We start from the raw sequence: 71,251 nt of genomic DNA, 5'->3' as shown, positions 1-71,251 counted from the left end.
CATCTATTGCCTTAGCTAGAGTTAAATCTGAAATGGAGAGTAGTTTCTCTCTTAGCCCACTATCTGTGACACTAAATACGATATTGTCCCTTCGCATTAGATTCTCAGTGTCTTTGAACTTAGTTACATGTTCCCAGTCTCAGTTCGGCTATAAACCTGTTAATACCTGCCTGTTCATTGAACTTGTGTGCCCAAAATGGCTGTCTCTCCAAAACAGTATTCCTGTGTGGTGAACAGTAGTTTTCAAACGCTTTCATTATCTCTGCAAGTTTCTTGTTTTCGTTGTCTGCATAAGTTATGTGATCTCCATCGTGTTGTATATCGACAGCGCCTCCTCACCGATGCAATGTAACAACTGCTATTTTCTAGCCTCTGAATTTTCATTTAGCCCACTGGCTAAGTAGTACGTTCAGTACACTCATGTTAGTGTACGCCTGCTAACTAGCCACTCATTTTAGTGTACGCCTGCTAACTAGCCACTCATTTTAGTGTACGCCTGCTAACTAGCCACTCATTTTAGTGTACGCCTGCTAACTAGCCACTCATGTTAGTGTACGCCTGCTAACTAGCCACTCATTTTAGTAGTCTGCTGGTGAAGTACAGTCGTGGCCAAAAGTTTTGAGAATGACACATTCATTTTCACAAATTCTGCTACCTCAGTTTGTATGATGGCAATTTGCATATACTCCAGAATGTTATGAAGAGTGATGAAGAGTGATCAATTAATTGCAAAGTCCCTCATGTATTTTTAGAGTGAGTGGGTGTGGGTGTAAAATAAGGTTATTTTTGGTTACGGTTGGCTAAAAGTATACCTGTCTCAGTCTGTTAGACACTGATCTAATATGACTTACTTCAATAATATTTATAAAAAAATTACAAAATCCACTCTGTCCCCATCCATTCAACACCAACAAAAGGCACAAAAATGGCTGTACTTTGTAGCGAAAATACTTTTGGGATTTTATTTTCAGTAAGTGAGAGAGAGAAATGAGAAGACATGCAGGTCATTTTATACCATTAGAAAAAAATATTTAAGTTTTACCCTTTTATTACTCAAAAGTAACCCAATAATTCAGACACATGAAACATCTTAAACAGTCTCATCCACAATGGGGCAAATCTCAATTAAAATAAAAGAACTGAAAAACAATTAGGAAAAAAAATCAGATAAAGTAAGATCCCAAACAAATATTACAGAACCGCTCCTCCTGTTTCTCTCTTTTGATGCTTATTTTGTGGGTGGACGCATCAAAGTGTACCTCCTATTTTTAAAGGTGGCAAAGCAGTCAATGACACAATTGTGGCTTAGTGGCCCAAGTGATTCACCCTCTGTGGACATGGCTGCAAGACTTGCAAGCCTTTTCTGACCCATTGTCTTACGCAACCAGGAGTGCAGCCGGCACAGTTCACCTTTCACAGGAGCAGCTGCTCACAGGAATTGTGAGGGCAACCTCAAATCAAATCTTATTGGTCACATACATATGGTTAGCAGATGTTAATGCAAGTGTAGCGAAATGCTTGTGCTTCTAGTACTGGCTATGCAGTAATATCCAACAAGTAATCTAGCAAATTCACAACTACCTTATATACACACACGCGTAAAGGGATGAATAAGAATATGTACAAATAAATATGGATGAGCGATGGCGTGCGGCATAGACAAGATGCAGTAGATGGTATAGAGAACAGTATATACATATGGATGAGCGATGGCGTGCGGCATAGACAAGATGCAGTAGATGGTATAGAGAACAGTATATACATATGGATGAGCGATGGCGTGCGGCATAGACAAGATGCAGTAGATGGTATAGAGAAGAGTATATACATATGGATGAGCGATGGCGTGCGGCATAGACAAGATGCAGTAGATGGTATAGAGAACAGTATATACATATGAGATGAGTAATGGAGGATATGTAAACATTTATTCAAGTGGTGTTATTTAAAGTGACTAGTGATATCTTTTAAGTCCATTTATTTAAGTGGCCAGAGATTTGAGTCTGTATGTTGGCAGCAGCCTCTCTAAGTTACTGCTGGCTGTTTAACAGTCTGATGGCCTTGAGATAGAAGCTGTTTTTCAGTCTCTCGGTCCCAGCTTTGATGCACCTGTACTGACCTCGCTTTCTGGATGATAATAGGGTGAACAGGCAGTGGCTGGGGTGGTTGTTGTCTTGGATGATCTTTTTGGCCTTCCTGTGACATCGGGTGCTGTAGGTGTTCTGGAGGGCAAGTAGTTTGCCCTGGTGATGCGTTGTGCAGACCGCACTACCCTCTGGAGAGCCTTGTGGTTGAGGGCTGTGCAAATGTACCAGCCCGACAGGATGCTCTCGATTGTGCAACTGTAAAAGTTTGAGTGTCTTAGATGACAAGCCAAATTTCTTCAGCCACCCGAGGTTGAAGAGGCGCTGTTGCGCCTTCTTCCCCACAGTCTGTGTGGATGGATCATGTTTCCGGTCGCCTTGCCATGATTAAAAGCGGTGGATCGCGCTTTCAGTTTTGCGCGAATGTTGCCATCAATTCACGGTGTCATGTCTTTGGCTATGCCGGATTAAGTGATATGACATGCTATTCTATAAAATAATTTCTCTGTAATTAATCATGATTAAGATAATCAGGTAAATAATTAACTAGAAAGTCGGGGCACCACAGAATAATGTTTGTAGAGCTGTTATCTTCCGAATAAACTCTGAAAGACCTAGTAATCTTTTACCTCAACAGCAGTCAATATTTAATCGTCACTTCATTTAGTCTCATCTGAAAGTTGCAAATGATTGGTTATCTTCATGAACCCTGGCAAACAAGCTGAATCAGCTATACAAAATTTGGTTTAATTATTTATTTACTAAATACCTAAATAATCTCACAGAATTACATATACACAGAATGTATCATATATTTATTACAAATTATGTCAAAGGAAAATGTCCCTGGAGGACAGAACAGATACGACGGCTGGTTACACAAAGAGAGGGGGTTGGGTTTGAGTGAAAGAGCAGGAAGACTGAGTAACAAAGGGAGAAGCTGTGCTATCGTAAATACAGAATATTATGCATTCTAAATAACTGCCCATTTGAAAAAGGAGAATGCAATAAATATTTACTCTGAGCTGCGCTTCGGGTAGATTGTTCGTAGATGGGAGGTCGGGTGGTACAGCATGGATCTCTGGTCCTCTGAAGACTGTCTAGTGGTGAACTGGAGCGTGGTAGAATGGAAACTCTGTCCGTCCTCTCCTAGCCCACGTTTAGCGGGCGGAGGGGGTAGCACTTCTTTAGTGAATAAGAGTTCTAAGTTCATACCAAGTTGCCATACTTTAAGCTCATGCTATATTCTGGCTGGTATAGTCAAAATTCATCCTTCCGGTGTGTAGGTTGTCACATTCACATCGAAATTTGTTGCCAATTGTGTTAGGTTCTTGCTGATCATATTCATTAATTCGTCATTAATTAGCTGACATGCACAGCTAGTGTTTGAGAACTGTACAAGTTCAGCTGATGCTATTCCATGTTTGGACTGGGCTTCTTTGAACTTGTGGTGATTGACTAGGGATGTACTGAAAAACAAATACACATTCTCCAAGAAACTGAAACTCAGCAGCCTCGGGAATATCCCTGCAAGTATGACACAACACCAAATTAAGCTCATGGGCATAGCAATGTACATAAATTGCCTCCGGATACAGCACTCTGAAATGTGCTTGCTCACCTCCTTTGGACCCACTCATGACAGCTGCACCATCGTAGGTCTGTGCAACGCACTTCAGAACTGCTATCCCTCTCCTTTGGAGCTGCTGTTGCAACTCATTTACTATCGATTAGGCATAAAATGACTTGATTTCTGCTCGTGCTAGTAAATGCTCCTTAACTGTCCCCTCAGTCACATACCTAACACACAGAGCCAACTGTTCAGACTGCCCATCCCTGGCCTCAACCGCCACCATGGCATACATTCCAGACTTTGATATCTCAGAGACGATGGTGTATGTAATCTCTTGAGCACAGTGTCATGACTGTCCTGATCAGGTCAGGTTACAGGAGACCACAACCCTACAGATTATCTCTAAACCCCAACAGAGGAGGAGAAATCTAGGGGTCTGAAGATCTGGGGGTTTTATGACCCCTCACACCCCTGATAAATCTCAGGCCACAGACAAATTCCTTTGTCGTGTTACTATGGAGAACCAGCCTCAGAACATTAAACATGAAATAAAGGGACTTTGGAACAATGGTTTCCGTCAGCCACAATGGTGGTCATGACGATAAATGGAATATGAAAATGTATGTCATTTTTGTTTTGTTATTAAAGGTTAATAGATGACGTTATAACGAAAACATTAACCGTTTTCCTAGTATATGTTTGATGTTTATACGTTGTGAGGAAAATGTCCAAATCAAAGGGAATGTTTTGGTAAAGATGAAATGTGAAGTTAGTTGTCCAAAATTGGATTTGAGAAAAACCTAGACCTTGCTCTTAACTTCTTCGAGATAGGGGCCGCTCTTTTAATTCTTGGATAAAAAATGTTCCCGTTTTAAACAAGATATTTTGTCACGAAAAGATGATCAACTATGCATGTAATAGACAGCGTTGGAAAGAAAAAACTCTGACGTTTCCAAAACTGCAAATATATTATCTGTGAGTGCCCCAGAACTAATGCTACAGGCGAAACTAAGATGAAATTTCATACAGGAAATGGTCCAGATTTTGAATGCGCTGTGTTCCAATGTCTCCTTATATGGCTGTGAATGCGCCAGGAATGAGCCTGCACTTTCTGTCGTTTCCCCAAGGTGTCTGCAGCATTGTGACGTATTTGTAGGCATATCATTGGAAGATTGACCATAAGACTACATTTACCAGGTGTCCGCCCGGTGTCCTCCGTCGAAATTATTGCGTAATCTCCAGCTCCATGCGCGTCTCCATTTTCTTCAGAGGAGAAAGTCAACTGCCACGAATGATTTATCATCGATAGATATGTGAAAAACACCTTGAGGATTGATTCTAAACATTTGCCATGTTTCTGTCGATATTATGGAGTTAATTTGGAAAAAAGTTTGCGTTGTAATGACTTAATTTTCGGGTTTTTTCTTACCCAAACGTGATGAACAAAACGGAGCGATTTGTCCAACACAAATAATCTTTTTGGAAAAACTTAACATTTGCTATCTAACTGAGAGTCTCCTCATTGAAAACATCTGAAGTTCTTCAAAGGTAAATTATTTTATTTGAATGCTTTTCTTGTTTTTGTGAAAATGTTGTACGCTGAATGCTAGGCTTAACTTGGTACGCCCAGAGAATTGCCCTAAAGGCGGTTACGCCCACTTCTGACCCAAGGGTATAAAACCTGTGATTAAAGCATTTTTAGAGAAGACTACGTTACCCAAGCTGCAGCCAAGGTTTAAAAAGTCAACGAACCCAAAACGCGACTCAAGTTTGAAGACAAAGAAATCCTTTTCTACCCAAGTTACGGATGAGTAGCTGTGTCTAAGCGGGTGAATTTAAGTCGAACCACCTAGCCTCCATCTCCCATCAAATCATGGTATCTACACTGTTTCATTCCAACGCTGTGAGCTCTGAGTTACAGAGCTGTCTGTCCTCAGAAGACCCCTTCCAGAGCAAGGGTGAGGGAACAAACTCCTAAGCCAAAAAGGACACTGACATCGGGAGGACGATCAGAGAGGGGAGCCGGAGTAGTGCGTCATCGACCAGCTGAACGGTCCACTGAACGGTCCATGCAGAGAATCCTCGGAGACTTTCCCCACGTAATTACATCATTATATTCTGACCCATAAGAGTGGCAGTTTGGGGCAAGGGTTAGAATAGCATAGCTGACAAATTCACCCAAATGTATATTTCACTTGTGTACTTTCTTTTTCCTCTCTCTTTCAAATCCCCATTTTGGGTAACACGCGCTATAGTGTGTTGACCTGTTATACTAAGTTCTAATCAATAGCCTATAATGTGTTTTGTCTATGTGTATCTTTTATCATCATTTTAGCTTTCTAGTAAATAAATATTCAACTAAGATTGGTGTGGTACGAACTCATTGGTGAGACCCGGGTCCGTGCAGATTCACAGACTACACGACGTTCAGAACGAGATTGGTAGAGGTAACTGGTTAATTTGCGGCTGTTGTAAAATCGATATTCTGATATTCTTTGAGTTAATTTTTGGAAATAGAAACTCAATAAAAACGAGTTTTTCCCATGGTGCCCCAGGTTAATAATTGCTTGATTCAGTTAATCACGCAATTAGAAACGTTTAATCATTCGATGAACAACAGTCGTCACATTAATAATACGTCACAACAACAGCATTCGATCATGTCATTCGGAGATTCTGAAGAGAAATACATTGCATTTGATGGAGTATTGTACCTTTGCAGGAAAGGGTCAAACTCCTTCAAATGCTCCATACGTTCAGGAAAGCTCCCTCTATTTGTGCTTTCACTAGATTCATCATTGGCACGGAAAGAGTCTCTGTCTTCCTCACATTGAGGTGACCGCAACAATTCTTCTCAGATACTCCCTTCTCTCTACAATATCACTAGCATGGGCAGATGTTAAAATCTGAGCAATGTTCCCATGATTGCTAGTTGCCTGGTAGCTTTTCCATGCCACAACACTGTCTCTCTGTGTTTGTGCCTTCTCATGTTAACCGAAGATATACAAAGCTTTTTTCACATTTTTGCAGCCATTACTGTCCAAATAATCCAATTGAATGTTTTTGCCAAAAACTCTACATGGAAAGCAGAAAGTTGCGTTTTTGTGCACAGAGTACTCTACCCAATTTGTATTTTTCAAGCCAGCAGTGCCCTTTTCTGTGTACCAAAACTTTTGTGTGGGTAGCTATTCAGCTTCACTTGTTTGGGCCCAGTGTTTTTGTCACCTAAAATCACTCTCATTTCTGGAAGGAGTTGCTGCAGTGGCTTGATTACTTTCTTTCTCTGGATCTGTTTGTTGTCCCTCTCTCTCTGGATCTGTTTGTTGTCCCTCTCTCTCTGGATCTGTTTGTTGTCCCTCCCTCTCTGGATCTGTTTGTTGTCCCTCCTTCTCTGGATCTGTTTGTTGTCCCTCCCTCTCTGGATCTGTTTGTTGTCCCTCCCTCTCTGGATCTGTTTGTTGTCCCTCTCTCTCTGGATCTGTTTGTTGTCCCTCTCTCTCTGGATCTGTTTGTTGTCCCTCCCTCTCTGGATCTGTTTGTTGTCCCTCCCTCTCTGGATCTGTTTGTTGTCCCTCTCTCTCTGGATCTGTTTGTTGTCCCTCCCTCTCTGGATCTGTTTGTTGTCCCTGTCTGGATCTGTTTGTTGTCCCTCTCTCTCTGGATCTGTTTGTTGTCCCTCTCTCTCTGGATCTGTTTGTTGTCCCTCCCTCTCTGGATATGTTTGTTGTCCCTCCCTCTCTGGATCTGTTTGTTGTCCCTGTCTGGATCTGTTTGTCTGATCTGTTTGTTGTCCCTCCCTCTCTGGATCTGTTTGTTGTCCTGGATCTGTTTGTTGTCCCCTCTCTCTGGATCTGTTTGTTGTCCCTCCCTCTCTGGATCTGTTTGTTGTCCCCCTGTCTGGATCTGTTTGTTGTCCCTCCCTCTCTGGATCTGTTTGTTGTCCCTCCCTCTCTGGATCTGTTTGTTGTCCCTCCCTCTCTGGATCTGTTTGTTGTCCCTCTCTCTCTGGATCTGTTTGTTGTCCCTCCCTCTCTGGATCTGTTTGTTGTCCCTGTCTGGATCTGTTTGTTGTCCCTCCCTCTCTGGATCTGTTTGTTGTCCCTCTCTCTCTGGATCTGTTTGTTGTCCCTCCCTCTCTGGATCTGTTTGTTGTCCCTCCCTCTCTGGATCTGTTTGTTGTCCCTGTCTGGATCTGTTTGTTGTCCCTCCCTCTCTGGATCTGTTTGTTGTCCCTCTCTCTCTGGATCTGTTTGTTGTCCCTCTCTCTCTGGATCTGTTTGTTGTCCCTCTCTCTCTGGATCTGTTTGTTGTCCCTCTCTCTCTGGATCTGTTTGTTGTCCCTCCCTCTCTGGATCTGTTTGTACCAAAACGTTTGTGTGGGTAGCTATTCAGCTTCACTTGTTGTCCCTCCCTCTCTGGATCTGTTTGTTGTCCCTCCCTCTCTGGTTATGTTTGTTGTCCCTCCCTCTCTGGATCTGTTTGTTGTCCCTCTCTCTCTGGATCTGTTTGTTGTCCCTCCCTCTCTGGATCTGTTTGTTGTCCCTCCCTCTCTGGATCTGTTTGTACCAAAACTTTTGTGTGGGTAGCTATTCAGCTTCACTTGTTGTCCCTCCCTCTCTGGTTATGTTTGTTGTCCCTCCCTCTCTGGATCTGTTTGTTGTCCCTCTCTCTCTGGATCTGTTTGTTGTCCCTCCCTCTCTGGATCTGTTTGTTGTCCCTCTCTCTCTGGATCTGTTTGTTGTCCCTCCCTCTCTGGATCTGTTTGTTGTCCCTGTCTGGATCTGTTTGTTGTCCCTCCCTCTCTGGTTATGTTTGTTGTCTCTCTCTCTCTGGATCTGTTTGTTGTCCCTCTCTCTCTGGATCTGTTTGTTGTCCCTCCCTGTCTGGATCTGTTTGTTGTCCCTCCCTCTCTGGATCTGTTTGTTGTCCCTCCCTCTCTGGATCTGTTTGTTGTCCCTCCCTCTCTGGATCTGTTTGTTGTCCCTCCCTCTCTGGATCTGTTTGTTGTCCCTCTCTCTCTGGATCTGTTTGTTGTCCCTCCCTGTCTGGATCTGTTTGTTGTCCCTCTCTCTCTGGATCTGGTTGTTGTCCCTCCCTCTCTGGATCTGTTTGTTGTCCCTCCCTCTCTGGATCTGTTTGTTGTCCCTCCCTCTCTGGATCTGTTTGTTGTCCCTCTCTCTCTGGATCTGTTTGTTGTCCCTCTCTCTCTGGATCTGTTTGTTGTCCCTCCCTCTCTGGATCTGTTTGTTGTCCCTCTCTCTCTGGATCTGTTTGTTGTCCCTCTCTCTCTGGATCTGTTTGTTGTCCCTCTCTCTCTGGATCTGTTTGTTGTCCCTCTCTCTCTGGATCTGTTTGTTGTCCCTCTCTCTTTGGATCTGTTTGTTGTCCCTCCCTCTCTGGATCTGTTTGTTGTCCCTCTCTCTCTGGATCTGTTTGTTGTCCCTCTCTCTCTGGATCTGTTTGTTGTCCCTCTCTCTCTGGATCTGTTTGTTGTCCCTCTCTCTCTGGATCTGTTTGTTGTCTCTCTCTGGATCTGTTTGTTGTCCTCTCTCTTTGGATCTGTTTGTTGTCCCTCCCTCTCTGGATCTGTTTGTTGTCCCTCTCTCTGGATCTGTTTGTTGTCCCTCCCTCTCTGGATCTGTTTGTTGTCCCTCTCTCTCTGGATCTGTTTGTTGTCCCTCCCTCTCTGGATCTGTTTGTTGTCCCTCTCTCTCTGGATCTGTTTGTTGTCCCTCTCTCTCTGGATCTGTTTGTTGTCCCTCTCTCTCTGGATCTGTTTGTTGTCCCTCTCTCTTTGGATCTGTTTGTTGTCCCTCCCTCTCTGGATCTGTTTGTTGTCCCCTCTCTCTGGATCTGTTTGTTGTCCCTCCCTCTCTGGATCGGTTTGTTGTCCCTCTCTCTGGATCTGTTTGTTGTCCCTCCCTCTCTGGATCTGTTTGTTGTCCCTCTCTCTCTGGATCTGTTTGTTGTCCCTCTCTCTCTGGATCTGTTTGTTGTCCCTCTCTGTCTGGATCTGTTTGTTGTCCCTCCCTCTCTGGATCTGTTTGTTGTCCCTCCCTCTCTGGATCTGTTTGTTGTCCCTCCCTCTCTGGATCTGTTTGTTGTCCCTCCCTCTCTGGATCTGTTTGTTGTCCCTCCCTCTCTGGATCTGTTTGTTGTCCCTCTCTCTCTGGATCTGTTTGTTGTCCCTCCCTCTCTGGATCTGTTTGTACCAAAACGTTTGTGTGGGTAGCTATTCAGCTTCACTTGTTGTCCCTCCCTCTGGATCTGTTTGTTGTCCCTCCCTCTCTGGTTATGTTTGTTGTCCCTCCCTCTCTGGATCTGTTTGTTGTCCCTCTCTCTCTGGATCTGTTTGTTGTCCCTCCCTCTCTGGATCTGTTTGTTGTCCCTCCTCTCTGGATCTGTTTGTACCAAAACTTTTGTGTGGGTAGCTATTCAGCTTCATCTGGTTATGTTTGTTGTCCCTCCCTCTCTGGATCTGTTTGTTGTCCCTCTCTCTCTGGATCTGTTTGTTGTCCCTCTCTCTCTGGATCTGTTTGTTGTCCCTCCCTGTCTGGATCTGTTTGTTGTCCCTCCCTGTCTGGATCTGTTTGTTGTCCCTCTCTCTCTGGATCTGTTTGTTGTCCCTCCCTGTCTGGATCTGTTTGTTGTCCCTCTCTCTCTGGATCTGTTTGTTGTCCCTCTCTCTCTGTATCTGTTTGTTGTCCCTCTCTCTCTCTGGATCTGTTTGTTGTCCCTCTCTCTCTGGATCTGTTTGTTGTCCCTCTCTCTTTGGATCTGTTTGTTGTCCCTCCCTCTCTGGATCTGTTTGTTGTCCCTCTCTCTCTGGATCTGTTTGTTGTCCCTCCCTCTCTGGATCTGTTTGTTGTCCCTCTCTCTCTGGATCTGTTTGTTGTCCCTCCCTCTCTGGATCTGTTTGTTGTCCCTCTCTCTCTGGATCTGTTTGTTGTCCCTCTCTCTCTGGATCTGTTTGTTGTCCCTCTCTCTCTGGATCTGTTTGTTGTCCCTCTCTCTTTGGATCTGTTTGTTGTCCCTCCCTCTCTGGATCTGTTTGTTGTCCCTCTCTCTCTGGATCTGTTTGTTGTCCCTCCCTCTCTGGATCGGTTTGTTGTCCCTCTCTCTCTGGATCTGTTTGTTGTCCCTCCCTCTCTGGATCTGTTTGTTGTCCCTCTCTCTCTGGATCTGTTTGTTGTCCCTCTCTCTCTGGATCTGTTTGTTGTCCCTCTCTGTCTGGATCTGTTTGTTGTCCCTCCCTCTCTGGATCTGTTTGTTGTCCCTCCCTCTCTGGATCTGTTTGTTGTCCCTCCCTCTCTGGATCTGTTTGTTGTCCCTCCCTCTCTGGATCTGTTTGTTGTCCCTCCCTCTCTGGATCTGTTTGTTGTCCCTCTCTCTCTGGATCTGTTTGTTGTCCCTCCCTCTCTGGATCTGTTTGTACCAAAACGTTTGTGTGGGTAGCTATTCAGCTTCACTTGTTGTCCCTCCCTCTCTGGATCTGTTTGTTGTCCCTCCCTCTCTGGTTATGTTTGTTGTCCCTCCCTCTCTGGATCTGTTTGTTGTCCCTCTCTCTCTGGATCTGTTTGTTGTCCCTCCCTCTCTGGATCTGTTTGTTGTCCCTCCCTCTCTGGATCTGTTTGTACCAAAACTTTTGTGTGGGTAGCTATTCAGCTTCACTTGTTGTCCCTCCCTCTCTGGTTATGTTTGTTGTCCCTCCCTCTCTGGATCTGTTTGTTGTCCCTCTCTCTCTGGATCTGTTTGTTGTCCCTCTCTCTCTGGATCTGTTTGTTGTCCCTCCCTGTCTGGATCTGTTTGTTGTCCCTCCCTGTCTGGATCTGTTTGTTGTCCCTCTCTCTCTGGATCTGTTTGTTGTCCCTCCCTGTCTGGATCTGTTTGTTGTCCCTCTCTCTCTGGATCTGTTTGTTGTCCCTCTCTCTCTGTATCTGTTTGTTGTCCCTCTCTCTCTCTGGATCTGTTTGTTGTCCCTCTCTCTCTGGATCTGTTTGTTGTCCCTCTCTCTCTGGATCTGTTTGTTGTCCCTCCCTGTCTGGATCTGTTTCTTGTCCCTCTCTCTCTGGATCTGTTTGTTGTCCCTCCCTGTCTGGATCTGTTTCTTGTCCCTCCCTCTCTGGATCTGTTTGTTGTCCCTACAGCAACACCCTTAGATTTATGATCTGTACAAAACACATTGCAACCATTTATGGCAATATTTTTGTCAGTAATATATTTTTTTAAGCCAGGTTTCAGAAAGCATAAATATATCAGGGTCGGCAGTTTTTATGCATATATTCGCAAAATCAAGCTTTGGCAGAAGACTTCTTACATTTATATGCAAAAACTTCAGGCCACTCTGACTACTTAATTCGTCAGGGGTAAGAATTTCAGGACCTGGATTAGACTGGACATTTCCAGACAATAGAAGCAACAAGATAATGGCAAATCTAGATCGAGGGTTGCAACATTTGGAGTTACAGACAGCAGTTGAAGGAGAATCCAGAGTCACCAGAGTCTAACACCACATATTTCAGGAGATGTGTGAAGTCCAGAGACAAGGTTAAGTACCAAGAGAACAGTCCTGACATGTAAGAGCAAGAGTCCCATTTCTCATGGGCATTTCCGGAGCAAGCGTGGGGTTTCTCACAATACTCAAGGGAGAAACAATCATATATATTTCCTCATTCACAGTGCAATGGGCTCTAAAAGTATCGCCAACATTGTAAAAGCCAAAGGTAGACACCAGCAAAATAAACAATAGCATCATGTTTGTTAAATGCCCTAAAAGTCACTAATCAATTAGTTCAACCGCTGATCAATAAAAAGTCAGCGATGTATGAGTATGATGTAGGCGAGCAAAGGTCCGGGGAGAGAGAGAGAAAGTGGCGAAGGCACCTGTACAAGAATAGGAGATACAGAACAGGGCAGGCATCTCAGAACTCGCTACCGTGTTGGCGTCTTGATGTGAGATCCGGTGACTGTGCTGGCCACTCCTCTGAATGTGGGGGGACATGTCCCCCGTCCCTAGTGAAAGTTGCGCCGCTGTACACATGTACTGTACACACGCGCTTGCTCTTACTTCTTGTGACTGGACGGACTTTGACGAGAAATAGTCTCCCGCATTTCAACACTTTTCTGAGAGGTCCCCATTACTAGCCAAATAATCATATTGTTTTGCCAAAAATCGAACAATTTAGACAGACTAAAGATGGACAGCCTCATCTGGTATTTGGCCAAGCTGTCCCTGCATAGAGAATTACAGACAGTATGGGGAATGTTCAGAAAACATCAGACAACTCTGATTAATCAATTTCCCACAGGCACCTTGGTTTTACTACTACTTGTTCTGTTTAGCATTGGGTAAAGGTTGCATCCCAAATGGCACCCTATTCTGTCCCTTATTAGTGCACTACTTTTGGTCAAATATAGTGCACTATATAGGGAATAGGGTGCCATTTGGGACAGACAGAAGTCTCCAGATGCACTTATAAGGCAGTCAAGAGGATGATCTAAATTAGCTAATGGACAAGATTAAAGTGTGTACCAGGCCACTTCTAGTTTCATTACCCGTCTGATTATTTGTACTTTGTTCCCCTTGGGTCCCATGGTTGACATTGATCATGTCTGTTAGCAGTGTGCGGCTGTGCTTCTGATCATTTTGATTCACATTGTTATTTATTCATTATTTCATTGGAAAGGAAGAGCATGTGAGTCAGATCAGAGAGTGTGTATAAATGTAAATGTTGGAGACAAACTATGACCCGTTCTGGCTATGCCAGTGCAATGATCATACGTGCCAAAGGGACACACGTGTTCAGGATTTTCAGGTGCGCATAGACTGCAGTAACTTGTGTGGTGTCACCATCTAGTGGCCATGGGCATCTCCTGACATGTACAGAAGGACTTCTGAACAACACAGCTTGAAGGGTAGCCTGGTTAAGCAGACTGATCGCTGCTACGCTCATGTTTCATTTCACTTGAAAAACAATGTGAGCTATTATAAGACCAGGATGCAAGGGTATTTTGGTATGCAAGGGTACTTCAAGGGCAGCTAGGGGCCTAAATCTTAAAATACCTGGGGGCCAAGTTTCTCATGGGTGCCATTTCATGATGTGGCACCTGGGACTTGAGTTTGAGGCCCTCGTTCAAAAGCAAAATCTATCATTACAAAGTTTAAAAATACATTACAATAAATTACAATAAATGAATGCATGAATAATTTGTGAAGTCCATCTGGCGCATTTAGCAGCGAGTGAGGGATAGTGTGGTAAACTGAATTAAAATATTAATTGGGGTTGACAGCTGCTGTGTGAAACACCAGGCTTTGCCAAGATATCAGGGGTGAATCACAGGACAGGAGGGAGGGAACACCGGGGAATGGAATGGTATCACCAAATCAAACACATGGTTTCCTTGTATTTGATACCATTCCATTCACTTAATTCTAGTCATTATTATGAGTCGTCCTCCCCTCATCAGCCTCCTTTGGCTAGAATACATAGCCTGGTCTGGGTACCAGTCTGTTTAGCTAACATTCCACTCCTTGTACTCTGTGTTTTGGCTACAGAATATATGAGTACGACTCTGGGATGAGCATCAACTGATTGGGAAACATTGTGTGTAAAGAGCCTAAATAAAATGTATGATTCCACAAATCAATTGTGAAAAATGCAACCCGACTGGCTCAACCTGACTTTTGACTCTTCCTGAATTTTAAAGCTATGGTAGTACCTCAGATGAAAAGCAGTCTTCTGTTTACCTCTCACATGGCACACTTATACCCTACATAGGCTGCATTTAGACAGGCAGCTCAACTCTGATATTTTTTCCACTATTTGGTATTTTGACCAATCAGATCAGCCCTGAAAAATATCAGATGTGAAAAGATCTGATGTCATTGGTCAAAACACCAGTAAAAACACTTTTATAAGATTGAATGAATGACAACTACAGGAGTGGTTTCTATAATCTTAATGTTTTGCTCAAATAACATGGTCCATTGTTGAATTATGGCATGGGTTACTGTAAGTCACATCTGAAACACAAAATATAATGTACAGTCGTAGCCAAAAGTTTTGAGAATGACACAAATATAAATTTTCACAAGGTCTGCTGCCTCAGTTTGTATGATGGCAATTTGAATATACTCCAGAATGTTATAAAGAGCAATCAGATGAATTGCAATTAATTGCAAAGTCCTTCTTTGCAATGCAAATTAACTGAATCCCCCAAAAACATCTCCACTGCATTTCAGCCCTGCCACAAATGGACCAGCTGACATGTCAGTGATTCTCTTGTTAACACAGGTGAGAGTGTTGACGAGGACAACGCTGGAGATCACTCTGTCATGCTGATTGAGTTCGAAATAACAGACTGGAAGCTTCAAAAGGAGGGTAGTGCATGGAATCATTATTCTTCCTCTGTCAACCATGGTTACCTGCAAGGAAACACGTGCGGTCATCATTACTTTGCACAAAAAGGGCTTCACAGGCAAGGATATTGCTGCCAGTAAGATTGCACCTAAATCGACCATTTCTTGGATCATCAAGAACTTCAAGGAGAGCGGTTCAATTGTTGTGAAGAAGGCTTCAGGGCACCCAAGAAAGTCCAACAAGCGCCAGGACCGTCTCCTAAAGTTGATTGGGGCACCACCCGTTCAGAACTTGCTCAGGAATGGCAGCAGGCAGGTGTGAGTGCATTTGCACGCACAGTGAGGGGAAGACCTTTGGAGGGTGGCCTGGTGTCAAGAAGGGCAGTAAAGAAGCCACTTCTTTCAAGGAAAAACATCAGAGACAGACTGATATTCTGCAAAAGGTATAGGGATTGGACTGCTGAGGACTGGGGTAAAGTAATTTTCTCTGATGAATCCCCTTTCCAATTGTTTTGGGCATCTGGAAAAAATGGGGTTGCTTCTCAGTCAAGGGAGTGGGCTCACTCACAATTTTGCCTAAGAACACAGCCTTGAATAAAAAATGGTACCAACACATCTTCCGAGAGCAACTTCTCCCAAACATCCAGGAACAGTTTGGTGATGAGCAATGCCTTTTTCAGCATGATGGATCACCGCAAGCAATACATTCCGATCAGACAGTCACTGGAGGAAAAACTAATTAAATTTAAACCCTGCTTCACGGCAATACTGTGGGTATGGAAGGGAACACAATGGATGGAAATCTCAAGCACCGATGATTACCTAATCAAGGTCCAAGAAACCTTCCCAGAAACCTTCCTAGTTGAAGGAGGAGAGACCCCTGCTCTGAGAAGAGGTTGAAGTAGGAAATAACAATGCGCGTACTAGGCTACAAACAGTGACGCCTGGGACCACAGCTTATCATAAATTGAGACTATATCCTTTCATCCTCCCCCCAATAAAATCTATACTTTACTTTCCCCATATAACTGTTCTCCTCTGTAATTATAGAAGTAGCCGATGCCAATGGACTACATGGACACTGAAAAGACAATTGAAAGTGGGAAATATAGCATGTATGTCAATAACTGTTCTAGGGATGTGCGTGTGTGTGGTGGGAGTGTAGGTGTGTTTGTGTATAAATGGGAGGGTGAGGGAAAAGTGAGGGATGGTGAATATGAATATGTGTAGGAGGGTGGGAGAGTGATTGTGTGGATGCATAGGTTATATGTTTTAGGCAGGAATGAATGAGAATGGATGAGTAAGTTGATGGAGGGATGAGTTTAAATGTGTCAGAGGTACGGAGGATGGGAAAGATGGGAGGTAGGGATAAGCTTGACTTGTGTGCGCAAGGGTGGGTAAGGACGGGAGGTTGGGACAAGCTTTGCTTCGGTTGATTAAAAAATATGGAGGGGAGGGGGAGGTGGAGAGGGATGGGTTTGGCTTGGGAGAAAGAGAAGGAAGGATGTAACTATACTACAATGCAACAGTGGGGATTTTAGCATGTCAATCTTGGTGGGGCACACAACATTTTTTTTAGATGCATGCCAGCAAAGCCACTACACAACTCTAAACAATAAATTAAATGCACTATAACGGTGACAAACAACACCCCCAAACTTTTAGGGTCTACATAAAGCTGTCCCGAGAGTGGAGCTTGACTAGCTTAAATAAATGAATGACTAGCTTAAATAAGTATGGTTTCAACTGACTCCTTGTGGATTTGTGTAACTGGATAATAACCACATTCTCCTTCAATAATAATGAATGTCGACATAAGTTTAGACTTTTGAACCATACTTCAAACATAATTACATTTATGTTCAGTAAATTCACAAATGTTTGTTCTAATATAATTAGCACTTAGCTCTTAAGTATAAGCAAGCAAATAGCTCCGATGAGGTAGGCCTATTCGTTCAGCAATATCGCAAATGGACAGCGCCAGAAATTCAGATAGATATTAGTTCAGAAAAATGCAGCAAGAAGCCTTAACTGTACTCTTCTTTAAAAACCTGTTTGGGCTAGGCGTTCCGCTAGCGGAACCACTTCCGGTGAAACTGGTGGGGGCGCAATTCAAATAAGTAATCGTAAAAATTATGGATATTAATGTCATGTTTTGTCATATATTGTCATGTCTTGTCCCTGTGCTTTCTCTTCTATTCGTTTCCCCCTGCTGGTCTTATTAGGTTCTTTCCCTCTCTCTATCCCTCTCTCTCTCAATTGTTCCGTTCCTGCTCCCAGCTGTTCCTCATTCGTCCTAACTACCTCGTTTACTCTTTCACACCTGTCCCCTATTTTGCCCTCTGATTAAGTCCCTATTTCTCTCTCTGTTTCTGCTTCTGTCCTTGTCGGATCTTTGTTTGATGTTTGCTGTTCGCTGTGTACTGGTTCCGTCCTGTCGTGTTTTTGCCTTCATCAGATGCTGCGTGTGAGCAGGTGTCTCTGTCAGCTACGGCCTACGCCGACCCGAAGCGACCTGCAGTCTGTGGCCGCTTCTCCTGTTATTCCCCTCTACAGACTAGAGGATTTCTGTTATTCCCCGTTTGGACATTTCCTGTTAAGGATTCAGGATTTGTCGTTTTCTGTTTGGACTTGAATAAACTCTGTTTCTGTTAAAGTCACTTTTGGGTCCTCACTCACCTGCATAACAGAAGGATCCGACCAAGAATGGACCCAGCGACTACGGATTCTCTCTACTCTGCTGTCGAGTTCCAGGGAGCGATGCTAGGCAGACACGAACAGGAATTGTCTGCTGCTCGACATGCCGTTGAGACCCTGGCCGCCCAAGTCTCCGGCCTCTCGGAGGAGATTCACAATCTCCGCCTCGATCCACCGGTTACCTCCTGGGCTTCCGGGTCTCCGGAGCCCAGAATTAATAACCCACCGTGCTACTCTGGGGAGCCCACTGAATGTCGCTCGTTCCTTACCCAGTGTGATATAGTGTTCTCTCTCTAGCCCCACACGTACTCCAGGGGTATTGCTCGTATCGCCTACGTCATATCTCTCCTTACTGGACGGGCTCGGGAGTGGGGCACGGCTATCTGGGAGGCAAGGGCTGAGTGTACGAACCAGTATCAGAACTTTAAGGAGGAGATGATATGGGTTTTTGATCGTTCTGTTTTTGGGAAAGAAGCTTCCTGGTCCCTGTCTTCCCTATGTCAAGGTAATCGATCCATAACGGATTACTCTATAGAGTTTCGCACTCTTGCTGCCTCCAGTAACTGGAACGAGCAGGCGTTGCTCGCTCGTTTTCTGGAGGGACTCCACGCTAAGGTTAAGGATGAGATTCTCTCCCGGGAGGTTCCATCCAGCGTGGATTCTTTGATTGAACTCGCTATTCGCATAGAACGACGGGTAGATCTTCGTCACCGAGCTCATGGAAGAGAGCTCGCGTTAACTGTGTCCCCCCTCTCCCCGACACTACCATCTTCCCCCACTGGCTCAGGTGTTGAGCCCATGCAGCTGGGGGGGTATTCGCATCTCGACTAAGGAGAGGGAACGGAGAATCACCAACCGCCTCTGTCTCTATTGCGGTTCCGCTGGTCATTTTGTCATTTCATGTCCAGTTAAAGGCCAGAGCTCATCAGTAAGCGGAGGGCTACTGGTAAGCGCTACTACTCTGTCCTCTCCGTCAAGTTCCTGTACTACCTTGCCGGTCCATCTACGCTGGACTGGTTCGGCAGCTTCCTGCAGTGCATTAATAGACTCTGGGGCGGAGGGCTGTTTTATGGACGAAGCCTGGGCTCGGGAACATGACATTCCTCTCAGACAGTTAGGGGAGCCCACGGCCATGTTCGCCTTGGATGGTAGTCCTCTCCCCAGTATATTATGTGAAACACTACCTTTAACCCTCACAGTATCTGGTAACCATAGTGAGACCATTTCTTTTTTGATTTTTCGTTCACCTTTTACACCTGTTGTTTTGGGTCATCCCTGGCTAGTGTGTCATAATCCTTCTTTTGATTGGTCTAGTAATTCTATCCTTTCCTGGAACGTTTCTTGTCATGTGAAATGTTTAATGTCTGCTATTCCTCCGTTTCTTCTGCCCCCTCTTTACAGGAGGAGCCTGGTGATTTGACAGGAGTGCCGGAGGAATATCATGATCTGCGCACGGTCTTCAGTCGGTCCAGAGCCACCTCCCTTCCTCCTCACCGGTCGTATGATTGTTGTACTGATCTCCTCAAGAAGCGTTTTACATCCGCTCCTATCCTTGTTACACCTGACGTCACTAAACAGTTCATTGTCGAGGTAGACGCGTCAGAGGTGGGCGTGGGAGCCATTCTGTCCCAGCGCTCCCATACTGACGATAAGGTCCATCCTTGCGCGTATTTTTCTCATCGCCTGTCGCCGTCGGAGCGTAACTATGATGTGGTTAACCGCGAACTGCTCGCCATCCGTTTAGCCCTAGGCGAATGGCGACAGTGGTTGGAGGGGGCGACCGTTCCTTTTGTCGTTTGGACTGACCATAAGAACCTTGAGTACATCCGTTCTGCCAAACGACTTAATGCGCGTCAGGCTCGTTGGGCGCTGTATTTCGCTCATTTCGAGTTCGTTATTTCTTATCGTCCGGGCACTAAGAACACCAAGCCTGATGCTTTATCCCATCTCTTCAGTTCTTCTGTAGCCTCTACCGACCCCGAGGGAATTCTCCCTGAGGGGCGTGTTGTCGGGTTGAATGTCTGGGGAATTGAGAGACAGGTAAAGCAAGCACTCACTCACACTCCGTCACCGCGCGCTTGTCCTAGGAACCTTCTTTTCGTTCCCGTTTCTACTCGTCTGGCCGTTCTTCAGTGGGCTCACTCTGCCCAGTTAGCTGGCCACCCCGGCGTTCGGGGTACGCTTGCTTCTATTCGCCAGCATTTTTGGTGGCCTACTCAGGAGCGTGACACGCGCCGTTTCGTGGCTGCTTGTTCGGACTGCGCGCAGACTAAGTCCGGTAACTTTCTTCCTGCTTCTGCTCCTGGCCTTGCTGGGTCTCAGTCTGTCCCCAGCCACCGCATCTCTCCTGGTCCTGTTCCTGCACTTGCTGTGTCTCAGTCTGTCCCTAGTTGTTACTCTCCTGGCCTGTTTGGTCCTGATTGCTCTAACGCTTACAGTTCTCTACCCGTGTCTCATTTTTATAAGAGTTATTGCACTAGATTCCCTCTTCATCGTTTCCCGTTACGGTCCTGAGGAGAGGAGTTGGGTTCTTTCTCGGGACGTGCTGGACCGTTCGTTGATCAATGATTTCCTCCGATGCCGCCAGGGTTCCTCCTCGAGTGCGCCAGGAGGCGCTCGGTGAGTGGGGGGGTACTGTCATGTTTTGTCATATATTGTCATGTCTTGTCCCTGTGCTTTCTCTTCTATTCGTTTCCCCCTGCTGGTCTTATTAGGTTCTTTCCCTCTCTCTATCCCTCTCTCTCTCTATCGTTCCGTTCCTGCTCCCAGCTGTTCCTCATTCGTCCTAACTACCTCGTTTACTCTTTCACACCTGTCCCCTATTTTGCCCTCTGATTAAGTCCCTATTTCTCTCTCTGTTTCTGCTTCTGTCCTTGTCGGATCTTTGTTTGATGTTTGCTGTTCGCTGTGTACTGGTTCCGTCCTGTCGTGTTTTTGCCTTCATCAGATGCTGCGTGTGAGCAGGTGTCTCTGTCAGCTACGGCCTACGCCGACCCGAAGCGACCTGCAGTCTGTGGCCGCTTCTCCTGTTATTCCCCTCTACAGACTAGAGGATTTCTGTTATTCCCCGTTTGGACATTTCCTGTTAAGGATTCAGGATTTGTCGTTTTCTGTTTGGACTTGAATAAACTCTGTTTCTGTTAAAGTCGCTTTTGGGTCCTCACTCACCTGCATAACAATTAAACATTTAAGTACATACCAGTGTCTTATATCGGTTGAAAGCTTAAATTCTTGTTAATTCTTGTTAATCCGATTTACAGTAGCTATTACAGTGAAAACATGCCATGTGATTGTTTGAAGACGGCTCCCCACATCAAAATATTTTTCCACCGGCACAGGTTTCATAAATTCACAAATGGCGATTAAATATTCACTTACTTTTTGAAAATCTTCCTCTGATTTGTCACCCAGAGGGTCCCAGCTATAACATATAGTGTCGTTTTGTTAGATAAAATCCTTCTTTATATCCCCAAAGGTCTGTTTAGTTGGCGCCATCGATTTGAGTAATCCACCCGTTCAACATGGAGAGAAAGGAATGCGAAAATCTACCGCTAAACTTTGTTTCAACAAGTCAAAATAGGTTTCAATGTACTCCTCAGATACCTTAAAGTAATCAAACTATAATATTTCTTACGGAAAGAAGGATGTTCAATAGGAAACCGATTTTAACAGGTGTGTCTTGTCGTCATCGCGCTCCCAAACATGAATTTCCAAGACTGTGTCACTGTATTAAAACTCATATTTCTTACTCGTTTTGGAAGACAAGCCTGAAACCTTGAACATAGACTGCTGACACCCTGTGGAAGCCATAGGAATTGCATCCTGGGAGCTAGAATTCAGTATGCCCTTATACCTTCCATTGTACGAGCAAGGTCTTTCTCAACAAAACAAATTCTGGTTGGTTTTTCTTTGGATTTTCATCTACCATATCTATTGTGTTATATTCTCCTACATTATTTTAACATTTCTGCAAACTGCAGTGTTTTGTTTTCAATGGTACCAATTATATGCATATCCTGGCTTCAGGGCCTGAGCAACAGGCAATTTCCTTTGGACATATCAGTCAGGCGGAAATTGAGAAAAAAGGGGCCCAACTGATAAGGGAATAAATAGGTTTATGGTAATAGTGGATACAACTCACCTACTGTTTGTGTGTATGTATGTGCGTAGGATATTTACTGTTTGTGTGGAGGTATGTGCGTAAGTAGGGAGTGAGTTATAAAATGGATGTCTTTGTATTATGGACTTCAGAACGTTCTCGTTAATAAACTGTACAAACCTTTTGCATAAGCTGAGTCTTTGCCTCATTATTGTTAAACCCAGGGTCTTACAAACCTCGGAGATTGGTCAAAGTTTATTGATTGTTAGTTATTATCATTGGGATTGAAAATTCTCATGACACCAACCCTAAGAAATTAAGTCACCACAGAGAGAGAAAAGGAGAGGCTAACTGCTGAGTCTGGGTTTCGCTCTATGTGGTCTAAAGAGGAAGGACAATATAATTTATTTAACCAGGTAAGTCAGTTAAGAAAAAATTCTTATTTAGAATGATGGCCTATCCCGGCCAAACCCTAATGATAAATGTACCATATTACGTATTGGATCACTTAAAAAATGCACATTTTACATTACCATGTAGTTTAGCAATTAAATGGTCTGACAGAGATGTGGACATACTCGGTACACAAATCCCAAAAGAAAGAAATGATCTCACTCCAATAAATATTTATAGAAAGTTAGCAAAAATAGATAAGATCTTGCTACCATGGAAAGGAAAATACCTGTCTATTTGTGGAAAAATCACCCTGATTAACTCCTTAGTTATATTACAGTTGACCTATTTGCATATGGTTTTGCCTACACCTAGTGACCTGCTTTTTAAATCATATGAACAAAAAATATTCAATTTGATTTGGAATGGCAAACCAGATAAAATTAAAAGGACCTATTTATATAACGAATATGAATTTGGTGGGCAGAGATGATTAAATATTAAAGCATTAGACCTCTCACTTAAGGCATCAGTCATACAAAAGTTATACTTAAATCAAAACTGGTTCTCTAGTCAATGTGTACGAATGTCTCATCCTATATTCAGGAAGGGCCTTTTCCCCTTTATTCCGATTACACCTGCTCACTTTCGGTTGTTTGAAAAGGAAATCATCTCCAAAATATTTTTATTTTTTAAACAAGCCTTAGAAAGTTGGTTGCACTTTCAGTTTAATCCACCTGAAAGGACGGAACAAATAGTACACATATTGTGGTTAAATTCAAATATACTAATAGATTTTTAAAAAACGATTTATAGAATATTTTTAGTTTTTTAAAGGTATAATTTTAGTGAATGATATCATAAATAGGACTGCTGGAGTTATGTCACACATGCAGCTAACACAGACATATGGAAATGTCTGCTCTACCCAAAATTACAACCAATTAATTGCAGCATTACTACAAAAATGGAAGAGGCAAGTAGAAGGGGAAAAAGTAAGGAACCTGTATGTCGGCCCTGTATTAAAGAACATAAATGGTTAAAGAAAAGTGTGATAAATAAAAACATATACCAATTTCATTTAAGGACCAAAAAACTGACCGCTGTGCCATATAAATGGCAAAATAGTTGGGAAGAGATTTTCGATGTCCCCATTCCATGGCACATGGTTTATGAATTGATATGCAAAACAATGCCGGATTCAAAACTTCAAATTTTTCAATATAAATTACTATACAAAATTCTTGCAACTAATATAATGTTATATATATGGGGGATACAATCTTCCCAGCTCTGCAGATTCTGCTGTGAGGATGCAGAGTCATTACATCATTTATTTTGGTATTGTTCATATGTAGCTCATTTTTGGTCACAGGTCCAGGAATTGCAACATTTGCCTAGAACTAACACTACAGACAGCAATACTGGGTGATTTGAAAAGCCATAGTAAATCAATCAATAATATAATAATTATTTTAGCAAAAATGTTTATTTTTAATTTACAATCTGTATAAGCTATGAGAATAGGAAGGTTCAATTATTTTGTGAAGCATCACAGCACAGTTGAAAAATATATGGCAAGTAGAAATCTGAAATGGATGATGTTGAGAGACAGATGGGAGGGGTTGAATGGAGCTGAAGGGTGGGACTAATAACAAGATAAACAATGTAAAGCATACGGTATCTGTAAAATATATATAGGTTCGGAACTTTTGTGAAATAGCATAGTTACAAATAGAAATCAAACTGGATGGACATCAGAAATAGAGGAAGGACTAAGAACAAACAAGAGAGAACTATTGTAAAGTAGACTGTCTGTAGAATGTGTATAAGATGTATGGATTGAAGGTAGAAGCAGAAGTGTTTATTAGTTTACTTCAATTGGGGGATCGGCGGTAGGGTTTGCGGGGAATAATAATAAAAGTATATTCTTTAAAAAAAGTATGTATGTCTACATAGGTATGTGTATGTATATATGTGTATATATATGCATGCGTGTATGGATATATATATTTACCCCAAAAATATGGGGGATTGGAAATGATGCAGACAATTACATTGGAAGCAACATTCTTTCCACAATATTAAGCTGATCCACACTCAAAAAAAAAAGAAAAAATGAACAAATTCTTATTTAGAACGATGGCTTATCCCGGCCAAACCCTAATGATGCGGGGCCAATTGTGCTCCGCCCTATGGGACTCCCAATCACAGCCGGTTGTGATACAGCCTGGAATCAAACCAGGGTTTGTAGTGACGTCTCTAGCACTGAGATGCAGTGCCTTAAACCGCTGCGCCACTCATGAGGATCCACTTTTATAGACAATATATAGACTCACCTGTGAAGTTGGATGGCTAGTTTATACGTCTAGCTGATCCACCACGTTTGATTTCCCCAGTAATCCCAGTTTAAACGGCATTGTCTATATGTGATGCACAATTATCATGTTTTGAGACAATTTCAGACAGAGTTTAAATCCTTAAACCTAGACATCGACCACACACTGAATAGCAGGCAGGTGATGCAAAATAGTGATTGCTTTGAGATGCTTGCAGTTAGCCACTGCTTCCTTCCAAACCACTCATTGTTGAATTCGCAATTTCCGACTTGTTGTGTAATGTTTATGTCCAATGGCCAATGAGCACCGAAACGTTCCATCTATAATTTTCCTTCATATGACAAGGATGGAAAAGGATTTGCTAGTAGTTTGTTGACTTCATGAGGATGATTGATAGCTTGCTAGCTAAGATTAGGAAAGTATGATGTTGATCAGTCTAATCAAAGCTATTGTAGATATAACGCCATTTGACATCATTTTATCTGTGGCCAATGACCTTGAGCCTTCTTGGATGGGCACTTCTAATGTAACTTTATGGCAGCACCCAAGGGGCTTGAATTGTCGACGTAGTGTCCCCATGAGTGACAGAACACTGAGCCAATCATGTTCTCTATTTCTGCTGGCTGCCCCACCACCACAGAAAGCACTGATCTAGGCTGAATCACCTGCATTTTGGAGCTGCCTTACTCAAGAAAGCAAAAAAAGAGATCATGTTTGTACCTGGCTTTAATAACAGATTTTTATTTTTATTTTTTACATGGTTTGCAATCTGATATGTGACACACATTAATGCCAAAATAACATGCAAAGCAGGCACAAAACAGGTGGGGCTCTTCCCTGAATGATGCGTCACCACTGCAATGTAATATCATTGATTTTTGTGACTTGAAAACCTGCTGTCAAATGAATAAGAGTTCTGGACAGATTAGGAGAGGATGTCGAGTCAATATTTGTCTTTGTTTTTATAGCTAAACTAATGGTGTTTATTGGTGAGAGTGGCTCTATCCGGGTGACTGGGAGGGCGTCAGACACTTCTCTGAGGTGTGTGTAGGGACTCCACTCATCTCACTTCAGTCTCTTAGTGGACCCACTCTCCCTAAGTAGACACCCACGAGCCACTATATTTAAATGTTATTTACAAGGTAATACAACTGACCACAATACTTAAGTAGCAGTTTTTTTTTTTTGCTGAGTTACCCTACAACTAGGGTTCAGAGTTTTACCTGGTTAGGTTGGCCCAGTGGTCCTCAAACCTCTCCTCAGGGACACCTTAACTAATCAATGGTTAGTTGACAAGTTGAATCCGGTGTGCTAGTTCTGGAATAGATCAAATACATGACCCGGCTGGGGGTCGCCGAAGAGAGGTTTAAGAACCACTGGGTTAGCCCGGCAGTGGAGGCTGCTGAGGGGAGAAAGGCTCACAATAATGGCCGGAACGGTGCAAATGGAATTGCATCAAACCCTTCGGAAACCATATGTTTGATACCATTCCAATTATTTCGGTCCAGTCATTACCACAAGCCTGTTCTCTCCAATTAAAGTGCCACCAACCTCCTGTGCTTAGCCTCCCAGATCAGGAAAAACTCTGGGTCCCAGGACCCCCCCCATAACACATATTGGAAGGAACTATGAAATGTAAGATGATATATGATAACATTATGTAACATTATATGATATATGATAACGTTACTTTAAAAAAAAGAAGTTTTTGAACACAACAAATAGAAAGAAACAGAAATATACAAACAAGAGTACATAAACCTAACAGACAGGGATATTACATATCAAGATTCATTTTACATTTGTTAAATACTTTTATGGTGCGTATTGCTTTTTTGTTTTTACATTTACTGATCATTTTAAAATAATATTTAAATTCTATCTTAAATAATGTGAAGAGGGGTTTGTTCTCTGCCCCTTTCATTTTATGGATAAAGAATCTTCGATGAAAGATAAACAAATTAACAATGAAAGTTAAATCAGGGTCCATATCATTTGGATCAAAATAAAACATAACATCAGAGTCTCTCAAATTAACATTAATAGTAGTTTATTTTAAAATAAAATGTTCTAACTCACTCAAATCTGGGTCACAACCACAAAATACACATTTGTTATCAATAGCTATTTTACTACCCTGTAAAGGTTTTACAGGGTAGATTATATGAATGAGTTTTTATGATACTTCTTTCACCTTATTAGATCTACAATATTTACCAAACAACAACGAAACTTTGATCCAGTTCACTTGTCCCAGGGCTGCACTCCAGTACATTTTAGAAGAGGGAATAATAACATATTGACATAGTTTCCTACAAAATCCTCAATTGTTGCACTTAGAGTATTGTTATATTCTCCTAAAAGAAGAATAGCACGTTTAGGGACAGCTCTAACAACAATTTGATACTCCTCAGGAGTGAATGTAACATTGTGTGTTCTCATGAATGTGGATAATCATATAGTTGTCCATCATTATTCAATAATTGTTTAACCCAAATAATGATGTTGCCAAACCAGTTCTGGAAAAACAAAGACTTGTTTTTGTATTTTATGTCTTATTATTCTAGATTGTATACCTATGTGTGGAAAATTTGTTTGTACATGAGGTTCGAAGTTATAAGTACTTGTTTATGAAAGTTTGCAAGCTTAATAGGGATTTTACCCATATCAAAGTTGCATTTTAGTAAGAATTCTAGACCACCAATCTGTTGGAGTATTAAATTAGGGATGATATTCCAAATGTAATCCTTATTTCTATATTAGAGGTTTTAAAATACAGAGCATTCAACCCTCCCTCACTTTGGGTGCTACATATTACCACTTTAAAAAATTATAAATAATTAGGTTTATTCCTCCATATGAAGTTAAATAATTCAGTATCAGCCATTTTAGTTACTGACAGAGGAACATCCAAGTCAAGGAAGGTATAAACTCATCTGGACCTTCAGATTTGATAAAAATGCACATCCAGATAAAGAAATATCTCTCAATAACCAGGAGTTAAATCTCTTTCCAATTTTCTCTACAATAGGAGAGGTATTTAAGTTGGCCCTTACTTTCTGATCTTTGCTAACTGTAATACCAAGATATGTGTTCACATCTTTTACAGGGATATTACATACTGAGTTTAATTCACATCTTTTCAACGAAAATAATTCACATTTCATAATATTCAGAGATAAACCTTATACATGTGAGAAGGCATTAATACACTCAATAGCTTTCCTGACTTTATTATGATCTTTCAAAGAAATGGTGGTGTCGTCAGTCACTTGTGATCACCTCACATCTTGGACCTGTTGTGCCACCTCTGAAATCACACAATCTTACAAATTAAGAAAAATATCCTCTACTAATTAAAATAGTCTATTTAGTATCTCGAAATGTTTAGATAGTATGTCGACATACTTTACAAAAATCGTGGTGGGGATGCGCTTCCATGCAATCAGAATCGTCAGATATCCCTGCTGATTTGGTGAAGTAGTTTGCCAAGTGTGAGTGTTTTGGAAACATAGTTGAGACTTACTTGTGTGTGGTGGGAGGAGGCAGCGGTGCAGACCAGCTTCCACCCGATGGTCTTCTTTTAAATCTTCAACGCCGGGCGAGAAATACATATCTAAACATGGACCAGTATAACGAGTATTCCTAAGAAATGTGCCAGTATTAGTTATTTGTCTACACATAAGTAGCTAACGGTTTCACTATGCCCGATGGACAGTGTTTTTTGATGCTTGGCAGTTCCTGATGCAGGCCTATTTTTTTCGATCTGGAAATTTCTTGACGGGAAAACCAAGATTGGGCAGCTTGGCTAGCTATCCCAGTATTACCCTTTTCGCTGCATCCCCGACTCAAATTATGCGGGTTACGTCGTTGCATTGATTTTGAATGACCATATAATCTACTTTTAGCATGTCAATTTAAGTATTATTTTTTATTCAAACAGTATATTTTATGGGATTAGCGGCAAATCAGAAACAAATATGGTGAATTGGAGGCGGCTGCTGCGGGTATCGAACCGCTCCTTTTTGGCCTTAATTGTTTTCTTCTCCATGTCAACGACGTGTCTCTACTTCATATATGTTGCTCCTGGAATAGGTGAGTTCATTAGCTAACTAAACACGATCAACTAATGTTATCTTAACGCTAACTACCCAACCATGGCATCATCAGGGATGCTTTCCTGACAACTAGCTGGCTAACGTTACTAATTAGCTTGTTGCTAGCTAGGTGGGTGGCTGGCTAGCTAGCTAACGTTACTCAAATCAGAGTTAATTCATCGTGACTGTATGGCCGATCGGACAAGCTAGCGATCAGTTTACAAACTGTTTGGATTAGTTAGTGAACCGGTACCTTGTCGATCTAAGTTAACTAGTCATGTGGATGATTGCGTTATGTTGCTACAATACTACCACGGATCTGTGCAAAACTGCTACAGTAGCTAGCTAATTATATTTTTTTTAAATAAAAAAAATGTAATTCTTGCTGATGTGAAACATAAGGTGCATATCAACGTATGTTTCGAAAATCTGTTTGAAAGCGATAATTATTCACTTTTCTAAATGTCAAACAGCGTCTGGATTGTAGTTCACATGGAACCAAATATGGGCGAATGTAACTGTTGAAAACCCTAGCAACATATGGAGTAGGGTTTTGAGAGAGCTATGTTGCTGCTAGCTAGCTAGCCAGCCAACTATCGTTAGTTAGCTAGCAGCACAATGTAGCCAACTACCGGTAGTTAACAAGCAGCACAATGAAGCCAACTACCAGCACAATGAAGCCAACTACCGTTAGTTAGCTAGCAGCACAATGTAGCCAACTACCGGTAGTTAACAAGCAGCACAATTTAGCCAACTACAGTTAGTTAGCTAACAGCACAATGTAGCCAACTACCGTTAGTCAGCTAGCAACACAAAATAGCCAACTACAGTTAGTTAGCGAGCAGCACAATGTAGCCAACTACCGTTAATTAGCTAGCAGCACAATATAGCTAACTGGTTACTGTAACAACATTGACTGAGAGCTATCCCGATTTTGCAACTTGTCTGCTTGCTCCGAAACCAGCCGTCTAACAATGTAATAAGCTAGCTAGTTATCCTAACTAATTCATTTTATTTCAGGGATTTCATAAAGAACATTTAACTTATGATTGACTGGGCCTGTTGGCTACCCATTGACAACAAGCTCTCTTATAAACTGTCATGCTGTTGGGCCATGCCATGGTGGGAATATGGGGTTGTCCACATTTACAAATCATTGACAGAGCCTTCAAGTAGGTTCACATGACCAATCCTGTTAGCTAGCTGGTTTAGTAGCTACGGTACAGCTAAAATGATAGGTCTATATTTATTTCACATGAACAGAGAGTGAGCAAGGTAACCTAGAATAGGACCCATGTCTATACCATTAGTCAGCCAATGCTTACTATGATGGCAATAGACCAGCTGTTTCCAAGTAGGCTAACACTTGTCTTGAAAGTTATTTTGGAGCCGTTTGTTTGATCAGCAAATTCATTGTCCCATGGGCAAAATCTCTCTAGCTAGCAGTAGCTAAAATTATTTGGGCCTTTTGTTTTCTGAAGCAACACAGGCTTTTGTTTACACATAGTTAACCAGCTGTTAAGCCTATGTCCATAGTCACACACTGTAACTATGAATGGTACAGTGTTATGGCTACTGCTAAGCTGTAAGGATCACATTATGGACATAGTGCTGATATTATAACTACTGTTCTGCAGCACTGTTTTGACAGACAACAGACAGCCTGGAGACACAAACCTGGTCCCAGACTTGTCCCATGCTGTTAAAGTAACTGTTCAGTTAAAATCTCACTTAAAAGTTAATAGTCTGTTAACTCATACCCAAATAATGTTGTTCAGTCATACTATATTCATATTTGTGGCCAAAGCATATATTGGACGGAGAAAAAAACACTTAAAAACCCCACCTCAAACTTGTACCTCAAACAGACTATTAAAAAAAAAAAGAAAGTCATGATCCTGAGGAAGATGATCTGGTCATTCAGCGGTCTACTTGCATTAATATTATTAATGACTGGTTTATGTCCACATCATTCTGTTGTTGGGGTACACCCACACCAGTCCAACACAGAACATGTGCTTTTTAACATGCTTAATTACCTTTTTTTGGTAGGAAAACTATTTCCCTCATATTGTAAGTCATATAGGTCATACTTCATAGAAATCTGGAAACACTACATAAATGTTTAACTATGACCGTAGGAGTTGGCAAGCCTGCACAGAGTAATGCTCTGTTTGATATCTCCGGAACTTCCCACTGACTATGTCCCGCCTACATTTGCAATTTGGGCAACTCTGGCTACTATAGCGTTTGTCACATTAGCTGAAACCTAACCCTTTCTCTTCAAAGACTCTCTCAGACAAGGCCGTTTTCAGGCCTGGCCATGCATGGATGGTTTCTACTTAGGAGCTGGTAAAGTCAGCACTTAGAGAAAAATAATAATAATACATGGATCAATGTGTTTAGTTTGGATGGCAAAAAAGAGATTCACCTGACGTTGTATCCCATATGTTAGGGGCCTACTGGTTAAAAACTTTGATTTTGAAACTGCACAGAAATAGAGCGGGGACATTTGTTTTTAGGCCTAAATGTCATGGGTGTGGTCCACTGACTGGTTCTGTGTGGCTGGCCTGGGATGACCTGTCTAGGCATTGGTTTTGTTGTGCTGTTCAGTCCCTGCAGGGTTCTGTGATTCCAAAGTGTTTAGAAAAATGAACAATGCCCTGCATATTATGAGGGCTTGCAAGTTGGACCTATCACTGCACTATTTCTGCATAGAAGAGGCAAATCATTGCAATATTATCACATAAAATGGACCCATCACCACAGTACAAAAAGGGGGCTCGCAATTTCAACCAATCACTGCATAATATGGCTAAATCAAGCCACGTCAACAAACATCTTCCCTCGTCAGTGCATTTTTGCAAAAAATTCATAGCATCTTGCCACGCAAAATGTCAGAATTGCTGCAGCAAAATCAACTATTTCCCCCCTGCAAATATAACAAAAAATTCTGGAGTGACTGGCTGATGTAGTAATTGTTACCAAAGTTGTTAGCTCTCCCAGATGAGCACAGTGACACAACTGTCTGGATGGGGACAAAAGTCATTTCAAGCGTAAAATACCATTCAAAGGTTAGGGGTCACATAGAAATGTCCTTGTTTTTCAAAGAAAAGCACATTTTGTCAATTTTTAAAATAACATCTAATTGATCAGAAATACAGTCTAGACATTGTTAATGTTCTAAATGCCTATTGTAGCTGGAAACACCTGATTTTTAATGGAATATCTACATGGGTGTACAGAGGCCCATTATCAGCAACAATCACTCCTGTGGCATGTTGTTAAACTTGGATTAGCTAATTGTTCATTAGAAAACCCTTTTTCAATTATGTTAGCACAGCTGAAAACTGTTGTCCTGATAAAATAATCAATAAAACTGTCTTTCTTTAGACTAGTTTAGTATCTGGAGCATCAGCATTTGTGAGTTCGATTACAGGCTCAAAATTGCCAGAAACAAATCACTTTCCTGAAACTCGTCAGTCTATTCTTGTTATGAGAAATGAAGGCTATTCCATGTGAGAAATTGCCAAGAAACTGAAGATTTTGTACAACGCTGTGTACTACTTCCTTCACAGAACAGAGCAAACTGTATCTACCCAGAATAGAAAGAGTGGGAGGCCCCGGTGCACAACTGAGCAAAAGGACAAGTACATTGATTCTCAAACTAGATGCCTCACAAGTCCTCAACTGGCAACTTCATTTAATAGTACCTGCAAAACACCAGTCTCAATGTCAACAGTGAAGAGGCGACTCCAGGATGCGGGCCTCCGTTCTTTAATATTGGATGTTTCCGTTTGTTTGTGCGCCTTGTCTCCAATGATTGGGACAGTTTGATTCTGTAACGGGTCTGGATTATATAGTCAGTTGGTCACAGTTCGTATTCCACAGTTAGCTACGGTCAGCAGCACAAAGAGCATGTTACACACACACACACACACACACACACACACACACACACACACACACACACACACACACACACACACACACACACACACACACACACACACACACACACACACACACACACACACACACACCCTCATCTGTGCTTTTACATTGCTTAAAAAGTGTGATAATGCCCTAGTTGTGATGGCACAGCACTGCCCCTGATTTGCAAATGTTTGTGGTTCAGACTCAGTCTTACACTGTCTCTAATAACAGTAACAATGTTTATTTGCTTTATGCTGTTAGGCTATACTATAGGCTAGTCAGAGCTGCAGTCCTGGTTGAAGCCTTGTTACTTAGCCTGAAAAGGCGTCTGTGAATGTATTCGTTAGCGTCTCATTGGAATGGGCTCGTAGTGCTTGACCTGTCCCCCCTGGTCGAAGAAAGTCTGGCTGCTTCTGATAAGACTGCTCAGAGGCGATAATTCTCCTTTTTACCGAAGTGGATACACTCATGCATACACACATTTATGCTTGCACACTGTACACATACACAGGGTACGCACGCTCACGCACACACTGCAGACTGAGAGGGAGTCATACTTCTGGAATCCATCATTCAACAACACTGTCATTGTTTGCTGTGGCAGGTTTGCATCCTTATAAAGATGAAAGAACTGAACTGCCACACAGGATCAACTTACGGTCCTCTGTAATGGGTGATAAAGCAAGGCATGCAGAAGGTGTGCTTAAATGCGGGGCTGGGAGAGTGTGGTGTCTCGGGGTGTGAGTTTGTGGCGTTGCAATTTGTGTGTGTATTTGATGATGTGACCGTGTTTGTAATTGATTAAATGCTTGAGTGTGTAAACTGACAAGGTGTGTGTGTGTGTAACCTTAGCTGATGAGGTGTGTCTGTGCACCCTGGCTGTTTTGCTGCAGTAGTGAATAGTGGTAAATGATTCAGGGCCCTGCTGCCTGTCTGTAGTCTACCGTGAGTCTGAGTTCCAAATGGCATCCAATTCTCTATATATCACACTACTTTTGACTGGGCACCATAGTGTGTAGTGCACACTAGGTATAGGGTGCTATTTAGGATGCAACCTGAGACGGGGAATTTCCTCTTATCGTGCCTCTTATCTTGCCCGTCGGCCCGGTGCGTCTCATCGCTAGCTGCTGCTGGGCGTTAAACCGTGGCATTGGGCCGGTGACAGCGAAGGTTGTTCCTTTATGGCCAAGAGGCTGAGGGAGAGGAAGCTTTAACGCTGATGACGTGAGTCTGCTAATTTACTGTCACTGCACTTAGGAGTCACTAGACTGGTACGTGAAGGGGGTGTAATTGAACCACTCAAAACACTTCTGATTTCACTCTTCCTCTTTCTGTCCCTCTCTCTATTCCTCCCTGTACCTGTATTCCACCTCGTCGTCCTCATCTCTCTCTCTCGCTCTGTCCCTGCACCTCGTCGTCCTCATCTCTCTCTCTCTCGCTCTGTCCCTGCACCTTGTCGTCCTCATCTCTTCCATCCTATCTCTCTCTCTCGCTCTGTCCCTGCACCTCGTCGTCCTCATCTCTCTCTCTCTCGCTCTGTCCTTGCACCTTGTCGTCCTCATCTCTTCCATCCTATCTCTCTCTCTCTGTCCCTGCACCTTGTCGTCCTCATCTCTTCCATCCTATCTCTCTCGCTCTGTCCCTGCACCTTGTCGTCCTCATCTCTTCCATCCTATCTCTCTCTCTCTGTCCCTGCACCTTGTCGTCCTCATCTCTTCCATCCTATCTCTCTCTCTCTGTCCCTGCACCTTGTCGTCCTCATCTCTTCCATCCTATCTCTCTCTCTCTGTCCCTGCACCTTGTCGTCCTCATCTCTTCCATCCTATCTCTCTCTCTGTCCCTGCACCTTGTCGTCCTCATCTCTTCCATCCTATCTCTCTCTCTCTGTCCCTGCACCTTGTCGTCCTCATCTCTTCCATCCTCTCTCTCTCTCTCTGTCCCTGCACCTTGTCGTCCTCATCTCTTCCATCCTCTCTCTCTCTCTCTGTCCCTGCACCTTGTCGTCCTCATCTCTTCCATCCTATCTCTCTCTCTCTGTCCCTGCACCTTGTCGTCCTCATCTCTTCCATCCTATCTCTCTCTCTCTGTCCCTGCACCTTGTCGTCCTCATCTCTTCCATCCTATCTCTCTCTCTCTGTCCCTGCACCTTGTCGTCCTCATCTCTTCCATCCTATCTCTCTCTCTCTGTCCCTGCACCTTGTCGTCCTCATCTCTTCCATCCTATCTCTCTCTCTCTGTCCCTGCACCTTGTCGTCCTCATCTCTTCCATCCTATCTCTCTCTCTCTGTCCCTGCACCTTGTCGTCCTCATCTCTTCCATCCTATCTCTCTCTCTCTGTCCCTGCACCTTGTCGTCCTCATCTCTTCCATCCTATCTCTCTCTCTCTGTCCCTGCACCTTGTCGTCCTCATCTCTTCCATCCTATCTCTCTCTCTCTGTCCCTGCACCTTGTCGTCCTCATCTCTTCCATCCTATCTCTCTCTCTCTGTCCCTGCACCTTGTCGTCCTCATCTCTTCCATCCTATCTCTCTCTCTCTGTCCCTGCACCTTGTCGTCCTCATCTCTTCCATCCTATCTCTCTCTCTCTGTCCTTGCACCTGTATTTCCCTTCTCTCCCCATCTTTCTCTTGTTACCTCTCTGCCCCGCTCCGGCTTATTACCTCCAACTCTCTCTCCACCATCTCCCCCCTCTCTCCATCCCCCTCTCTCAGCCAACACCTACTTCTTCATGGTGCAGGCCCAGGGTATCATGTTGAGGGATAATGTGAGGACCATTGGCCAGATGATCAGACTCTACACCAATAAGAACAGTACCCTCAACGGCACAGGTGAGTTGGATTGGAGACCCGTCCCACGACCCGTCTAGCCAACCTCCTGTATTAGCAGGGTAGCAGGCTTGACGGTGCTTTAACCAACATGGGACGGTGGGCAGCCAGAAATCCTATAAATGGCCCTCGCTCACAATCTAAGGGAGTGAGAATTGCTATTTTCCTTCTGTTCTTGTGATTTTTTTCCTGCACTTCGTCTCATGTTGTTTGAACTGCTGTCTAACACCCCCCCCCCCACACACACTACCTATTAATCAGCATGAACCCTCATTTAGCTACCTAAAAGGGGGAAGATGGGAAAAGTCCAAAGAAAAACATTTATTTACATGTCATTGTTTTGTTTCTGTAGATTACCCAGATGGCAGTAATTCCAGTGAATATATGGTTCAACCAACCACATACCTTCCTGAGAACTTCACATACGCCCAGAACCTCCCCTGCCCAGAACGCTTACCTTCTATGAGTAAGTAACCAGAATACTAACCTTCAAACATCAATTTGCCAACTAAAAGAATCTTACTGAGATCAGGTGATTATATTATGTAACTACTCTCATGAGGTAAGCTACTCTTTGGTGTGTCTTTGTGCTGCCTCTCTCTCTCATCTTTGTCACACTGCCTCTCCCTCTCTAGGCTGTTATCATGCTGGTTAGATCTAGATGGATGCTCTGGCAAAAGTTACATCTTTTGCGTTAACGATAATCCCCTCTGTGCTGTCAGTGAAGTTTGAAGACAAAATGGGAGGACTGTTCTATGGCACACATACAGTTTGTGTACCAAACAGTAAGAACACCTGCTCTTTCATGACAGACTGACCAGGTGAAAGCTATGGTCCCTTATTGATGTCACCTGTTATATCTACTTCAATCAGTGTAGATGAAGGGGAGGAGACGGGTACATTTATTTTTAAGCCTTGAGAAAATTGACATGGATTGTGTATGTGTGCCATTCAGATAGGCAAACAAAATATTTTAAGTGCCTTTGAATGGGGTATAGTAATAGGTGCCAGGTGCACCGGTTTGTGTCAAGAACTGCAACACTGCTGTGTTTTTCACCCTTAACAGTTTCCTGTGTGTATCGATTGTGGCTGCTTTGCGTGATGTGTTGTCTCTACCTTTTACCCTTTGTGCTGTTGTCTGTGCTCAATAATGTTTGCCATGTTTTATGCTGCTACCATGCTGTTTTGTCATGTGTTGCTGCCTTGCTATATTGTCTTAGGTCTCTCTTTATGTAGTGTTGTCTCTCTCTTGTTGTGCTGTGTGTTATGTCCAATATTTATATTATTGTTTCATCCCAAGCCCCTATCCCTGCATGAGGCCTTTTGGTAGGCCATCATCATCAGGCAAGTCTTAACTGACTTGCCTAGTTAAATAAAAAATCAAGAATGGGTCACCACCCAAAGGACATCCAGCCAAATTGACACAACTGTGGGAAGCATTGGAGTCAACTTGGGCCAGCATCCCTGTGAAATGCTTTTGACACCTTGTAGAGTCCATGCCCCGATGAATCGAGGCTGTTCTGAGGGCAAAAGGGGGTGCAACTCAATATCGTAATGTTTTGTACACACACCCACACACTCTGTCAGTCTAGCGCTTCGGGCTCATAATTTTTTCAGTTAAATTTGACTTTAATCACATTTGGTTTGCGGTGACGAGGTCTATTCCAGCTTTAGTCCTACCACTATGTTCACGTCAATACGTGACGTGTGTGTCTTCTACCCGCATGGTTTAAAAACCTGTGATTACTGACCGTATATCAGTCTTTAGGTGAATGTTAAGTGTTGTGCCTTCTTGTAGGGTGTCCTTCCCCATAGCTATGTATAGTAGTGATGTTTGTTAAACAGGTCTGTGTTGTGTATTCTCAGAGGGTCCTATAGATGTGAATATGACTGAGATTCCTATGGAGGAGATTGATCTGAAGTTCTCTAAGTATCTGGATGTTCAGTTTGGTGGCCACTGGAAACCCAAGGACTGCAAACCACGCTGGAAGGTATGACTGTGGACATGTAGGACTGTGGACATGTAGGACTGTGGACATGTAGGACTGTGGACATGTAGGACTGTGGACATGTAGGACTGTGGACATGTAGGACTGTGGACATGTAGGACTGTGGACATGTAGGACTGTGGACATGTAGGACTGTGGACATGTCAGTTATTTTACTACTTTTCCGATCTCTGTTATCAATATAGAAATGTAACTGTAGTCATATTTCTATTCACCTATCTTATGCTTCCCCTGAATTCAAAACACATGAGCTTATACATGCTGTGGGTATGTCTGACTGTCCCCGCTCTGACTGTTCCCGTTCTTTGTGTAGGTAGCCATCTTGATCCCGTTCCGTAACCGCCACGAGCACCTTCCCATCCTTTTCCAGCACCTCACCCCCATACTGCAGAGACAGAGACTGCAGTTCGCATACTACGTCATCGAGCAGGTAACACCATTTTCCGTTTGTCTGTAAACAAGATCTGTTGTTACTGCCCACATTCATACTGTCATCCTATTTGTTCTCTTTGTTTTGTCAACTCTGCCACCCACTGGTGAGAAATATAGAATCTATGATGTAGACAGAGCCATGTTATTTAATGTGTCTTTCTCTCGTTCCTCCATCTTTCCCCCTCTCTCTCCTACAGTCTGGGACGCAGCCCTTCAACAGAGCCATGTTGTTTAATGTGTCTTTCTCTCGTTCCTCCATCTTTCCCTCTCTCTCCTACAGTCTGGGACGCAGCCCTTCAACAGAGCCATGTTGTTTAATGTGTCTTTCTCTCGTTCCTCCATCTTTCCCTCTCTCTCCTACAGTCTGGGACGCAGCCCTTCAACAGAGCCATGTTGTTTAATGTGTCTTTCTCTCGTTCCTCCATCTTTCTCTCTCTCCTACAGTCTGGGACGCAGCCCTTCAACAGAGCCATGTTGTTTAATGTGTCTTTCTCTCGTTCCTCCATCTTTCTCTCTCTCCTACAGTCTGGGACGCAGCCCTTCAACAGAGCCATGTTGTTTAATGTGTCTTTCTCTCGTTCCTCCATCTTTAATGTGTCTTTCTCTCGTTCCTCCATCTTTCCCTCTCTCTCTCCTACAGTCTGGGACGCAGCCCTTCAACAGAGCCATGTTGTTTAATGTGTCTTTCTCTCGTTCCTCCATCTTTCTCTCTCTCCTACAGTCTGGGACGCAGCCCTTCAACAGAGCCATGTTGTTTAATGTGTCTTTCTCTCGTTCCTCCATCTTTCCCTCTCTCTCTCCTACAGTCTGGGACGCAGCCCTTCAACAGAGCCATGTTGTTTAATGTGTCTTTCTCTCGTTCCTCCATCTTTCCCTCTCTCTCTCCTACAGTCTGGGACGCAGCCCTTCAAGCCAGAGCCAGTCTGGGACGCAGCCCTTCAACAGAGCCATGTTGTTTAATGTGTCTTTCTCTCGTTCCTCCATCTTTCCCTCTCTCTCTCCTACAGTCTGGGACGCAGCCCTTCAACAGAGCCATGTTGTTTAATGTGTCTTTCTCTCGTTCCTCCATCTTTCCCTCTCTCTCTCCTACAGTCTGGGACGCAGCCCTTCAACAGAGCCATGTTGTTTAATGTGTCTTTCTCTCGTTCCTCCATCTTTCCCTCTCTCTCTCCTACAGTCTGGGACGCAGCCCTTCAACAGAGCCATGTTATTTAATGTGTCTTTCTCTCGTTCCTCCATCTTTCCCTCTCTCTCTCCTACAGTCTGGGACGCAGCCCTTCAACAGAGCCATGTTGTTTAATGTGTCTTTCTCTCGTTCCTCCATCTTTCTCTCTCTCCTACAGTCTGGGACGCAGCCCTTCAACAGAGCCATGTTGTTTAATGTGTCTTTCTCTCGTTCCTCCATCTTTCCCTCTCTCTCTCCTACAGTCTGGGACGCAGCCCTTCAACAGAGCCATGTTGTTTAATGTGTCTTTCTCTCGTTCCTCCATCTTTCCCTCTCTCTCCTACAGTCTGGGACGCAGCCCTTCAACAGAGCCATGTTGTTTAATGTGTCTTTCTCTCGTTCCTCCATCTTTCCCTCTCTCTCCTACAGTCTGGGACGCAGCCCTTCAACAGAGCCATGTTGTTTAATGTGTCTTTCTCTCGTCTCCATCTTTCCTCCTCTCTCTCCTACAGTCTGGGACGCAGCCCTTCAACAGAGCCATGTTGTTTAATGTGTCTTTCTCTCTCTCTCCTACAGTCTGGGACGCAGCCCTTCAACAGAGCCATGTTGTTTAATGTGTCTTTCTCTCGTTCCTCCATCTTTCCCTCTCTCTCCTACAGTCTGGGACGCAGCCCTTCAACAGAGCCATGTTGTTTAATGTGTCTTTCTCTCGTTCCTCCATCTTTCCTCTCTCTCTCCTACAGTCTGGGACGCAGCCCTTCAACAGAGCCATGTTGTTTAATGTGTCTTTCTCTCGTTCCTCCATCTTTCCCTCTCTCTCTCCTACAGTCTGGGACGCAGCCCTTCAACAGAGCCATGTTGTTTAATGTGTCTTTCTCTCGTTCCTCCATCTTTCCCCTCTCTCTCCTACAGTCTGGGACGCAGCCCTTCAACAGAGCCATGTTGTTTAATGTGTCTTTCTCTCGTTCCTCCATCTTTCCCTCTCTCTCTCCTACAGTCTGGGACGCAGCCCTTCAACAGAGCCATGTTGTTTAATGTGTCTTTCTCTCATGTTGTTTAATGTGTCTTTCTCTCATGTTGTTTAATGTGGTTCCTCCATCTTTCCTACAGTCCGCAGCCCTTCAACAGAGCCTCGTTCCTCTCTCCTACAGTCTGGGACTCCAGCCCTTCAACAGAGCCATGTTGTTTAATGTGTCTTTCTCTCGTTCCTCCATCTTTCTCTCTTTCTCCTACAGTCTGGGGGACGCAGCCCTTCAACAGAGCCATGTTGTTTAATGTGTCTTTCTCTCGTTCCTCCATCTTTCCCTCTCTCTCCTACAGTCTGGGACGCAGCCCTTCAACAGAGCCATGTTGTTTAATGTGTCTTTCTCTCGTTCCTCCATCTTTCCCTCTCTCTCCTACAGTCTGGGACGCAGCCCTTCAACAGAGCCATGTTGTTTAATGTGTCTTTCTCTCGTTCCTCCATCTTTCCCTCTCTCTCTCCTACAGTCTGGGACGCAGCCCTTCAACAGAGCCATGTTGTTTAATGTGTCTTTCTCTCGTTCCTCCATCTTTCTCTCGTTCCTCCATCTTTCTCTCTCTCTCTCCTACAGTCTGGGACGCAGCCCTTCAACAGAGCCATGTTGTTTAATGTGTCTTTCTCTCGTTCCTCCATCTTTCCCTCTCTCTCTCCTACAGTCTGGGACGCAGCCCTTCAACAGAGCCATGTTGTTTAATGTGTCTTTCTCTCGTTCCTCCATCTTTCTCTCTCTCCTACAGTCTGGGACGCAGCCCTTCAACAGAGCCATGTTGTTTAATGTGTCTTTCTTCTCGTTCCTCCATCTTTCTCTCTCTCCTACAGTCTGGGACGCAGCCCTTCAACAGAGCCATGTTGTTTAATGTGTCTTTCTCTCGTTCCTCCATCTTTCTCTCTCTCCTACAGTCTGGGACGCAGCCCTTCAACAGAGCCATGTTGTTTAATGTGTCTTTCTCTCGTTCCTCCATCTTTCTCTCTCTCCTACAGTCTGGGACGCAGCCCTTCAACAGAGCCATGTTGTTTAATGTGTCTTTCTCTCATTCCTCCATCTTTCCCTCTCTCCTACAGTCTGGGACGCAGCCCTTCAACAGAGCCATGTTGTTTAATGTGTCTTTCTCTCGTTCCTCCATCTTTCTCTCTCTCCTACAGTCTGGGACGCAGCCCTTCAACAGAGCCATGTTATTTAATGTGTCTTTCTCTCGTTCCTCCATCTTTCCCTCTCTCTCTCCTACAGTCTGGGACGCAGCCCTTCAACAGAGCCATGTTGTTTAATGTGTCTTTCTCTCGTTCCTCCATCTTTCCCTCTCTCTCTCCTACAGTCTGGGACGCAGCCCTTCAACAGAGCCATGTTGTTTAATGTGTCTTTCTCTCGTTCCTCCATCTTTCCCTCTCTCTCCTACAGTCTGGGACGCAGCCCTTCAACAGAGCCATGTTGTTTAATGTGTCTTTCTCTCGTTCCTCCATCTTTCCCTCTCTCTCCTACAGTCTGGGACGCAGCCCTTCAACAGAGCCATGTTGTTTAATGTGTCTTTCTCTCGTTCCTCCATCTTTCCCTCTCTCTCTCCTACAGTCTGGGACGCAGCCCTTCAACAGAGCCATGTTATTTAATGTGTCTTTCTCTCGTTCCTCCATCTTTCCCTCTCTCCTACAGTCTGGGACGCAGCCCTTCAACAGAGCCATGTTGTTTAATGTGTCTTTCTCTCGTTCCTCCATCTTTCCCTCTCTCTCTCCTACAGTCTGGGACGCAGCCCTTCAACAGAGCCATGTTGTTTAATGTGTCTTTCTCTCGTTCCTCCATCTTTCCCTCTCTCTCTCCTACAGTCTGGGACGCAGCCCTTCAACAGAGCCATGTTGTTTAATGTGTCTTTCTCTCGTTCCTCCATCTTTCCCTCTCTCTCCTACAGTCTGGGACGCAGCCCTTCAACAGAGCCATGTTATTTAATGTGTCTTTCTCTCGTTCCTCCATCTTTCCCTCTCTCTCTCCTACAGTCTGGGACGCAGCCCTTCAACAGAGCCATGTTGTTTAATGTGGGTTTCCTGGAGGCCATGAAGGATCTGGACTGGGACTGTCTGGTGTTCCACGATGTTGACCACATCCCAGAGAATGACCGTAACTACTACGGCTGTGGTCAGATGCCTCGCCACTTCGCAGCCAAACTGGACAAGTACATGTACCTGTAAGTCACTGAACACGCCCAAGGCACACAGCAAGTCACAAGTGACCTTGTCATGACCTGACTAGTTATGAACTTGGCGTGTCAACAAGTCAATACCTCAGGCACATCTTCCAAGAAACACTTAGAAAAGCACTTCATAAGACCGCCTCCTCACTCAAGGGGAAAATAGGACCTCTGATCTTTTTTAGTGACCGAAGATGAGACATGGAGAGTTGACACTCTCCCATAAACCAGACTATGGTTTCCCTTCCTGCATGGTATGGGAGACATGTACTGTAGAGTCTCTTTATGTTGATTTATTTATGGTCATTATTGTTAAATATTTTACATGTTCCCTTTCTTTCTTTAGACTTATTTCTACAACAAAATTAATTAATTAATGTTTTCATGATTTTCTCTGAGTTTTGTTCAATGTGAGAATAATTTGGGGAAAACCTCTTCATTTAAACAGACTGTAAAACACAGGCTTGAAGGCTAAACCATGTTGTCATTGGCTCTTACAATGTCCTGAAGTAAGGCTTAATTTCTGAACAGATTATCCTCTCTGGTTATGTGTGCATCTCTTCTAAATTTGATGGCTGTATTGTACGTAGTCTGAAAACCTAATTGTGTGTTGTAACACAGCCAGACTTGTTGCTTGGTGCTTACCTTTGATACTGACTGGTAAGGTTTCTCACTTTTTTCCGTGTTGTTTTAACACTCACTCGCTCCCCAGAGCTTGGCTATGTTGTTGTCTGTCCTCTGTGTGTGTGTATGTGTTACAGGTGTGTATGTGTAACAGTGTCTGTGTGTTTTGCACAGTCTACCCTACAGTGAGTTCTTCGGGGGCGTGAGTGGACTTACAGTGGAGCAGTTCCGCAAGATCAACGGCTTTCCCAATGCATTCTGGGGCTGGGGAGGAGAGGACGATGACCTCTGGAACAGGTCAGTGAGTTTGTCAGTTGGCTGTGGGTTTGAGAGAGACAGACATGTAATATCTAATTGGGTAACTTCGTGAAAGACTATCTGTCCCCTTCTCTCCCCCAGAGTGCACTATGCTGGTCTGAACGTCACGAGGCCGGAGGGAGAGATGGGTAAATACAAGTCCATCCCACACCACCACCGAGGAGAAGTGCAGTTCCTCGGCAGGTCAGTAATGTGCACAAACATACGCATTAGCAGTGCATCACCGGTGGCGTCACCATGTTAAAGAATGTTTACCTACCGTTACCTTAAACGTCAAATTAGCTTTGCTCTTTCAATACACTCTGCTCTGGTAAAGGTTTCTATCTCCTTATAGGGTTCATTGTTACTCGCTACTTGAATGCAGCTGTTTCCTCATCCATTACTCCCCATTGAGCAGGTTGTCCAGCGCCCTCTGCAGGCAGGGATGTCGCTGCATTTAAATCAAATTTTATTGGTGTTCGCTTTAAATTGCTTCTATTCATCTCAACAATAACTTTAATGTTATTGTACTCATGGAACAGTCAACTGTGTGACATATTTCTGACTATCACAGTTCTGTAGTCCTGCTAGCCTTGGTGTACACAGAGAGATATGATCAATATAATAGGGGTTGCTTTCCTTCCAGGGTTTGTGTAGGTGTTTGCTCTGCCAGCTTTGAGTTATTTAACCTCCCGTTCATTGGCCTAGTCCCTTATGCCCTGTTGAGTCATGTCTCTTTACTCAAGTAAACCAGGTCTCATCCTCATACAGCCTCCAGAGTAACTCTGTCCTAGAGGACTGATCCTCATACAGCCTCCAGAGTAACTCTGTCCTAGAGGACTGATCCTCATACAGCCTCCAGAGTAACTCTGTCCTAGAGGACTGATCCTCATACAGCCTCCAGAGTAACTCTGTCCTAGAGGACTGATCCTCATACAGCCTCCAGAGTAACTCTGTCCTAGAGGACTGGTCCTCATACAGCCTCCAGAGTAACTCTGTCCTAGAGGACTGGTCCTCATACAACCTCCAGAGTAACTCTGTCCTAGAGGACTGGTCCTCATACAGCCTCCAGAGTAACTCTGTCCTAGAGGACTGGTCCTCATACAGCCTCCAGAGTAACTCTACCTTAGAGCACTGGAGGGAGGGACAGCGTTTAGTTTATTTGGATCGCCATTAGCTGTTGCACATACAGCAGATACTCCCTGTTCCTGGGGTTCAGAGTAGGGGGAGAGTTTCTCTTTTGGGGTTAGGGTTTTCCTTATGCAACTGGAGCAGATAGCTTTAATGCTAATGAATCAGCTTACACTAAGGAACCTTCTGTTATTCTTATGCTTGTAAGTCGCTCTGGATAAGAGCGTCTGCTAAATGACTTAAATGTAAATGTAATGTAAATGTGTACAGTTCATTCAAATTATTCAGACCCCTTGACTTTTTACATATATTGTTATGTTTCAGCCTTATTCTAACATTGATTAAATGTATTACATTTATATAAGTATTCTGACCTTTCACTCAGTACTTTGTTAAAGCACCTTTGGCAGTGATCACAACCTCAAGTCTTCTTGGTTATGACACTAAAAGCTTGGCACACCTGTATTTGGGGAGTTTCTACCATCTTTTTTTCTCTGAATTTCCTCTCATGCACTGTCAGGTTGGATGGGGAGTGTCACTGTACAGCTATTTTCAGGTCTCTCCAGAGATGTTCGATTGGGATCAAGTCTGGGCTCTTGCTATGCCACTCAAGAACATTCAGAGACTTGTCCCGAAGCCGCTCCTGCGTTGTTTTGGCTGTGTGCTTAGGGTCATTGTCCTGTTGAAGGTGAACCTTCGCCCAGTCTGAGATCCTGAGCGCTCTGGAGCAGGTTTTTTATCAAGGATCTCTGTACTTTGCTCCGTTCGTCTTTCCCTCAATCCTGACTAGTCGCCACTACCATGTTTCACCGTAGGGATGGTGCCAGGTTTTCTCAAGATGTGACACTTAGCATTCAGGCCAAAGAGTTCAATCTTGGTTTCATCTGACCAGAGAATCTTGTTTCTCATGGTTTGAGTGTCCTTTAGGTGCCTTTTTGGCAAACTCCAAGCATGCTGTCATGTGCCTTTTACTGAGGAGTGGCTTCCGTCTGGTCGCTCTACCGTAAAGGCCTGATTGGTGGAGTGCTGCAGAGATGGTTGTTCTTTTGGAAGGTTATCCCATCTCTACAGAGGAGCTCTGTCAGTGACTATTGGGTTCTTGATCACCTCCCTGACCAAGGCCCTTCTCCCCCGGTTGCGCAGTTTCCAAATCATGTCCAATCAATTAAATTTACCACAGGTGGACTCCAATCAAGTTGTAGAAACATCTCAAGAATGATCAATGGAAACCAGATGCACGTGAGCTAAATTTAGAGTCTCATAGCAAAGGGTCTGAATGCTTATTTGATTAAGGTATTCCTGTTTTTATTTTTAATACATTTCTAAAAACCTGTTTTCGCTTTGTCATTATCGGTTATTGTGTGTAGATTGATGAGAGAAATATTTTAAAATAAGTCTTATACAATATGGAAAAAGTCTAGGTCTGAATACTTTCCGAATGCACTGTATGTGTAACTGATAGATGCGCACACACACTACATGTTTTTAAATGTATGTAAAGTATTTTGTCTGTCTTTTTGTTGTTACTTGTCATATTGGCGTCTGCTAATGGGGATCCTAATAAGTCAAATCAAATGCTGAAGATAACTAAGGTTCCCCCTAATTTCATTAACATTAATACTAACTAAGGATTCCCCTGGTGTCATTATGCTTATGCTAGCTAAGGATCCCTGTGGTGTGTAATTGATTTGGTGTCGATACTAAGTTCTAATGTAGTTTGTGGAAATTTTTCAACTATTTATGTTGAATATAATAACTACATTCTTTAATCTGACTCTAATATTATGTGAATAAATGCAACTGGCTGTGTGTCTCTGAATGCTGGCCTAGGAACAGTGGGTTAACTGCCTGTTCAGGGGCAGAACGACAGATTTGTACCTTGTCAGCTCGGGGGTTTGAACTTGCAACCTTCCGGTTACTAGTCCAACGCTCTAACTACTAGGCTACCCTGCCGCCCCATGAACATATGTTTAACTTGCCCGTTATACAATTATTACGAGACTAGATACAATTATTACAAGACTATACAATAGCTAATCCTGGCGACCAAAGTTCTAGCATTTGAGCAAGCAGATCAGAGACGTCAAGGTGTTATCCAAGCATGTATAGTGTAAATCGGTGGTTCCCAACCAGGGGTACTACGACTCCTGGAGGTACTTGTCCTATTCATGCGGGGTACTTGAGAAGCCTCATGAGACCATAGGCCTACTGGTAAAATGCACATGAGGGGGTACTTCAGGGATACTCCGGGCAGAGCTAAATTCAGTTGGTGGTACAGTAAATGAAAACGGTTGGGAACCACTGGTGTAGATAACTACCAATAGTAGTTCAACTAAATTTATAAGCGTGTATAGTCAATCAAATAATTACTCCATAAACCAGGAATGCATTTACTCAATTCAACTAATAGAATGTATTAGTCATAATAAACACTCAAACAATTGGTGTACATGAAATACATGATACATTAGATACAAAGTCTTCAAACCCCTTTGCCTTTTTACGCATTTTGTTACAGCCGGAATTTAAAATGGATTAAATTAAGATTTTTTTTTTGTCCCTGGCCTACACACAATTCCCCTATGTCAAAGTGGTATTATGTTTTTAGATATTTTTACACATAAACGTAAAAACTGACATGTCTTGAGTCAATAAGTATTCAAACCCTTTTATTATGGCAAGTCCAAATAAGTTCAGGAGTAAAAATGTGCTTAACAAGTGTCATAATAAGTTGCATTGACTCTGTGCAATAATGTTTAAGATGAATTTTGAATGACCATCTTATCTCTGTACCCCACACATACAATTATATGTAAGTTCCCTCAGTCTAGCAGTGAAATTCAAACTGAGACCAGAGGTCTTCCAAAGGGCTCCTATTGGTAGATGGTAAAAATAAAAAAAAAGCAGACAATGAATATCCCTTTGAGCATGGTGAAGCATTAGACTTACCCAGAAAAACTCACAGCTGTAATCGCTGCCAAAGGTGCTTCTACTAAGTATTGACTTGGGTATGAATACTTATGTAAATTAGATTTGTGTTTCATTTTCAATCAATTTGCAAATATGTCTGAAAACAGGTTTTCAATTTGTCATTATGAGGTATTGTGTGTAGATGGGTGAGGATGAAACATATATATTTGAATCCATTTTGAATTCAGGCTTTAACACAAAATGTGGAATACGTCAGGTTCTGAATATTTTCTGAAGGCACTAACGTGGTTACCCATGTCTTCAGTTAAGGATCATCTCTAAGAGTAAACTTGTGTGTAATACACACAGGAGCTTGCTAGCAACTTCTCAAAGTATGGAAAAATTCACTGTCCTTTTAAACCAAATTCAAGCAGAAACTTAAATTAACATTTTTTAAAAAAGACAGGAAAACACACACAGATTGTAGTCAACTCAATTTAAATGATAGGAACGCACCGTGTTGCTCCCTCTTTGAACTGTCCTCTGTCCGACAAACAAATCTGGACCACTTACAGTACAATAAAACATATCAAAATTCATAGCTCTTTATTAACTCTTGAAACAGTCCAAACATTTACAATTTAATTCACACTAGCATTCATTTCCTCAAGTTTTCATCAGTCTTCACACCAACGTGTCCGTGCTCCCAGGGATCTGTGGGAACATCTCTTCTCCATGAATTCCACAGATAAGGTGTGTGTGACCCCTGTGACAGCCCACAAATGGTCAGCCATCCAAACACAATGTCATAAAACGTGGAGTCATCACGCTGGACCTCAGGGCCTGCAAATCACCAGTCACAAGTATATCACCTCTCATTTTTCCACCACACGAACTAGGCCAATCCTCTCGTTTCACTGTGACTCCAGGTATAAATTGTACTGTAACGGCTAGCTTCACCACCTCTCCTCTCTTTCCCTGTGTCTGCACCTGAAATGGAACCCTATTCCTTACGTAGTGAACTGCTTTTGTTCAGGGCACCTAGGGAATATGTATTTATATAGGATGCCGTTTTGTGACTGTCAGTATGGATGTAAATTGCTAGCTTATCCTCACCCTCCCTGTCCTCTCTCCAGGTACAAGTTACTGAGGTATTCCAAAGAGAGGCAGCACCTGGATGGACTGAACAACCTCAACTACACCCCTGAGATCTCCCTGAGCTCCCTGTACAAGAACATCACCGTGGACCTCCACCCTGACCTGGCCCCCATTACAGACTACTGAACTCTGACCCCCACTGTCCCTGACCTCATCACACCCCCTCACACTCCAACTGGGACCCCAAAAGCAGGACAGAGGGGGGGTGGGGGTGTGGTGGGAGGCACACCGTGTAACGCTGCCAAGAAACCTTACTCTGAAGAAAATGTCCAACTAAAATATGAAAGCGGAAGGGACATAGGGTCTGTTTAATCGAACAATTGTGTGTGTGTGTTCTGTGAAGATTGTGGATGTTGAGATGGGGTGTGTGTGTGTGTGTGTCTCTGCATGTCAATGTGTCCATGCTGGCTTTAGCTATTAAGCTACTTAACATCAACATGTCATGATTCAGTATGAGGAGGGAGAGGCAGTGTTGTTTTCACATCAGATGTTTACTGCAAAGCCTTAAAGTGTCAGGCTCAGCCTCAGAACCATGGCTCTCTGGTTGCCTCCCAAACCACACCCTATTCCCTATATATTGCCCAGGGTCCTTAGTGCTCTGGTCAAAAGTAGTGCACTATATAGGGGAAAATGGTGCCATTTGGGACTTTGCCTTTATCTCACAGCTCAGCACAGTTTTCACTTTTAACATCTCAGTACCATCACCTTACAAGCCAACAGACATTTTGTGTCTTCACTTTATATCATTTTTACACCGTTCGGTTAAAAAAACAAACATATTCCTTAAAGAGGACAGGCGCTAAGTGAAGGTGACTTATTTGTGATGTACATTTTCTGAAATGGTCAAATGTTTATTTTTTTCTTCAGTTTTTGCCTTTTTTAACAGACGTTTTAAAGCACTATCCTGTTTCTCTGTGTCACATGAGTGTTTTGCTGTTCCTTTGCTGCACTGCTGACACGCATGATGCACAGAGCACGTATGTAAATACTTGACTCTTAAAGCTCGAGCATAGAACACGTATGTAAATATTCAGCCTTTTAAATGCTCAGAGCCTGTTGTTATTCCAGTGGATTTGAATTTTGTTTTGGCAGCTACCTTCCTGAGGACTTACCTGGTTCTTCCATTTAAATTGGAAGATGTTCTAACAATAGATGGCTTAAAAAAGAAAATATACCAATCTCTTAGGCTGACATTCTTTTGCATGCCTTAATTTATTTTATTACCAGATGTTTTTTTCCTTTAATTATAATTTATATCATTTTGAGATGTCTATATTTTGTTCCAGTTTAGCCTTTTCTGTCTTTTTTTCCCTCGAGGTGCACTGCGTGAAAAGACTTACTGACGTTATGGAGGGTGCTCCTGTACAGAAAGACAGGTCAGAGGACTATAGTCGCTCTGACCCAGGGTGTTATGTCAGGCTTGCTGAGCCTTCAACAGCAAGTCACCTGCAACAACCTGGAGCAGAGCTTAAGACTGAAGATTCTAAAGCTGGATGTCATTTTTCCTCTGGAATTTGTAGTCTGTTTATTATGGAGGAGTTTATACAGTGTGGACTGTGTTTGGTACAGGATTATGTTTCAAATGTGTGTGTGTGTGTGGCTCATGTTTTAGGTAACTGGACCATGTGTTTGATCATATGTTAGGTGTCTTTAATGAGTGTGAGCTTGCAGATTGGGCAGTGTGTCTGTCTGAACCAATAATTTATATATACACTAGATGACTGACGACAGGCGAGGTTTTGAAGCTACCATCACTCCATCTTGGCACTCCGTCTACATCGCAAAAAAAATATTTTGAAACTGTAGGAAGGCATTTATTCATTCTTAGCTCACAATTTAAAAGTATGCATTAAGTGTGTAATAGAGTAAACATGCAAATAATTTGTTTTCCTTAAAGTATACTTTATTGAAAGTTCTAATGCTACTGTCCCCATTACTACCACAAAAATACTTGTAATTTTGTCCTGTGTAGAATTTCATTCATTCCTATGGAGGACTGCTTCTTCTGTGGAGTGCCAATATTACTGACCGGTGGCTTCAAAGCCTCTTACTGGCCAATAGCAATCCAGGGTTTGTATACATTATTGGTCTGAACTGTGGTGTGTTCCTAATAAGCTTGCAAGGCATTGAGAGGGGCCAGAATGAGAGAACGGAAGCTAATGCTAACAGCTAACCCTGTTCTTGAATGGTAGACTGCAACTTGGGCCATAAAGACTTGAAATTCTTAAATATTTAGCACTAAGATTAGCAAGGAAAAATGTAGGAGGTATTTTATTTTTTACTTAGTGTTTTTTTTCTTGTACATAGTTGTTTCTCATACACTTCATATTTATGCATAGGTGTACTTTTCTGTGTTTTCCTAGTGATTTGTTCATTTGTCAAGTGTACTTCTCAATTAGAACTGCTCTATCCAAACAACCCAGGTTTTCTCCATCACAGTACTGCAAGAATGCAGGAGAACGAGAGTGTGAATCAAACTGGGATAGTCCTGTCCTGCTCCAAACATGGGGTTTGTTGAAAATGGCACCCTGTGTCCTAAAGTGCACTACTTTTGACTGGACTCCTATGCGTCCTGATAAAAATAAGTAAACTATACAGGGAGTTGGGTGTCATTTGGGACGCAGCCTTGCTCTCTCGGTCCTGTCACTCTTGTAGTGCTGGGGAGGAACAGTCATTTCTGCTCATAAGCTAAAGTGGTCAACAAAGCACCAGGCTAAAGTCTGTGTTTGGTTTGGCTCCGACGTGACTACAATGGTCACATAAGACCTCAATGTTGTAGTTCTGACCAATCAGATGAGGCGAGACAGAATCTAAAAAGACATGGTAGTAATGACATTCTTTTGGAGGTGGTCAACCGTGCCAAAGTTCCACTTCTGTTACCCATTATCATCATTCTACCTACCTCTCTTCTGCACTTATCTCTACTCGTTCCCCTTTTTATTCTCTTCCCATGAGATCCTCTATTGTGTCTCAGTAACTCGTCAGTGTTGAGAGAAACCTGACAGACTAGTGTTGATCATAGGGATCAGGGTCAAGGTATTAAAAGCGATATGACATACTGTACACAAGGTATTTCTCTGTATATGGCTCTGGGTATAGGTCAGTGTTTGGGGCTTCTCTTGTGCTATGCCTTATGCTCCGTAACAGATTTTTGCAATGTTGGATAAATGCTCTCGTTGTTTTTATACGTTGCAGAAGATGTGAGCAGCCTAGCTGTCGTCCCTCTTGAGGGCATTATGAGTTACTGTAGCAGAGACACTGAGTCGGTGGCTTCTTTCTCTGGATCCCGTCATCTTACTTGCTACAAAGGATCTGCTTCTTTTTTATCTAATCCTGTTATATTGTGTCTTTCACTTTGTTCAGGGAACAGTTTGAAGAGATTAATTATGGAAAGCATCCATCACTGGAGTTGGTCTAGGATCAGTGTTCTGGCTGTGTCCCAAATGGCCACACCCTCTGTTGTACATATTTATTGTTATTGCCTCTGGGGGGAGGGAAGGGTAGGTTAGGGGGCTGCCGGGCAGTGTGCTGGCTACACCCGGTCACAAGTGGTTTGGTTGACACCCCCAGCTGACCTGTGAAGAGGGCAAGGACCTCCCTCACCCTTCCTACTGCCTCTGTATTGTTTGTTTTTTCTTCTTTCAAATGACTATATTCACCACTACACAGTTAGTAATGTGGACTATTACATGTTTGCAGTATTCATATTTGTGCCTTTTTCCCTTTTTTTCTCGGTTTTCACTTTGCATTCTTGCTTGAAAGATACAGTAAAGGTTTGGATTGTTTTTGAACTGAAGTTAGAGTGCACTTTTTTCTAATTCATGTATTTATTTTTTCAGTCCGTTGCTCTGATTAAGATGCACGATATGTTTCCATGACAATGGGCTGAGTAGGTGTGTATCAATGATTGTCCGTAATCAATTTTTCTGCTGTTCAGAGGTCTGGCTGCTTGGACCATGTAGAATCCTCTTGAATCCTCAGCTCTCCAGTCTCCTCAATATGCTCTGCTCTGTTTGAACAAAGAGTCATAACTGGAGCCAGAGGGCAGACTCTCGCGTTACTACCGTCCGCCAGGAAGTGCAGAATGACGCAGAGGAAGTAGTGACTTTTTAAAATTAGTGTCACCTGGTCTACAAATCATAAATTCTCATTTGAGGTCAGGCATATTCATTTTGACTTTGGGTTTGTAATTTTTAGATTGTTCGGAGGACACATTTGTGAAAATAAAAGACCTTAATTCGTTGTAGCGCCTTCTCATGCGCCACACATCTTCTCGCAGTTCTGTCTTGTTCTGCAATTTTGTTGCCTATAGTCATGTGCTATAATTCCCCCCAGACATCAGACAACTTTTTACATGGTGAAGCCGACCGGTTAGCCATCTTGTCAATCTTCCACAATCTTTGGTATAACAGCCAGTAAAAGAGTACTAGAGTTGAACTGTTAGACTTTGTAAAGTTTTTCTTTTTGTCAACAAAAGATGAATAAACAACTTCATTGCCAGGTTCTGGGAAACACCTCTGAAGTCTGACAGATTTTTTTGAATGTGTTCTTTTTCTGCATCTTCGACCGCTGGTTCTTATGCTATGTTTAAAATCAAGTGGGAATGTGGTAATTACCAGTTGGATGCATTTGTGTGTTTTGAACTCGTTGAGAAATGCCGACTGGCTAATGGCCAACAAGCTGCGTAATCCATTAACTAAAAGTACGATGATCATACTTTTAAACAAATTAGTGTTTAAACAGCCATGTTAATAGAAAGCTTTTTATAAATGTTTTGTTGCATATAACTGCATTTCCTTAGGTGATGTCAGAGGTCAGCATGTGGGAGATTTCAGAGCTCAGATGATAGACTAGTTTCCCAGTAGTATTTACCAGTTGAAGGGGTGATAAAATCATTTTATTTTTATTTTTTTATCCCATTTGTATGTAGTAAATACCACCTTCTCACTTGGTTATGAACTCAGCATTATAATTAGGTTGTCAAAAGGCCAAAACAGAAAGAGATGTCATACATAGAGAAAAAACTGTGTAAGACAATACATAGTTTTATTCGGATGTTTAGCCAAATACATTTAAACATCGTTTTTCACAATTCCTGACATTTTAATCCTAGTAAAAATTTCCTGGTTTAGGTCAATTAGAATCACCACTTTATTTTAAGAATGTGAAATGTCAGTTATTTAGTTAAGCTCACATCACATTCCCAGTGGGTCAGAAGTTTACATACACTCAATTAGTATTTGGTAGCATTGCCTTTTTAAATTGTTTAACTTGAGTCAAATGTTTCGGCTAGGCTTCCACAAGCTTCTCACAATAAGTTGGGTGAATTTTGGCCCATTCCTCCTGACAAAGCTGGTGTAACTGAGTCAGGTTTGTAGGCCTCCTTGCTCGCACACGCTTTTTCAGTTCTGCCCACAAATTTTCTATGGGATTGAGGTCAAGGCTTTGATGGCCACTCCAACACCTTGACCTTGTTGTCCTTAAGCCATTTTGCCAAAACTTTGGAAGTATGCTTGGGGTCATTGTTCATTTGGAAGACTCATTTGCAACCAAGCTTTAACTTCCTGACTGATGTCTTGCTTCAATATATCTATTTAATGTTAATGTCATGATGCCATCTATTTTGTGAAGTACACCAGTCCCTCCTGCAGCAAAGCACCCCCACAACATGAAGCACGGGGGTGACAGCATCATGTTTGGGATGGTGTTCTTCAGCTTGCAAGCATCCCCATTTTTCTTCTAAACACAAATGGTCATTATGGCCAAACCGTTCTATATTTGTTTCATCAGACCAGAGGACATTTCTCCAAAAAGTACGATCCTTTTCCTCATGTGCAGTTGCAAACCGTAGTCTGGCATTTTTTGGTTTTGGAGCAGTGGCTTCATCCTTGCTGAGCAGCCTTTCAGGTTATATCGATATTGGACTCGTTTTACTGTGGATATAAATACTTTTGTACCTGTTTCCTCTAGCATCTTCAAGGTCCTTTGCTGTTCTGGGATTGATTTGCACTTTTCGAAACCAAAGTATGTTTATCTCTAGGAGACAGAACGTGTCTCCTTCCTGAGTGGTATGACGGCTGCGTGCGTGGTCCCATGGTGTTTATACTTGCGTACTATTGTTTGTACAGATGAACGTGGTACCTTCAGGCGTTTGGAAATTGCTCCCAAGGATGAAGCGGACAAAAAAATTGAGGTCTTGGCTGATTTCTTTTGATTTTCCCATGATGTCAAGCAAAGATGCACTGAGTTTGAAGGTAGGCCTTGAAGTACATCCATAGGTACACCTCCAATTGACAAATGATGTAAATGAGCCTATCAGAAGCTACTTAAGCCATGGAATCTGGAATTTTCCAAGCTGTTTAAGGGCACAGTCAACTTAGTGTATGTAAACCTCTGACCCACTGAAATTGTGATACAGTGAATTTTAAGTGAAGTAATCTGTCTAAGCAATTGTTGGAAAAATGACTTGTGTCATGCATGAAGTAGATGTCCTAACCAACTTGCCAAAACTAGTTTAACAAGAAATTTGTGGAGTGGTTGAAAAATGAGTTTTAATGACTCCAACCTAAGTGTATGTACACTCCAGACTTCAACTGTACTGAACAAGTTGCAGTAAACAGTAACTAGGCTTTAGGTATGTGCTACCCGTTGATTAACCTTCACCACTATTAATTACCTTAACCTACACAGTCGCCTGTAGAAGGGATCGGAACTAATCCATGAATGTAAATTCTTCCGACAGGTGTCTGGTTCATACGAGACCCTCGTCCTTCAGCAGATCAGTGCTGACCGTTGTCACGCGATGTGGAGTTGGACAACGATGAATGTCTGGAATATGAGTATGTTGGTGAATGTGTGTGGCATTGTATGTTCAACAAAGGAAGGCCCAGTCAGTCGTTTACCTGCACTTTTATTTGTTAAGCTTGGTCAGGTGTGTGTTTTGTGTGTGTGTGTGTGTGTGTGTGTGTCACTCGTGTGCTTTCATCACGACAGCCGTGGTAGTGTAGGAGAAGGGACTCAGCAACAGGGCCAGAGTGTAGTGGCGATGTCCCTCCGCGTGGGCCTCGAACACCACCTGTACACACGGCACATCAGTTTGTACTGCTGTTTTACTTCTATGATTTCTCTCCCACAGACTGACATCCAGGAAGACTGATTTTACTTTTGTCCAACTAGGTCTATGAACTTTCCACTTAGGACAAATTCTTTCCATTGAGGACAAACATTGTAGAGTCGCAAACAAAAAGCTATTGATACAGGTCAAAGCCAGGGTGATATCGCAAGCAATTTAATCACATGACGTTTCATAATTCATAATGGAAGGGGGGATTATTGTCAGGTCTCAGAGCAGTGAGAGGGTTAAAGGTTGGGGATTGTACTCACTTCAGCAGTCTCGTGGAAAGGTGTGGTTCCCTGAGACTTCCAGTAGGCTTTAGTGTCAAACTCAACTCGGTACACCCCCGACTGGAAGTCCTGATCTGAGATCAGATTATGGACTTCCCCTGTCAAGTCTGTCACTCTAAGAGAGAGAGAGGGTGTCACAGGTTAAACTCTTTTATAGCTTAGAAGCAGAACATTTCATTATGAAATTGGTTAACAAATCTTTCTGACTGCATATTATTTTAGTTTAAATAAGTCAGTTAACAACATTGCCCAAACAGTGGTGCATCCTCATACGTACCCACTAGCAACCTGTGCCCAGGTCATTCCATTGACTCGTCGGGAGACACTCAGTGCCACGGCGCCCGCTGGGACACCCTTCACCGCATCCAAAATCTTAACCATCAACGGACAGTGAGTGTCTGACTCACCATGCCTGTCCTGGACCCCAAACCACAAACGTGGTTATAAATAATACAATCCATGAACTGGCTGGACCACAAACCAACTGTCACACACTGTACACAGTATAAAGGTAATTCAAGACTTACCACAACACAATCATAACTAACAATACACCTAACACAGGACCTAGTTTACAAAGACAAACACTAGAAACAACATCCTGGGCATTGGGAAGACTGACCACACAAATATAAACACCCATGGCTGGCCAGACAGTAAAGTTCAGTGTTACTTTTTGGCTATCAGTTGGTGCCCAGCATTAGCACACCCATGTGCCTACGCCAGCCAGACACAACACCCCTTACAAAAAATAAATGCAGTTTTGAAAGTGCATTAACTGCAGTTGACGGTGGGATTTTGGATGCAGTAATTGCAGAATAACTTCAGTTTACTGGGCAGCAGGTAGCCCAGTGGTTAGATGGTCGGGTCAGTAACCGAAAGGTTGCTAGATCTAATCCCTGAGCTGACGAGGTTCAGGGACAGAATGACACATTTTTACAAGGCAGTTAACCCACTGTTCCTAGGCTGTCATTGTAAATAAGAAATTGTTCTGAACTGACTTGCCTCGTTAAATAAAATAAAAACTGCAGTGGCACTGCAAAATTACTGCAGTAATATTGTATTTGCATCATACTGCAGTCTTACGAAATAAGGGACAACTCTGCCAACAGGGTCAGAAATACATAGTAGACAGACAGTAACCTATAGTAAAGCATTCTGTCATCACTATTGGTCAGAAGGCTGGTAGAGTTGAAATAATAGCTGTAGAAATGGTTAAACATTTAACCAGTTGTAATCACGACACTCAGCCTTAATATTGTTTATTTGGTTCTATCACGAGATAAAAACCAGTCATGAAACAGAAGGCTTGGAATATGGGCTTGACTTTCTAATTATGAAAGTATCTGACAAAGTTAGACATTACAAAACTGCCATTTTGTAATGTCTGAGCTTTGGATTTTGAGGATAGAAAATGGTAGGTAAGCCTAGGAACTTTGTCCAGTGCTCCCATGTAAAATGGGGGAGGAAAGAATGACTACTTTTCCCAGCTAATTTGTCATTTCCAGTGTAGTTGGAGGACAAGAAAGTCAAAGTGCGGATGTGGACCAGAGAGAACAAGTGGTGATGTGAGGTCATTGACCGCGTTGTATTCCATCACACTCATGGTAAACACTACTGCCTGTTATGCATGCACACACACTCTAAGATGCTGATAGCATCTGACAGTGTTAGAAGCTACTCTGAAAATATAGTTTACCAAGCTACCAATTACTTCACACTGAAGGAAGTTAAGTATATTTTTCTTAAGGGAAGTTTAACTAAAGTTGGTGACAAAGTAGTTCATATCATCTAAACTATTTTGTGGTAAATTATCTAAATTTGAAATATCATACACTACAAATTGCAAAAACAGATCACTCTGGACTCAGATGTTAACAGAACGTGTAATTTGGCTAATTTAACACACAAACTGTGTTAGGTGACAGTTATGTGGGTCTGATGATGATAAAAAAAGAAATTGTCTGCTTCACCTTTTTGTTTTTCCCCCAAAAAGTAGTGTAGTTCTAGTTCCAGTAGTTGGCTACACCTCTACATGGCAAGAAAGTAATGTAATTTAACTATGTAGTTCAGTATTCCCCAACACTGGCATCTAATATCTCAACTTCAAACACAAACTGCACAAATGTTCCATATTCTAGGTATGACTTTATGATCTAATATTGTACGTTTACACAGCTAACAAACCTTATCAGTTATTGTGTATCAGTTATATGCCCTGACAAGCCCACACTGAATGGTGCAGTGACCCCTGACAAAGACCGGCAGACGCCCAAACATACTCACCACTGGGGCGGCGCTACAGAGTAGGACAGCAGTGGCTAGCAGCACACAGAGCAGTGAACTGTCCATTTGGAGCGATAACTGGTTGGTGGCTCTAACACAGTCAAACCTATAAACTTAGACTGACTGGCATAGAATTGGGCAACACACCCCTATCTGGTACCTTTATACACTGAACCCCCCCCCCCCCCCCCCCCCCCCCCCCGGTGCCTGCATCTATTGACTAAGTCAATAATGAGAGAATCAGTAACTTTCACACACAAATCATGCTTTGTGGCCATCTTATAAAAAATGTGATTGGGAAGAGGATAACGTACAGTGAGGGGGAAAAGTATTTGATCCCCTGCTGATTTTGTACGTTTGCCCACTGACAAAGAAATGATCAGTCTATAATTTAATGGTAGGTTTATTTGAACAGTGACAGACAGAATAACAAAAAAAATCCAGAAAAAACGCATGTCAAAAATGTTATAAATTGATTTGCATTTTAATGACGGAAATAATAAGTATTTTATTTCATGACTTGGTACTTGGTGCCAAGAAGGGTTTTGCCAATCACAGAAGTCAGACGTTTCTTGTTGTTGGCCACCAGGTTTGCACATATCTCAGGAGGGATTTTGTCCCACTCCTCTTTGCAGATATTCTCCAAGTCATTAAGGTTGAGGCTGACTTTTGGCAACTCGAAACTCCAGCTCCCTCCACAGATTTTCCATTGGATTAAGGTCTGGAGACTGGCTAGGCCACTCCAGGACCTTAATGTGCTTCTTCTTGAGCCACCCCTTTGTTGCCTTGGCCGTGTTTTTAGGGTCATTGTCATGCTGGAACACCCTTCCACGACCCATTTTCAATGCCCTGGCTACATGGCCCCGTCCATCGTCCCTTTGATGCTGTGAAGTTGTCCTGTCCCCTAAGCAGAAAAACACCCCCAAAGCATAATGTTTCCACCTCCATGTGATGGTGGGGATGGTATTCTTGGGGTCATAGGCAGCATTCCTCCTCCTCTAAACACGGCGAGTTGATGCCAAAGAGATCCATTTTGGTCTCATCTGACCACAACACTGTCACCCAGTTGTCCTCTGAATCATTCAGATGTTCATTGGCAAACTTCAGAAGGCATATACAGTGCCTTGCGAAAGTATTCGGCCCCCTTGAACTTTGCGACCTTTTGCCACATTTCAGGCTTCAAACATAAAGATATAAAACTGTATTATTTTGTGAAGAATCAACAAGTGGGACACAATCATGAAGTGGAACGACATTTATTGGATATTTCAAACTTTTTTAACAAATCAAAAACTGAAAAATTGGGCGTGCAAAATTATTCAGCCCCCTTAAGTTAATACTTTGTAGCGCCACATTTTGCTACGATTACAGCTGTAAGTCGCTTGGGGTATGTCTCTATCAGTTTTGCACATCGAGAGACTGACATTTTTTCCCATTCCTCATTGCAAAACAGCTCGAGCTCAGTGAAGTTGGATGGAGAGCATTTGTGAACAGCAGTTTTGAGTTCTTTCCACAGATTCTGGATTGGATTCAGGTCTGGACTTTGACTTGGCCATTCTAACACCTGGATATGTTTATTTTTGAACCATTCCCTTGTAGATTTTGCTTTATGTTTTGGATCATTGTCTTGTTGGAAGACAAATCTCCGTCCCAGTCTCAGGTCTTTTGCAGACTCCATCAGGTTTTCTTCCAGAATGGTCCTGTATTTGACTCCATCAATCTTCCCATCAATTTTAACCATCTTCCCTGTCCCTGCTGAAGAAAAGCAGGCCCAAACCATGATGCTGCCACCACCATGTTTGACAGTGGGGATGGGTGATGAGCTGTGTTGCTTTTACGCCAAACATAACGTTTTGCATTGTTGCCAAATAGTTCAATTTTGGTTTCATCTGACCAGAGCACCTTCTTCCACATGTTTGGTGTGTCTCCCAGGTGGCTTGTGGCAAACTTTAAACAACACATTTTATGGATATAAAATGTGTCTCCTTTGCATTAGCGTAGCCTCTTCTGTAGCCTGTAGCCTGTCTGTCTATCCCTGTTCTCTCCTCTCTGCACAGACCATACAAACGCTCCACACCGCGTGGCCGCGGCCACCCTAATCTGGTGGTCCCAGCGCGCACGACCCACGTGGAGTTCCAGGTCTCCGGTAGCCTCTGGAACTGCCGATCTGCGGCCAACAAGGCAGAGTTCATCTCAGCCTATGCCTCCCTCCAGTCCCTCGACTTCTTGGCACTGACGGAAACATGGATCACCACAGACAACACTGCTACTCCTACTGCTCTCTCTTCGTCCGCCCACGTGTTCTCGCACACCCCGAGAGCTTCTGGTCAGCGGGGTGGTGGCACCGGGATCCTCATCTCTCCCAAGTGGTCATTCTCTCTTTCTCCCCTTACCCATCTGTCTATCGCCTCCTTTGAATTCCATGCTGTCACAGTTACCAGCCCTTTCAAGCTTAACATCCTTATCATTTATCGCCCTCCAGGTTCCCTCGGAGAGTTCATCAATGAGCTTGATGCCTTGATAAGCTCCTTTCCTGAGGACGGCTCACCTCTCACAGTGCTGGGCGACTTTAACCTCCCCACGTCTACCTTTGACTCATTCCTCTCTGCCTCCTTCTTTCCACTCCTCTCCTCTTTTGACCTCACCCTCTCACCTTCCCCCCCTACTCACAAGGCAGGCAATACGCTCGACCTCATCTTTACTAGATGCTGTTCTTCCACTAACCTCATTGCAACTCCCCTCCAAGTCTCCGACCACTACCTTGTATCCTTTTCCCTCTCGCTCTCATCCAACACCTCCCACACTGCCCCTACTCGGATGGTATCATGCCGTCCCAACCTTCGCTCTCTCTCCCCCGCTACTCTCTCCTCTTCCATCCTATCATTTCTTCCCTCTGCTCAAACCTTCTCCAACCTATCTCCTGAATCTGCCTCCTCAACCCTCCTCTCCTCCCTTTCTGCATCCTTTGACTCTCTATGTCCCCTATCCTCCAGGCCGGCTCGGTCCTCCCCTCCCGCCCCGTGGCTCGACGACTCATTGCGAGCTCACAGAACAGGGCTCCGGGCAGCCGAGCGGAAATGGAGGAAAACTCGCCTCCCTGCGGACCTGGCATCCTTTCACTCCCTCCTCTCTACATTTTCCTCTTCCGTTTCTGCTGCTAAAGCCATTTTCTACCACTCTAAATTCCAAGCATCTGCCTCTAACCCTAGGAAGCTCTTTGCCACCTTCTCCTCCCTCCTGAATCCCCCCCCCCTCCTCCCTCTCTGCAGATGACTTCGTCAACCATTTTGAAAAGAAGGTCGACGACATCCGATCCTCGTTTGCTAAGTCAAACGGCACCGCTGGTTCTGCTCACACTGCCCTACCCTGTGCTCTGACCTCTTTCTCCCCTCTCTCTCCAGATGAAATCTCGCGTCTTGTGACGGCCGGCCGCCCAACAACCTGCCCGCTTGACCCTATCCCCTCCTCTCTTCTCCAGACCATTTCCGGAGACCTTCTCCCTTACCTCACCTCGCTCATCAACTCATCCCTGACGGCTGGCTACGTCCCTTCCGTCTTCAAGAGAGCGAGAGTTGCACCCCTTCTGAAAAAACCTACACACGATCCCTCCGATGTCAACAACTACAGACCAGTATCCCTTCTTTCTTTTCTCTCCAAAACTCTTGAATGTGCCGTCCTTGGCCAGCTCTCCCGCTATCTCTCTCGGAATGACCTTCTTGATCCAAATCAGTCAGGTTTCAAGACTAGTCATTCAACTGAGACTGCTCTTCTCTGTATCACGGAGGCGCTCCGCACTGCTAAAGCTAACTCTCTCTCCTCTGCTCTCATCCTTCTAGACCTATCGGCTGCCTTCGATACTGTGAACCATCAGATCCTCCTCTCCACCCTCTCCGAGTTGGGCATCTCCGGCGCGGCCCACGCTTGGATTGCGTCAAATCAAATCAAATCAAATCAAATCAAATTTATTTATATAGCCCTTCGTACATCAGCTGATATCTCAAAGTGCTGTACAGAAACCCAGCCTAAAACCCCAAACAGCAAACAATGCAGGTGTAAAAGCACGGTGGCTAGGAAAAACTCCCTAGAAAGGCCAAAACCTAGGAAGAAACCTAGAGAGGAACCGGGCTATGTGGGGTGGCCAGTCCTCTTCTGGCTGTGCCGGGTAGAGATTATAACAGAAAATGACCAAGATGTTCAAATGTTCATAAATGACCAGCATGGTCAAATAATAATAAGGCAGAACAGTTGAAACTGGAGCAGCAGCACAGTCAGGTGGACTGGGGACAGCAAGGAGCCATCATGTCAGGTAGTCCTGGGGCACGGTCCTAGGGCTCAGGTCTGGAGCAGGAGCATGGCCAGGTGGACTGGGGACAGCAAGGAGTCCTCATGTCAGGTAGTCCTGGGACATGGTCCTAGGGCCCAGGCCAGTTGAAACTGGAGCAGCAGCATGGCCAGGTGGACTGGGGACAGCAAGGAGTCATCATGTCAGGTAGTCCTGGGGCATGGTTCTAGGGCTCAGGTCCTCCGAGAGAGAGAAAGAAGGAGAGAAGGAGAGAATTAGAGAACGCACACTTAGATTTACACAGGACACCGAATAGGACAGGAGAAGTACTCCAGATAAACAAACTGACCCTAGCCCCCCGACACATAAACTACTGCAGCATAAATACTGGAGGCTGAGACAGGAGGCGTCCTACCTGACAGGTCGCTCCTACCAGGTGGCGTGGCGAGAATCTGTCTCCTCACCACGCGCTCTCACCACTGGTGTCCCCCAGGGCTCTGTTCTAGGCCCTCTCCTATTCTCGCTATACACCAAGTCACTTGGCTCTGTCATAACCTCACATGGTCTCTCCTATCATTGCTATGCAGACGACACACAATTAATCTTCTCCTTTCCCCCTTCTGATGACCAGGTGGCGAATCGCATCTCTGCATGTCTGGCAGACATATCAGTGTGGATGACGGATCACCACCTCAAGCTGAACCTTGGCAAGACGGAGCTGCTCTTCCTCCCGGGGAAGGACTGCCCGTTCCATGATCTCGCCATCACGGTTGACAACTCCATTGTGTCCTCCTCCCAGAGCGCTAAGAACCTTGGCGTGATCCTGGACAACACCCTGTCGTTCTCAACTAACATCAAGGCGGTGGCCCGTTCCTGTAGGTTCATGCTCTACAACATCCGCAGAGTACGACCCTGCCTCACACAGGAAGCGGCGCAGGTCCTAATCCAGGCACTTGTCATCTCCCGTCTGGATTACTGCAACTCGCTGTTGGCTGGGCTCCCTGCCTGTGCCATGAAACCCCTACAACTCATCCAGAACGCCGCAGCCCGTCTGGTGTTCAACCTTCCCAAGATCTCTCACGTCACCCCGCTCCTCCGCTCTCTCCACTGGCTTCCAGTTGAAGCTCGCATCCGCTACAAGACCATGGTGCTTGCCTACGGAGCTGTGAGGGGAACGGCACCTCAGTACCTCCAGGCTCTGATCAGGCCCTACACCCAAACAAGGGCACTGCGTTCATCCACCTCTGGCCTGCTCGCCTCCCTACCACTGAGGAAGTACAGTTCCCGCTCAGCCCAGTCAAAACTGTTCGCTGCTCTGGCCCCCCAATGGTGGAACAAACTCCCTCACGACGCCAGGACAGCGGAGTCAATCACCACCTTCCGGAGACACCTGAAACCCCACCTCTTTAAGGAATACCTAGGATAGGATAAGTAATCCTTCTCACCCCCCCCCTTTAAGATTTAGATGCACTATTGTAAAGTGACTGTTCTACTGGATGTCATAAGGTGAATGCACCAATTTGTAAGTCGCTCTGGATAAGTCGCTCCAATCTCAAATATGACTCAGACCTACATCCAGGTTCTGGAGGATACTCTAGCATACACAGAAGTACAAGTTCAGCTCTTAAAGTATAAAATGCTTTCCTGAAGACAACAGATTGACTCCACAATAATGAATAAGAAAACAAGGCCCTAGATAAATCCTGACTTTTCAAAGTTATTTTCTAACATGTCCCTGTTCCAATACTTCCTCTCCTCTCTTGGCTAATGATAAGAGGCTTAGTGTACTGTAATGTGTCAAGCTACTGTCATACGGTACACTATCTTCTTACATTTTGCCTGCAGATGGAGCCAAAGCATTTATAGCTCATGTTGGTTAGTGATAAACCACCAGGGAAGGCCTATATTCAGTAGGTTGCAATGTTCAGAGGCCGACACACAGATAAAAAAGTTTAGTATATAGGTGTTAAACTCTTCTGCATACTTTTGACCTTTTTATCAGAGTATTCCCATATAAAACAGGACAGTCTGTGGTAACAGGTGCGTGTGCGTTTGAGAAGTGTATCTGTTGGCCCGTGGTTGGAGAGTTTTGTGGTGTGTGAAGACACCCTGCAGGTCTCTTCATGTTTGTTTTACTGCTTCTCTTCTCACTGCCCTGAGGGGAATCAAAACATAGATGATTGTTTATGACACCTATGAGAACCAGAGACCACAGGTATTTTGTCTCAAACGGCACCCTATTCCCTATATAGTGAACTACTTTTTCAAAAGTAGTGCACCACAAAGGGAATAGGGTGCCATTTGGAACATATGCACACACTCAGCAGTTTATTGAGCTAGAACTGACAACCGAGAGAAACCACTGGCTGTAAAGAGATTAATACGCCCGAATAAAAAAATTAAATCACCAAAACATTTATTTAATGTGTTCAGACAATTTATTTAATTTATTATATTTGTTAAAAAAAGGAAACAACATTCAACGTCAGAAGTTTCAAACATCAAACCATTGTTGGCATTCCATCATTGTTAACAATAACAATGGTGTCTGTGTTGGTGTCTGTGTAGTGATTCCCAGTGATATAGTATATGATGATGCAGGATAAATTGTACATATTTGTTCACATTTATTTTCCCCCATACAAACGCAGTCTTATCTAAACATACCCCACTCTGTCTTGTGATTTACAATAATGATGTTTAAGTAGTTTCTGTTTGAAAAAAGCTGACACCCCATTGACTTTGTAGTAAAGGCTGAAATAAGACCACATACCACAAAAACCGAAATACCAAACATACTGCTTTACATAAAAGGCCAACCATTATTGAGAAACCGATGACTGACAAGCATAAAGCTGTGATGCAAAACCAATTAACAAAAACCTACAAACAGAAAAAAAACTCATCTATATTTCACATCTGCCAACTTCTGAAGGTTGGTTCATAAAGCACTACTCTGCAGAACATTGACAATAAATCCATTTGGCTTCTTCAACCTGTCATGCACTGTCATAACCATCAGAGGGGCTATTAGAACAGGAGTGGGAAGCTATGGAGGAACAGAAATGATGTGATGTATAAAGGTGTTAAAAGGTATGGAAAAGAGTTGATCAGAGTATTTGCACATAAAACGTGACAGTCTGTGGTAATAGATGGGTGTGCTGTTTTCCTGACTTGTGGTTAGAGAGTTGTGTGGTGAATGTGTGAAGTCGCTCTGCAGGTTTCTGCGTGTTTGTTTTCATTGTTATTTTCTCAGTTCCCCCAAGGGGAATCACAACTGATATGATATTTTATGACACCTATGAGAACTACAGACCACAGTGTCTCCCTATGTTTTTTATTTAACTAGGCATGTCAGTTAAGAACAAATTCAGATTTACAATGACGGCCTACCTCGGCCAAACCCAGACGACGCTGGCCAATTGTGTGCTGCCCTATGGGACTCCCAATCACAGCCGGATGTGATAAAGCCTTGATTGGAACCAGGGACCGAACCAGGGATGGCCTCTTGCACTGAGATGCTGTGCCTTAGACCGCTGCGCCACAGTGCACTACTTTTGACCAGAACCACAAAAGCTGAAAGACCCAACATACTGCTTTACATAAAAGATCATCTATGATTGGGAAAACAATGACTGACAAACATAAACCTGTGAAGCAAAACCAATGAACAAAAACCTATAAACAGAAAGTCAGATATATACAAAAATATTCTCCGCATTATGGCTGAGTGCAAAGAGCTCTCACTGTTGTTTGCACTTTGCTGTGGGACTCTTTGGACTCTTGGGAGTAGATTCTTTCTTGGAGCCCATCCTGAATTTGCTACGGAAAGATGAAGCCAATGTCTTTGGGGCCTGTTCTGACCCACCAGCCGCCCCTGCAGCCTCCACTACTGTATCATCCACTGCTGCACCTGCCACTGCATTTATAGCCTCACCTGCCTCAACAGGAACCTCACCTGTAGCCTCTGGTGTTGAAGAGGTCACCTCTAGGTCCTCGGCCAATTCTTCGCTAGGGGACTCAATCTCTTCTGTAGCTACTGTGGACTCTGTCTGTTGGTCAGCACTAGCCTCTACTTCCTCAACTGTCTCAACAGCAGACTCCATCTCCTCTCCTACAACATTCTCACTATCGTCTACTTCTTCTCTTAGTGTTTTGACTTCAGCGATTTGGTGAGAGGTGACCAGACTCTCTCCCACCTCATCATCCTCTTCAGATTCCTCTACATCACCTGTAGCCTTTAGGGCTGAACAAACTGCTTCTTCTGCTACTAGTTCAACAGACTCCACCTCACCCTCCACAGTCACTAAGTCTGCGCCTCCAGATACATTTTGATCAACAGAAACTTGGCTCTCCCTAACAACAGTGCCCTCGTCTATCATTCCATCACCTGACGTTGGCATCAGGCCTGTAGTATACTGGCTTGGTATGTCCTCTATGTTCTCTGAGTCTAGTGTTTCAGTCTCTTCTGATGTCTCTATGTCCTGATCTACCTCTGTGTACTCCTGTTCTGGTGCTGACTCATCAAATGCTTCACTCTGTACCACAGAAGTATCCTCCTCTGTCACCTGGGAAGACTCCACCTCTCCCTCCACCTCCCCCTCCAGCTCTCCCTCCAGCTCTTCCACCCCTCCCTCCATCTCTTCCTCCAACTCCACCTCCTCCTCTGTCACCTGGGAAGACTCCACCTCTCCCTCCACCTCCTCTTCTGTCGCCTGGGAAGACTCCAGCTCTCCCTCTAGCTCTCCCTCTAGCTCTTCCTCCATCTCCACCTTTTCCTCCTCTTCTCCCTCCATCTCTTCCTCCAATTCTTCCTCCATCTCTTCCTCCACTTCTCCCTCCAGCTCTTCCACCCCTCCCTCCATCTCTTTCTCCAACTCCACCTCCTCTGTCACCTGGGAAGACTCCACCTCTCCCTCCACCTCTCCCTCCACCTCCTCCTCTGTCACCTGGGAAGACTCCAGCTCTCCCTCTAGCTCTTCCTCCATCTCCACCTTTTCCTCCTCTTCTCCCTCCATCTCTTCCTCCACTTCTTCCTCCATCTCTCCCTTCACCTCTCCTATCTGAGCACTCAGCGCTGCCTCATCTCCCTGACTTCCCTCCTCCTGGACATCAGTGTCGCTATGTGATATTGGATGATTCTGCTGCAACTCTGACATCAATTCCTCCTCAGGACTACCCTCTTCTTCTTGGCCATCAAGTGCACTGTAAGCCGCTATGAGCAATTCTGATTTTAAGAAAACTTCTTCATGTGCCTTCCCATCCTCTTCCTGGTTATTTGTTAGGCTATCTACTGTGAGCTCATTTAACTGAAGCTGTGACATAATTTCCTCCTCAGCTGTACCCTCCTCTTGGCTATCAGTGATGTCATCAACTGTGACTGGATCTTGCTGTGCTTCTGATACCGTCATCTCTTCTGTCTCAGTAATACCCTTCTCTAGTTGACCGTTAGTGACGGGATCCACCGTTAGCTGAAATTCCTGCGATTCTGAAACCACTTCCTCTTCCAGAGTCAGTTCTGTTGATTCTTCCTCGGTTCGCTGATCTGTACCAACTAGATCTATAATGTCTTCTTCCTCTACTGTCTGATCTGTACCAACTTGATCTATAGTGTCTTCTTCCTTGGCTGGCTGATCTGTACCAATGAGATCTATATTGTTTTCTTCATCTACTGGCTGATCTGTACCAACTAGATCTATAATGTCTTCTTCCTTGACTGGCTGATCTGTACCAACTAGATCTATAATGTCTTCTTCCTCGGCTGACTGATCTGTACCAACTAGATCTATAGAGTCTTCATCCTCAGTTGGCTGATCTGTACCAACTAAATCTATAATGTCTGATTCGGACATGGATGCTTCTTCTGAGGAGGCCTCGACTACCATGGACACATCCTCATCGGACAGCTGGTCCTCAGAGTCAACTAGGCCTTCTTCATTGAGAGCTCCAGAGACTTCATTTAATTGAGTTGATGCATCTTCATCTGTTGGATGGCTTGACTCAATGGATTGGTATGTTAGTTTGTGTTCCAGTGACTCAGATGGCTCAACCTGTTCTGTTGATGGCTCTGAGGCCAAAGCTAAAGTTACGGGTTCTTCCTCAGTCACAGCTGTTTCTTTTGTCTGTTCTAAAGGCTCCTCTTCTTCCTCCTCAATCTCTTCCTCCTGCGTTTCCTCTTCTTCCTCCTCCTCTTCCTCCCCTTCCTCTTCCTCCTCTTCCTCCTCCTCTATTTGCGCACCTGGTTCACTATGGCCCTCAAACACCAGTTTCCTCTCAATCTCTGCCACTCTGGACTCTGGTATTTCAACAGTAACCGGAGTTGGTTGAGAATCACCTGTTGGCGCTGCCCCCTCCATCTGTCCACGGCTACCCCCTGGGGGGCTCAGTGGCACCCACATTGGGAGTCCCTGCGATCCTATAACTATCTGCCCTATCCCCCCTGGCCCCATTCCAGCCGTCCCAACCCCAATAGGCCCAACCCCAACCTGCCTCACTCTTGTAAAGGTGTGTCCTGGCATAACGCCATACACACCTCCACCACCCCCACCCACACCCTGGGCTGCCAGGCCTAAAACCCCCTGAGGGGGAGCAGCCTCCTTCAACAGGAATGCACCCCTGGGCAAACTGCCCTGAGAAGGTACACCTGGGACCCCAGACCCCACCTGTGGCTCTCCACTTACATTAACCCGCCTTTCCATGTAAACATAGTTACCATCAGGGCTGTGCCCCACTACAGACAGACCACCCAGGCCACCCCTGGGTAGGGAGCCTTGGATCCACCCAGGGCTTCTGGGACTACCCAGCCCCAGCATGGTGGGGCTTCCTGGGGTACTGGGACTGATGGGGCTAGTGGAGGTCTCTGATATGACCCTGTTGCCTTGGATGACAAGGCCTCCCAGACTTCCCATGCTTCCAGACACAGGGGGCCCGTTGAGCACTACCATACGCTGGTTGGTGGTAGAGCCGCCATCAGCCAGTACATACTGTATGGGTTGCATCAGGGGCTGCACCATGGGCTGCATGGTGGTGTAGTACATAGGCTGTTGCTGCAGCAGAATCGTCTGCGTAGGGGGCGGTGGGAAAGTGGCGGACTGACTGTTAGAGAAGTTACTAACCCCAGTGGCAGGGGGACTGGTGGGAGGTGTTTGGGAGATATTGACTCTGCTGGTGCTGGTGGACGATTGGTTGATATTGACATTTCTAATGGAAGATTTGATGATGTTGACATTGCTGGCGGTGACGATGCTCTCTCTTTTGATTTCGGGGTGTTTTGGCTCGAAGATGCGCTCCACCATTCTGGGTTTGGGTTGAGGTTTGGGTTGAGGTTTTGGAGGAGAGCAGATGTCAGCCAGGGTCTTGAACTTTGGCCCCAGGTCATTGAGGAACTGGAGGTCGTTGTCAGATTCCAGGAGGCTGCAGCATCCCACCGAGCCGACAGGAGAGCCCTGGCCCTCGTAGTCATACACCAACTTACTGTCTTTCAGTGGAGGGTTCTGAGATGCACATGTCACTTTCTGCATGAGGGGATAAGATAGACTCATTTGACATACAGTGTGCCTTTTTTGTGATCAGAACTTAGATTGTACATGCTCGAGACCTAATGTTGTATATGTTGGGGACCTAAATCAAATGTGGTCATAAGACATTTTCAACAGTTTCTGCATTATTGAAATACAGTATTTTCCCCTCATAACAAAGATGTTCAACCATTTACCTGTGAGTAGTAGCCATCCAGGAAAGTACATGGGAGTGCCATGTCCTCATAGATGTCTTGTTTGACATGTGAGGTGTGTGTGGCGTATCTGGAATGCATGGTGCTGCTTCCCAGCCCCATACTAGCCTCAAAGCCTCCACCATTCTGGAGTCCATAGGTGTCGTCCATCTCCATACCCATGTGGCTCTGCTCCCGACGCAGTGTATGCATGTCCTCACTGGAGACCCCACTGCTCTGACGTATATTGTTTGTAGTATTACGTGAGGATTTTGTGGCGATGTTTGCTGGCCGAATTGATCCTGTTCCTAGTGCAGCCCTTCCATCAGTTACGGTTGTAGGAATACTGAGTAGGGGCACCTCCTACACAACAAAACAAAAAAACAAATAGACAATCAAACCGACATGTTGATACATGTCAAATAACCATAGGAATGCAACACAATCTTAAAATTACCTATTTTACATACAATAAAAGTTTGTGGACATTCCTTCAAATTACTGGATTTGGCTATTTCAGCCACACCCGTTGCTGACAGGTGTATAAAATCAAGCACACAACCATACAATCTCCATAGATAAGAATTGGCAGTAGAAAAGCCTGTACTGAAGAGCTCTGCATAGGATGCCACCTCAGTTCATCATATTTCTGCCCTGCTAGAGTTGTAAAGGCTGTTATTGTGAAGTGGAAATGTCTAGGAACAACAATGATTAACCGCGAAATGGTAGACCACACAAGCTCACAGAACAGGACCGCTGAGTGTTGAAGTGCATAGCGTGTAAAAACATTTTTGACACTCATTACTGAGTTCCAAACTGCCTTTGGAAGCAACGTCAACACAATAACTGTTTGTTGGGAGCTTAAAATCACCATGCGCAATGCCAAGTGTCGGCTGGAGTGGTGTAAAGTTTGCCGCCATTGGACTCTGGAGCAGTGGAAAAGTGTTCTCTGGAGTGATGAATCACACTTCACCATCTGTCAGTCCAACGGATGAATCTGGGTTTGGTGGATGTCAGGAGAACGTGCCAATGGTAAAGTTTGGTGGAGGAGGAATAATTTGGACCTGTTTTCTTGGTTCGGGGTTGGCCCCTTAGTTCCAGTGAAGGGAAATCGTAATGCTACAGCATACAATTACTGTACATTCTAGACAATTCCTTGCTTCCAACTTTGTGGCAACAGTTTGGGGAAGGCCCTTTCCTGTTAAGCATAACAATGCCCCTGTTCACAAAGCGAGGTCCATACAGA

The 71,251-nt window shown here is 43.9% G+C and overlaps 3 protein-coding genes across 5 annotated transcripts in view; 1 reads left to right on the top strand and 2 right to left on the bottom strand.

Moving 5' to 3' along the window:
- The first annotated feature begins 28,035 nt into the window (after positions 1-28,035).
- b4galt6 (UDP-Gal:betaGlcNAc beta 1,4- galactosyltransferase, polypeptide 6) lies at positions 28,036-52,854 on the top strand. Of its 3 annotated transcripts, XM_046300358.1 has the most exons (10): positions 28,507-28,639; positions 33,702-33,801; positions 35,288-35,404; positions 35,754-35,867; positions 37,268-37,392; positions 37,724-37,840; positions 42,012-42,199; positions 43,001-43,123; positions 43,226-43,327; positions 48,301-52,854. In XM_046300358.1, the coding sequence occupies exons 3-10, from the start codon at positions 35,305-35,307 to the stop codon at positions 48,446-48,448; spliced, it is 1,017 nt and encodes a 338-aa protein (XP_046156314.1). In that variant the 5' UTR covers positions 28,507-28,639; positions 33,702-33,801; positions 35,288-35,304; the 3' UTR covers positions 48,449-52,854. The 3 variants fall into 3 exon arrangements, with proteins under 3 accessions (XP_046156313.1, XP_046156312.1, XP_046156314.1); XM_046300356.1 differs by lacking the exon at positions 33,702-33,801 and having other exon boundaries at positions 28,039-28,639; XM_046300357.1 differs by lacking the exons at positions 33,702-33,801; positions 35,288-35,404 and having other exon boundaries at positions 28,036-28,639.
- A 2,361-nt stretch (positions 52,855-55,215) lies between these two features.
- Positions 55,216-58,159, bottom strand: ttr (transthyretin (prealbumin, amyloidosis type I)). Its single transcript, XM_046300362.1, has 4 exons — positions 58,013-58,159; positions 56,004-56,143; positions 55,706-55,841; positions 55,216-55,397 (listed from the first exon to the last, which is right to left on the bottom strand). The coding sequence occupies exons 1-4, from the start codon at positions 58,076-58,078 to the stop codon at positions 55,290-55,292; spliced, it is 450 nt and encodes a 149-aa protein (XP_046156318.1). The 5' UTR covers positions 58,079-58,159; the 3' UTR covers positions 55,216-55,289.
- A 7,878-nt stretch (positions 58,160-66,037) lies between these two features.
- Positions 66,038-71,251, bottom strand: part of LOC123996475 — a 23,647-nt gene continuing 18,433 nt past the window's right edge. Inside the window, exons 14-16 of the mRNA XM_046299842.1 lie at positions 70,009-70,368; positions 67,148-69,808; positions 66,038-66,832 (exon numbers count right to left, since the gene is read on the bottom strand). Of these exons, the coding sequence (XP_046155798.1) occupies positions 66,038-66,832; positions 67,148-69,808; positions 70,009-70,368 (3,816 nt within the window). The remainder of the gene's footprint in view (positions 66,833-67,147; positions 69,809-70,008; positions 70,369-71,251) is intronic.

This window comes from Oncorhynchus gorbuscha, linkage group LG15 (assembly GCF_021184085.1).
Source record: "Oncorhynchus gorbuscha isolate QuinsamMale2020 ecotype Even-year linkage group LG15, OgorEven_v1.0, whole genome shotgun sequence".
Lineage (NCBI taxonomy): Eukaryota > Metazoa > Chordata > Actinopteri > Salmoniformes > Salmonidae > Oncorhynchus > Oncorhynchus gorbuscha.
Note: the sequence above shows the minus strand (reverse complement) of the source record. Positions and strands in the feature narration are given on the sequence as shown.

Bases quoted from the DNA above. Each gene is read 5' to 3' on its own strand.
- b4galt6 (XM_046300356.1), top strand. From the start codon at position 28,525: ATGGTGAATTGGAGGCGGCTGCTGCGGGTATCGAACCGCTCCTTTTTG. The intron at 35,868-37,267 runs GTAAGTAACCAG...GTGTATTCTCAG, and splicing joins AGAACGCTTACCTTCTATGA to AGGGTCCTATAGATGTGAAT. The intron at 37,393-37,723 runs GTATGACTGTGG...TTCTTTGTGTAG, and splicing joins ACTGCAAACCACGCTGGAAG to GTAGCCATCTTGATCCCGTT.
- ttr (XM_046300362.1), bottom strand. From the start codon at position 58,078: ATGGACAGTTCACTGCTCTGTGTGCTGCTAGCCACTGCTGTCCTACTC. The intron at 55,842-56,003 runs GTACGTATGAGG...TCTCTCTCTTAG, and splicing joins TGGGCACAGGTTGCTAGTGG to AGTGACAGACTTGACAGGGG. The intron at 55,398-55,705 runs GTGAGTACAATC...CCGTGTGTACAG, and splicing joins CTTTCCACGAGACTGCTGAA to GTGGTGTTCGAGGCCCACGC.